Source organism: Terrapene carolina, unplaced genomic scaffold (assembly GCF_002925995.2).
Source record: "Terrapene carolina triunguis isolate 2854851 unplaced genomic scaffold, T_m_triunguis-2.0 Scaffold131, whole genome shotgun sequence".
Taxonomy (NCBI): Eukaryota; Metazoa; Chordata; order Testudines; family Emydidae; genus Terrapene; species Terrapene triunguis.
The window spans coordinates 21,473,001-21,535,386 of record NW_020664482.1 but is presented as its reverse complement, the minus strand read 5'-3'; the positions used below and the strand labels follow the sequence as shown (position 1 = coordinate 21,535,386).

At 40.8% G+C, this 62,386-nt stretch overlaps 2 protein-coding genes across 4 annotated transcripts; both read left to right on the top strand.

Moving 5' to 3' along the window:
- Window positions 1–4,040: 4,040 nt before the first annotated feature.
- MTMR8 (myotubularin related protein 8) lies at window positions 4,041–34,949 on the top strand (the record flags this gene model as incomplete). The annotated part of the gene is made up of 13 exons (XM_026653093.1): window positions 4,041–4,193; window positions 5,142–5,304; window positions 9,097–9,254; window positions 10,828–10,956; window positions 13,988–14,122; window positions 16,203–16,335; window positions 18,310–18,419; window positions 19,613–19,738; window positions 23,091–23,140; window positions 25,873–26,073; window positions 26,508–26,636; window positions 27,633–27,759; window positions 28,675–34,949. Coding segments are annotated over 13 exons (1,908 nt in total), but the record flags the coding sequence as incomplete, so codon positions are not given.
- Window positions 34,950–41,951: 7,002 nt separating this feature from the next.
- Window positions 41,952–48,703, top strand: ASB12 (ankyrin repeat and SOCS box containing 12). Of its 3 annotated transcripts, none has more exons than XM_024209285.1 (3): window positions 41,952–42,090; window positions 44,744–45,588; window positions 47,917–48,703. In XM_024209285.1, exons 2-3 carry the CDS (start codon window positions 44,799–44,801, stop codon window positions 48,048–48,050), a joined length of 924 nt encoding a protein of 307 aa, XP_024065053.1. In that variant the 5' UTR covers window positions 41,952–42,090; window positions 44,744–44,798; the 3' UTR covers window positions 48,051–48,703. The 3 variants fall into 3 exon arrangements, with proteins under 3 accessions (XP_024065053.1, XP_024065051.1, XP_024065052.1); XM_024209283.1 differs by having other exon boundaries at window positions 41,952–42,114; XM_024209284.1 differs by lacking the exon at window positions 41,952–42,090 and adding an exon at window positions 42,104–42,189.
- Window positions 48,704–62,386: the final 13,683 nt, after the last annotated feature.

The window sequence follows — 62,386 nt, the reverse complement described above, 5'->3', positions numbered from 1 at the left end:
ATTACATCAAAAGTTATGTTAGTGGCTTTGTTTGTGGACTGTCATGAGCATTGTGTATTTTTGCTTTAGAATTTTGGTTTTTGCTACTCATGAACAGTACTTATTATCCGATACAGTGTGTTACTTGGGGTATGTCCGCACTTGCCATTTAAAGTGGAAAAAGTCCTTTTTGTGTGTGTGTGTGTGTGTGTGTGTGTGTGTGTGTGTACGTACAAAAACCGTGCTACACTTGCCAATGACTTTTTGTGGTGAAACTCAGAAGTTTCTCTGCAGAAAGAAGACCACCTCAACGAGAAGCATGCGGCTCTTATTGGTGATGCTTTTGTGGTGATGTGCAAGTGAAGGCACGTTCTTCCTGTTTACAGAGCTTTTAGCTTCTGCAGGATATCCCAGTGCCTAGGTGAGCACTCTGGCCAGCAGCTCTGCTGCTCTGACGCTAGGTAAATAGACATCCACCCCTCCCCCTGTAAAGCCCCGGGAACTTTGAAACTCCCCTTCCTGTTTTCTTGGCAAGTGCGCATTTATCATCTGGCGAGGTGACAATGCCTGTTCCACAAAGCAAACGATCCCCTGCTTGGAGCAATGCTGAGCTACTGGAGCTGATCAGTGTTTGGGGAGAGGAGGCTGTGCAGGGACCCAAGGTGCCCTGCAATCTTCCCCCCTTCCCACAAAACCTATCGTCAAAGTGGAGAGAGCTGCACCATGGGATAGCTGCCCTCAGTGCAAGCAGTGATGGAAGTGCTGCAAATGTAAACACTCTCTGATGCCTGTGGAAGTGAGTGAGTACACAAACCAGTGCTTTTCTTTCACCGGTTCACGATGACCGCTGAAACTGACAGCGCAAAAACTCTGAGAGTGGTGCAGTTGTACTGATTCAGCTGTGCTGGTGTAAGATCTCTCCTGTAGCTGCTCTGTGCTAAAGGGAGAGAGCTCTCCTGTTGACATAATTAATCCACCCCCAATGAATGGCAGTAGCTATGTTGGCAGGAGAAGCTCTCCCACCGACAGAGCGCTGTGCACCTTACCACTTATCCCTGGGCGACATAAGTTTTGCCGACATAAGTAGAAGTGTAAACATAACCTTAAAGCTTGTCTACACAAGGAAATTGACCAGCATACCTATTGCAGACTAAGCTATTCTGCCATAACTCCCTGTATGGACACCTTATTTTGAAATAATTACTCCAATCATAAAGTGGGCTAATTGTTCCAGAATAAAATCACTAATAGTTTCCATACAGGGGAGTTCTTGCAGGCTAGCTATGCTAGTTAATTTCTTCAGTATAGATAAAGCTTTGGAGGAGTTATAGTAGCTTAAAAGGCTTTGTCTGTTCGACTTAGAATACTATTCTGAATGCTGAAAAGCTTTTCTAATTGTTTACAAACTGTTCACATTTTGCTTAAAATGAATAGCTTTAGATGAAAACTGAACATGCCATCCCTTCCATTGGTAATCAGCTCCTGGGAGTGAGTAAAAGATTACAAATTAGTTTCGCAGGCTGCTCTAAAATATGTGATGCTGCTACCTTGTAACTTCCTTAAAGGTGAGTAGTGTTTATGAAACATCCCTAGAAGTATTTTGCTTATGTTTAAAAGAAGGGGGAATACATTGGGTTGTGGTTTTCTTTTTCTTTTCTTTCTTTTTTTTTTTTAAACATCTTATTTAGGTCATTAGTGACCACAAGTCATGGTTGATTTTATTTTTATTTTTATTACACTGTTCATTTTGGGATGACTTGAGGATTGGCAACTGGGTAGTTGTCCACTTGTTTAAATCAAACTCAAGTTGCTAGTAACAAAGTTGCCACCTAGCTATTGGTGACCTAAGAAGTAAATGTAACTATATCAATCAGGTTCTAATTGATGATATCATGCACATGGCCTCAGTGATTGGTGCTAATTGACGCTTTACAGTTCTATAGGTGGTCCATTTAGGCTATGTCTACACTAGCACTTCTGTTGGTAAAACTTTTGTCAGTCGAGTGTGAAAAAAACACACTCCTGACCGACAAAAGCTTTTACCGGTGAAAAGTGCCAGTGTGGACAAAACTACCACTGCTTGTTGGGGTGGTTTTATTTCGCTGGCGGGAGAGCTCTCTTCTGCCCACAAAGAGCGGCTACATGGGAGACCTTACAGTGGCATAGCTGTGCTGCTGTGATACGCAGTGTAGACGAAGCCTAAGATGAAAATTGAGTCACATTGGTGGGATGATGTGGGTGAGCTTGAACTGCTGTTTCCCATGTTGAAGTCATTGTGACTAGAACTTCAGACCTAGGCACAGTCAAATAGAGCTGTTTGGGAAATGTATTTTATTTCCCACAAAAAGAATCTAAGATAAACATTTTAATTTTAATCAAAAAATTTTCATGGGATTCCTTGGGTTTTAATTGAAAACAGAAAACGCCAAAAAATAAAAAGGCATTACTTTTGACTAGCTCTACTTTCAGCCTGGTATGTTTTGCCAGGATTGATTCACGGTTAAAACATAATTTTCTTCCAATTAATGTTCTGTGTTTTTTGCCTTCATTTAAAGAATGCATATATTTGAACATCCTCATATTTGTTTAAGATGTCACTAACAAGTTTGGTATGGTAAACTACTTGATACAACTGTTGTGTATTTTTAGTCACTGACATTTGATGCTTCCCAACTATAACTGGTTGTAGCAAGTGGAATTTTTCAAGGATACTGGTCCATGAAGTGGTTAGAGTAGGGCTCTTGTACATTTTAACTCTGCCACGTTCCAGAATGTGCAAATACTCCACCACACCAGTGGGTGTGGGGTTGAAATCAGAGGGCAACTTAATAAAACAAAATATAAATAACTTTCAAAATAGTGGGTAGTCTTGCAAGTGACATGTTACGTTTGCTTGGTAAGCATATCCTGCCAGCTGTTAATTCGTTGCTGTGGCCCTTTCAGAAAAGTTAGCAATTTTTTTACTCTTTAGTTATAAAGTGTATTTTTAAACACTAGGTCTAGTATGTATTGAGAGGGATAATTAAGTACACTTGCACTAGGCACTTTAATGTCCAAACAGCTATTCCTTATTGGACTGATAAAGGGCCACTGTGGTGCTTATTGCTATAGATGTAAAATATATAATGTTGAAATGAGGCTTGTGTTCCAACCCTCCACTTCCAGTTGCTTAGAATTTTCTGACATTTATTTTTGGCCTGAAATGTTCCATGCTTTCTCTCAGTCCAACAGTGACTTTTTACTTTTGATTTTTATTGAAGAGAGTGTGTGTGTGTGAGAGAGACTTCCTATATACATTCCAACTAATTTTTTGCACTATTTTTTGCTCATCTGCTAAAATGAAATTAACTACTTATTGTCCTCGTTGAAGAAGGACATGAGCCTGAAGAAAATCAGTTCAATAATTTTAAACTTTAAAAATAAGTTCATATTTTTCACAGCATTGTAACTTTCTGTTGACTCTACTGGTTATCTTAGTGTGGCTTAGAAAAATGGGTGTTCACGTTTAAGGACTCTGCTATATAGACGGTTACTAGTACTTTCTCCTTCTCTTAAAGAAACTACATACCTGGTAAACTAAGTATAAAAACCAACGTTAATGCAAAGTTAGAATTGAGAAATCAAGCATCCAGAAGTATAGGAAATTCCAGAGGGCTGTTTCTACCACATTGTTAACTTAGTCTTGTTACACATGCAGCATTTTTTCCTTCCTGTATTTTCTTAAGCCTTAAAATAGCTCTGCAACCTTGCAAAATGGCAAACTTTTATGACCATCTCAGGCACAAAATCTGCTTGTCTGTCTTTCACCAATTACCATAATGCTTGATAAAGAGAGAATTAAAATGTTAGTTACCTGTCAAAAATTAATCATTTGGGGTGAATCGAATCTTTCAAGGCTATATTTTATTTATCTGCAGCATAAAACATACAGGATGTTCAATGTGGCTGAGTTAATGTTGCAGGAGAAACCTTTACTCAAGCATCCTTTCTGAGCTGTGCATTGAACATTTATACATGCTGCACTTCAGATGTAAATTACAGACCTTTTAGCTGTAAGTTGATTTGCTTTTCCTCCCTTTTCCATATTGCAGGTAGAAAATGTCAAATTACTAGATCGTTATACCAATAGGAAGCCAGCAAATGGGACGTTATACCTGACAGCTACCCATCTGATCTATGTGGATGCTTCAGCTGAAGTCCGAAAAGAAACGTGGGTATGTTGTAATGTGTGGAACTTGTAAAAATATAAAGTTAAATGTCTGATTCTGGTTGTGTGTAATAGTGGTTCCATTAATTCAGAGGTTATAATAATAAACTTTTATAGCACTTTACATGAAAGTGTCTTACAAAAATAGAGTTCTTATCCTTTAGACAGTGTTAGATTCAGGAACAGAACCCAGCTTGCTTGACTTCCATCCCCAAGTTCAATATGCTAGACCACAATATCTTAATTTACAGCATTTGGATGTATGAAGAGTTGAAGGCAGCTGTACTTCAGCCTGAGGGCAAGTCTACATTACCGTGCTACCTTGGTGCAGCTGCACTGATACAGCTGTGCCAATGTAGTGTATCTGGTGAAGATGTGCTATGTGGTGTAGCAGACTTACACTATGTACCTGCAGAACTTTTAAATCTCCAGGACCTTGTTTCTTGTGTTTGCTAGCGTATCTGTTTTCATTTGAGAATAAGATTCAGTATCTTGTGAGTCATCTTTTTTAATAAATGACTGTAATTCAGTGACTACTGTATCATTTCCATCCTAGTTAATGTTGGTATTAAGCAATGCAAGTGTGTGTCCATGATTTCCCCCCAAACATAGGTCGTTTCCAACACCAAAAATAGACTGATCAATAGCTATTATAATTGAAAAGCTCTCATTTTCCTTTGTGCAATTTGACCATGCAAAGGAAATACATTTTTTGTTGCCCACCCCTTAATTAAATAACCCAACTTGAGGGGCTATTTGGATTTTTCATGTTTGCTAGGTAATTTGTCACTAATTAGCAAAGAAGGAGCTTGTGGTGTTGGACTAGGTGCTGTAAGGAAATGATTAGATAAGCAGAAACTTCTCACAAATATTGTTGCAGAATCATTCATATCTGGTTATAATTCTCACTTGTCAGCTAGTGCAGAAAGATTTAGTCTCCCTTCCTGTTTTTCAGATTCTACATCATCATATAGCTACTGTGGAGAAGTTGCCTCTGACCACATCTGGATGCCCATTGCTTATTCACTGCAAGAACTTCCGTGTGGCACACTTTGTCATTGGACATGAACGGGATTGCCATGAAGTGTATACATCCTTGCTTAAACTTTCACAGCCAGGTACTCAGGAGTGAGTCTGTTTTGAAATCTAAAGGCAACTAATTGGCAAGTATGTTTGTGCAATGGGAAAAGCCGTGGTTATCGGCTGTTGGCTTTCCTCAATCAGCACAGGAAGGAAGGATTTGAAAGGATTTGAAATCTTAAGCCATTTCCACCACTGTTGAGCTGCTGTTTACCTAACACACTGTTGAGCTGCTGTTTACTTAGCGCACTGTTGAAGCACAAAATTCTGGCCCTCAGAAGAGGGCTGGTAGCTTGCAAGCAAATGCAGTATTTACTAGGGCTGTCAACCAATTAAAAAGATTAACCATGCAATTAATAGCATAGATAATGGTATTCTATTTTTGTTTTATTTAAATGTATTTGGAGGTTTTCTACCTTTTCTAATATATTGATTTCAATTACAACACAGAATAATAAGTGTACAGTGCTCACATGATATTTTTTTATTACAAGTATTTGCACTGTAAAAAAACAAAATAAATAGTATTTTTCAATTCACCTAATAAAGAGATTGCACTACAGTACTTGTATCATGAAAGTTGAACTTACAAATGTAGAATTATGTACCAAAAAAAGCATTAGAAAATAAAACGATCTAAAATTTTAGAGCCTGCAAGTCCACTCAGTCCTGCTTCTCATTCAGACAATTGCTCAGACAAACAAGTTTGTTTACATTTGCAGGAGATAATGCTGCCCGCTTCTTGTTTACAATGTCACCTGAAAGTGAGAATAGGCATTCGCATGGCACTGTTGTAGCCAACGTCGCAAGATATTTACGTGCCAGATGTGCTAAAGATTCATATGGCCCTTCATGCTTCAACTACCATTCCAGGGGACATGCATCCATGCCGATGGTGGGTTCTGCTCAATAACAATCCAAAGCAGCGTGGACCGATGCATGTTCATTTTCATTATTTGAGTCAGATGCCACCAGCAGAAGGTTGATTTTCGTTTTTGGTGGTTCGGGTTCTGTAGATTCCGCATCTGAGTGTTGCTCTTTTAAGACTTCTGAAAGCATGTTCCACACCTCGTCCCTCTCAGATTTTGGAAGGCACTTCAGATTCTTAAACCTTGGGTCGAGAGCTGTAGCTATATTTAGAAATTTCACATTGGTACCTTCTTTGTGTTTTATCAAATCTGCAGTGAAAGTGTTCTTAAAATGAACAACGTGCTGGGTCATCATCCGAGACTGCTGTAACATGAAATATATGGCAGAATGTAGGTAGAACAGAGCAGAGGACATACAGTTCTCCCCCAAGGAGTTCGGTCATAAATTTAATTAACGCATTATTTTTTTAATGAGTGTCATCAGCATGAAAGCATGTTTTCTGGAATGGTGGCTGAAGCATGAAGAGGCATACGGATGTTTAGCATAGCTAGCACGTAAATACTTTGCAATGCCAGCTACAAAAGTGCCATGGAAATGCCTGTTCCCACTTTCTGGTGACGTAAATAAGAAGTGGGCAGCATTATCTGCTGTAAATATAAACAAACTTGTTTGTCTTAGTGGTTGGCTAAACAAGAAGTAGGACTGAGTGGACTTGTAGGCGCTGAAGTTTAATGGTGCGATTAAAATTGCAATTAATTTTTTTGAGTTAATCGTGTGAGTTAACTGTGATTAATCGACAGCCCTCGTATTTATTACTGTGTAAATGAGATGGTTGTGAGAGTCTTAAGGCAGAATTGTTCATGCCCTCTGAAATGTTTCTAGTCTGCTATTCCAGAAGAACTTTATGATCCTCTTTTAGTATTGGTGAAAGATGCTAAACTGACAGCCTGGTAAAATGAAATCCTTTGTACAGGTGCAGTGCAGACTTTGCCCACACTGTCCCAGCAAAGTGCTTGAACCCTGGACTAGGTTTGAACTGATGACTTAGAGGACTACAATATGATACAAACCTTCATTTAATCTCCTGAGATATTCAGTCTCTTTATTACAGTATTAGAATTAAAACTTTGTAATCTGGCATATGATCATACATAAATTCCTGGTGCTCTGTTAATGGCTATTACTGTTCCTATAGCTATGAAATATTACAGGTACTATGGTAACTATCACTTGCAGGAGATGGAAAATTAGTTGGTTTCTATTGCCCTGTGGCTCAATATGTAACTTATGTAACTATTCTGTCCTATTCATGGGTTCTCACAGTTTACTCTTGTCAGTTTAAGATTTCTGTTTGTATGCCTGCTTCATCTGGTTTGGCAGAGCAAATAATTATTCATTATTTGCTAGTATGTGATTGACAGTTGAGGGTTACCTGTTTGGCAAACTGGGTACTTTATCAGACTCTGGCAGGACTCAGTCTGTCTCAGGAGAGCTTGCTGTCTTGAGTATCAGCTGAGTGAGTTATTGACAGGATTTGCATTTTTTTAAGAGAAGGAAGGAAATTGGAGGTGTGGTGTGGAGGGGATGGAGGAATTACCATTTGTCAGACTCAACCTGAAGCCCTTGTTGGGCTGACAGTAATACTCAAGAGATCTATCAAGTTTTCCTGCAGGAAGGAGAGCACACTATTGAAATGGGAAGCTACAGGCTGATAAGAACTGTGTTGTGTGAACTCTTTGCAGAAGCTGTAAGTTTTAGTTGCTCTCTGCTGTTTATGGATTAACTCTTCATGCATTGCTGGAAGAGGCCAATGTATTCTTAAAGAAACCTGTTAAGTAGGAAATAAATTGCTTTAAGTCTAAAATTAAAACTTTTGAAGTTATTCATTTTAAAACACTTATTTTAGTGCTTACTTGGTTTTATGGTGGATGTTTGTATTTTGCTTAGCATCATGATACAGGGTACAGGTGCTATGTATGGACCTGATCCGATTGGGTCCTGAGCAGAGGCAATTCCCAATGACTAAAATATGAATTTGAATGAATCTCAGGATCATATATGTATATATGAATGAACATTACATGTACAATTTTGGCCCTTAACATATTGCCCTTCATAAATATAGTCCTTGATCCTGAGAGGTGTTGAACTCATATTTTTGTCATTAGGCACTTTATCATATATCACCTAATGTGATTAGAAATGTTTTTCACTAACTTTCTTTTTTTAAAATTTAAACCATACCTCTGTGCTCTCACTATGCCCTGAACAACAACATTTTGCTAGTGCACAAGAAGCAGACTAGATACCTTTTTCAGGCTGAATAAAGTTCCACAAGTGAACAAACAGAAATGGTGAAAATTAAAATAGATACTTCAAATTGTGCCAGTTTTCATCTATGATGTTGTTAGTAACAAAGGTAAAGAATCCGTACAACATATATGATATCTTAAGTCATAAGGTGGTAATTTAGACAATACCTTCTGATGGACAGTGTTTACAAGTTTTTCATCATCATGAGTTAGTGACAACGTATATTCAGTCTCTAATAGCATGCATGCAAAGGTTTCCTCTAAAGAGAATAGGGAAGAAGTGCATAACAAACTACTAACAAAACTATTAGTATAGTTGGTTGGTCATGTTAGAAAAGTACAAGTAACTTGCTGTATTTTTTTTCTTCAGTCCCCTGGTGTGGTATAATAACATATGTATGTTTCTAGGTCTCCCAATCATTCTTTACTGACTGCTTTAAATGTTTGGTATAATGATATGCCAAAGAACTGGAAAAGGTTTAGTTCTACTAGTTTTCATTTAGTTGTAATCTAACTGCAAAACGGTGATTTTCCCTGTGTGCCTGACCCCAGGGACAATCTTTAGGAGAAAGTGTTGAACATTTCACTTTCTTTTGCATGTGTATTAAATTTTTCTCTTAACTTAATTTTTAAATTTCCTCTCCCCAGTGAAACCTGAAGAACTTTATGCATTTTCTTATAACCCCAAAATGCCAAAAGATAACCGGGAGATTGGATGGAAGCTGATTGATTTAAAAGTAGATTATCAGCGTATGGGAATTCCAAATGACTTCTGGGAAATAACTGATGCTAATAAAGACTATGAGGTAATTTATTGTGCAAAGTAGCCACTCAGTGCAACATCCTTTTATTTGTACTAATGACGTGGAACAGCCCTTCTTCTGCTGCATAACTGATGCCTTGGGAGAAGTGAGCTCAGCCTATCTAAAGCATCATCTTCTTGATATGAAGCCAGAGATAATGATACTGTAAAAGAGCAGAGAGCTGCAGTCTCTGCTTGATTTGCATGATCCCACTGGGAAAATACCAGATATTCATTTTCTAGAGAAGCATCAAACAAACTCACCAGGAAACTAAGATTCCTTTAACTTCCCTAGGTAGAATGGAACCTCCCCAATCCCCCTCCCCATATCTACATACCCAGGTGGGTATCTGATGTATGGAAGAGCAGTGGAACCACTCTGCCTTCTCAGGTTGGGAGTAAAGGGAAAAGAACAAAAGCAGTAAAACTGGCTCATTCTCTACTTGGTTTCAATCCTCTCTCAGAAAAAAACGGGCCTAAATCCCTGATTCTTCCACTCCTACTGAGCTGCTCTTGCCAGTTGCCTTCTTCTCTCCTCTCTTTAAGCTCAGTTAAACCCAACAAGCTTTATGCCAAGAAAGATTTTAAGCATCAGTTGTTCAGACACCTGCTTTAAAATGTTCTCTATATTTCTTTGGAAATTGTACATGAAAAGATCCCTTTCCTGGCTAAAAGACACAGCAGTCAAATCTGAGAAAGGTAAGTCTATTAAATTGTATTGTGTATATACTTCTGCCACCAGGCAATGGATATTCACCAAGGAACACAGACTTAGACTTTCAGAAGTGACCAGTAATTTTTGGTGCCCCCGTTTTTGAACGCCCAACTTGGGGCCGCTGAAAGGTTGCTCCCAGCACTTCCTGAAAATTAAGTCTCTTCAGCCATCTGAAGTTGATCACCCAAAATCATTAGTCACTTTTGAAATTTAGGCTTCAGTGTGTAACTCTCATTTGGGATCTTTTTATTTTTAATTCCTCTAAGGTTTCCCAGTTTAGGTTTAAAAACAACAAAATCTAAGTAAAGACTAGCTTTGAGAAGAGCTTGTGTCTGAAGTGTACACTGAAAAGACTCCAAGCCTTAAAATTTTTGGGTGCTGAAAATTATTCGCGTATGGGGGTAACACTAGGCTGTGAGTATACACCCTGTGTGGTTGGAGCTCATTCCAAGATGCACAGGGCATTGGAGGGGGGAAGTTATTTTATTTAATTTAAGAACAACCTTTCTTCACTTTTAGTCTTTGCATGAGCCACGACCCTCAGAAGATGCATTTTATTAGTATAACCTTACTATTTTATGCATTGCTGTTGTCTTGTTTCTTCAAGGACAAATTGGAATTAATATATCATATGTATACTTAGTTTCGTGCATTCATATTAATGATAGCGTTTCACATGCCTGAAAAACAGCATTAATTATTTCAATCTTTTGAAAGATTAATTTTGGTTGTATATCAAGCTGATCCATGGTTACTATTTATTAAAGCTAAGTAACAAATCTTTAATGATTATTCAGGCATCTTAATATCAATCTGGCAAATAATTTAATATTTGGATTTTTTCCCCCCCTTTGTACTCTAGGTCTGCAACACGTACCCTCCAGAAATAGTGGTGCCAAAGGCTGCTAATAAAGCAACTGTGCTTGGAAGTTCAAAGTTCAGAAGCAGAGGGCGCATCCCAGTGCTTTCCTATCTTTACAAAGAAAACAATGTTAGTTATGCACATTCTACTCTTCTCGTTATTCTTGCTGCCCACCCAGCTTTAATATAGGGAAGGAATGTGATCAAGTTGTTAGAACAGAAGCCAGGAGTTGTATCTTTGCCGCTAACTTGCTAGGTGACCTGGTATAATCTGTGAGATATGGGTAATGCTGACCTATTTCATAAGGAGTTGAGGCTTAATTGTTTTTTTTGAAGCACTTGAGGTCCTTCTATGAGCAATGGATATGCAAGTGTAACTATTGTTTTATACTTTTGAAGAAATTTCTAAACAAACACAACTTCAGCTATCAGAAGTTGAGACCCTTTTTGTTACTTTCCCCTTTTCCCCAAATAAAACAATGACTTGGCAAAGGTTGTCCTCTAAACCAGCATAAAAAAAGCATGATCCTTTCAAACCTCCTCTTTGAAGTTTCACTTCGACCAATTGTAAGAAATGCCTTTTTGGGTTTGTAAACTACTAAGTTAGTTACAATGGACAATCTTTAACAAATTGCAGCTTAACTCAGCTAAACTTTCTGACTTTTGAACAGGAGGAAGTAGCTTGGAACAAATCCCTATTTTTTTGTATTAGCTCAGAATAAGTGAAGTTTGTTCTAACTGAAGAGTAGAATGCAGCTTTTTTAGCTTTGTTGTTTCAGCATTGTTTCAGGCACAGAGATTAGCAAAATACTGTCACAGTTAAATTGTTAGGCTCCAGGTGCTTTCCTAAGGAAGCTTGCCTTGACACAACAATTGCATGGAGTTGTGTTGTCAGAAACTACTGAAGTGTACAGTCAAGTTCAGCATTGCTACAAGTGTGGATCAATAACAGCTAACTAAAGTCATGAAGAAAGGAAGTCAGAGCAAGAGAAGGGGAGTAGATAAGGGGAAGGAGGACAGCAGCAGTTGGGATATGTTGTATGTATTAGACTAAATGGGCCAAATAAACCAGTCACTGTCCAACATTAAACAGTATTAAACAATGTCTGGGCTTTTATATGGGAGACCTCAGCCTGCTTGGTAGCATGGCAAACACACCATTAAAAATTCTTTTAACCTTTTCTTAAAGATACAGAAAAGAAGGAAAAACAGTTAAAGCATTTGAAATTTGAAGTATTAAATAAGGCTTTACTTTTAACAGCATCCCTTCTTCCCTTTAGCTGGAGAGAGTTTTTAAAAGGAAAAACCCTGTTTGACAGTCTCTAAATGGAATCAAAGGTGGTGGTAACTGTCTTTTTGGGGAAAAGAGAAGTTAGTTGAGATGGGCTGGAGATGCTGTTGTTGTTAAAGTCCAGGCTTAGAAAGAAATGTCCCCTTGTTTGACAGTCTCTTAGATGGTATTGAAGATGGTACACCTCTACCCTGATATAACGCTGTCCTCGGGAGCCAAAAAAATCTTACTGCGTTATAGGTGAAACCAGGTTATATCGAACTTGCTTTGATCTGCTGGAATGCGCAGCCCGCCCTCTCCCCCCCCTGAGCGCTGCTTTACCGCGTTATATCCGAATTCGTGTTGTATCGGGTCGCGTTATATCGGGGTAGAGGTGTAATAACTGTCTTTGCAAGTGTTAGTTGGGATTCAGTTGGAGCTGGTAGAGATGGCAATGTCATCTGAGTCCCTCTCTTTCTGGCCTCTTCTGATCAGGACACCTCTCAGGATCAGGATGGTGAAGGCCTGGAGTCCCAGGAAATGGTGGGAGTGGCATCCATTATATGAAGCTCGCTCCAGTAGCCTCCTCTGTTCTTTCCATCTGTTGTTCTTCATTTTTAGTCCTTTAGTACTTTCCCCACAGGATCTTTGTTTTAAGGACCCAAAATGGGAGTGATAGATGGAATAGCCCATCCCCTCTGACGAGATCCCCGGAGTGCAGCCTGGGACAGTGGGACCGCTGTGCCCCTTTATGTCTCCAGCCTGGGCCGTCTCTCACAATGCCTTGCTAGTGACAAGCAGCAACCCCCTCCAGGCGCTGCTGTCACTCAGCAGAACAACCCACACTCCGCTAGATTGCGTGAATGGTCCACGAGCCACTCAGGAATCACACAGAGAAAGGCATTAGCAAAATTCCTCCTAGCACTGTACCTCAGGAATATACCATCTTGCACTGCTGAAGGTGAGCAGTGCAGATTTATTAATTGGTTCACCACTTCATCAGTGCATGTGAGTCATTGCATTGTAGCTCCCTTGCTAGACAATGGTTGGTGATGTCTGTTCAACAGCACTCACCCGGGTATTGGTTACCTCCCTTGTCATTGTCTCTGTATAGTTGGTATTTGGGTGCCTCCCAAACCCACAGCATATTTTAGTGAAAACCATACAACACAATTCTTATAATTTCATATGCATTGGTGATACACATATTTAGATAGAACAATGTCTTTCAGCTGATCATAACCTTTCCCCTGCTACCTCACATGGCGTGCTTTATATGCAATATCGCAATTATATACAGATACTTTCCCAAGGTATAGTATGTCACGCCCTCATTATTTTGTCCACCAATTAGGCCTAATATCCAACATACAAGCTTTGGCTCATTAACTTCCAGCACCACATCTTCTGTTTTTAGCAAGCATAATTTCAACACAGTCCTTGAATCATATCAAGTTGGCCTTTTTGTTTAGACTAATTCAGTTGTTCTATCTCCCTTTTGCATCTTTTCCCCATCAACATTTGTTATAGGTTATGATGACATTTTATGAACTTCCACATACTTTTAACAGTTGAGTGCAAAATTAAGGTAAATTTGGAGGCCCAATTATTACAACAGATAGAAGTCATTAGGCAGAAGAGCAATGCATTTGAGAGGAGGGTGGATAATTGTCTCCATAGAAGCACAACCTACTTCAGACTCACAAAGCTCTTGAGAAGATTAGAAGCATGAGCTGAAATTTTTCATTAATTTGTCCACTTGACGGAAGTTTTACAGTGAAACGGACACCAGGCTTAGAAGCATCCCCATCAAATTTTAGTGTGTCCCTCAGAGCAATAAATATTCCTAATTTTGATCTTTTCTCTACAGTAAACTATTGTGTGTTTTCAGGCTGCCATATGTCGCTGTAGCCAGCCTCTCTCTGGGTTCAGTGCTCGCTGTCTGGAGGATGAACAGATGCTGCAGGCAATTAGACAAGCCAACCCGGGGAGTCCCTTCATGTATGTTGTAGACACAAGGCCAAAGGTATCACTTAATGGGCTTTGTGGATGTTCCTAAAGTTCACATCTGTTATGTCAACACTGCTTCCAGTGGATCATGGTTTTCAGATCTCTAACCTAGTATAGTATGAGGAAGCTCTGCTAAAATTATGGTGGGGGACGTCAGAGGCCACTCCTTCCTTCCCCATGAAACTGGTGTCCAGCTCACCACTCCTTAATGATAAACTCAGTGTCCAGCTGCTGTACTTGGACCTAATGTCTCTCCTCCTCCCTCCTCGTTTGTGTGTGATCAAACTGCGGTGACCGTAGGGGCACTCGTTCCTAGAGTATTCCAGATTATCTGACGTTATAGTTAAGAGTAGCCCAAGTCTAATGACCTTTAGTGGTTGACTGAGGTAGTGGAATGGGTTCCAGTACAGAGGTTAGGCCCTGAGTTTATCATTGAGATGGAGAGGGGAGTTTAAAGTACTGGTTGCACAAGTCTGAAGTGCCAGTATTGGTATGGTTGGGAGGCACAGTGGCATTCAAGGGTTATCTGGTTTCATAAAGTCTGAAAAAGTGCAGTTCCTGCATTTTTCTGACATAGAAGTAATTTTAATTAATATTGCATTGGTGAGAATAACAGTTGCTAGTGCACTGTGAAACCTGCTATTACAGTATATGGAGTTAGTTTTACCTCAGTAATGGCAATTCAGGGCTAAAACTTCAATGCTGGGATGTTTGCTCAGTAATAGTTCTGACCTAGGCGATCGGGAAACGTTTGCATGAAGTTGCACTGAAACATCTAATGATTACATCTTGAGACATAAATAGCTTGAAAACAAGGTGAGATGTCTGCGTCTGTGGACCTATTCATGAGGAGTTCTAGGCATAAGGAAATTGGAATGTGGGGATTTGCATATTCTACAACTACAAAAAAAAGCAGCTAATATACTGCTGGCCATTTTGAATCTGAAATAGTGAGCTCATCTACTATTAGGGGTATTGGCATTACCTGTATTAGACTGGAAATGGGACAAAAGGGGTGCAAATCAGGTGTCGCCTCCAGGTAAACATAGAGGATATTTTATCAAGTCTTCGGCTGCTGAGTATGGTGTTTCCTAGAGCTAATTCTGTTGTGCACTTTGACAGGTGTACTTGTGTACTTTGACAGGTGTTCCATTGACATTTATGATTAAATTAATGGCTATTTAGTGATAATCCACTCGATGGCAAGGGAGGAGATTATAATTAGCCCTATTTCTCCATCCCACCAGTGTCTAACCTGTTTAAGTAGAATGAAATAACCTAGATTTATTTTCACTCTGTGCTACTAGGCTTGTGTATTTGAATCTCTCTACCTCATTCCTTTCCATGGAGGCAAACTACTCCACTTCCAAAATCCATGGAATTGGGATTGAGAGTTAAAACTGAGGTCCTGTCCACTTGTGGCCATTCTAGATCTTATGGTAACTTTTGTATGGGCCTGGCTCAATTCCATTCTGGGTAATCAACATCCCTTTTCCTTACCTTCTTCCTGCAACTTCAATTGAATACTGTATTCTTGCTGTTGTAAACTTACACATGGTTGCCGTTTGCTGATAAACGGCTGCCATGTTCCACCTCTGAGTTGGCTGCATTTTAGTGAGAGATTAAACAAACTGTTTGTAAAATGCTTTGGAATCCTTTTATTTATGCAGCACCATGCACATTTATGGTGCTTTATAAAAATATTCTGCTAGATGAAAGAGATGTGTTCATATGTAACTATTGCTTTTATCTGTTGCTTTTTTTTCTAGCGTCTCAATTAAAAAGAAAATGAATCTCAGTTCTGATAACAGAAACTTCTGTAGTTAAACAAGCTTTTGATACTACCTTGTGTTAGGCAGCTTGAAATTGGCATCCAAGTTCTTCTTTGGCCTTTGCCTAGTGTTAGTTGACTGCACACACATAATTTTAGTAAAACTATTGGAAACAATTCATGGGCAAAAATAACCAAAACTAACAACGTTCCCCACCACGCACACTCTTGTGAACTTGCTTTGCTTGATCTCTGCTGTTCTGGAAGATCAAAAGCATTTGTGAGCCAGGTTTGCTTATGCATTTTTTTCACTTGATTTCTACAGTTAAATGCCATGGCAAACCGAGCTGCTGGTAAGGGTTATGAGAATGAAGATAACTATGACAACATTCGCTTTAAATTCATTGGCATAGAGAACATCCACGTGATGCGGAGCAGCTTGCAGAAACTCTTGGAAGGTATGACCCGTGCCTTTGACTGGTCCGTGTGTTGTTGGTTGCCACCTATTAACATAACTCGTACTCCACAATAGACACATCCTGTGTACACAACTGCGTGTGCGCTTTGGGGCATGGGATGGAAAACAGATTAGGAGAGTAAATACCTGGCTTTGTGCTCGGCTTATAGAAAGGCTGAAAGTGTTACAGTATTTTATCTGATGTTAAAATGTTCTTTAAAAACTTGTTGGCGAAAGAGACAAGCTTTCAAAGAAGAGGTCTAGGAAGGCTCAAAAGCTTGTCTCTCTCACCAACAGAAGTTAGTCTAATAAAAGATATTACCTCACCCACCTTGTCTCTCTAATATCCTGGGACTGACATGACTGCAACAATACTGCATACTTTAAAAAAGGATCTGATAAGAGGCATTGTGTTCAGTTTTACCATGCATCTAAAATAGAAACTAATATTTAGCAAATTTTATGTAATCAAAAGTAAACAATCTCTTAACCACATACAAAAATAAAAACAATAAAAGGCTATGATCTTCTTACTTGTTTAACCATTCAGATGATTATAGTTAATTTATGAAATACTGAAATGCAATTGAAATAAGTTATTTTTATTTGGGTTATTTTGGTATGAGCAATCTGTGTGATGTGAGAGACTAGGTTTCAGAGCTCTCCTGCAGGAGAGTTAACAACTTGCACTACGTAATTTTTATTTTTTCATTTGTTTTTAACTTCTTCAGTCAAATTTGTTCTTAAATGTGAGTGCGCATTCTTAGGGCGTTGCACTGCTATGTGGGATTTGGGATGAATTTGAGGGGACACTCTTCTGGACCTGAGTCTCCTCTTGTTTACCCTGGTGTAAACTGGGAGCCATGCCACTGAAGCTGATGGAGCTGTTCTGGTGTAAAACTGAAAAGGGACTCAGACCCTAAGTGATGAAAGAGAAGAGTGAGAGTATTGATACAGTACTTTCTGCTGGTTTATTAACTACAGTATTAACATCCTTCTGCTGGCAGAGGCTGGGGAACATTGTGAAGCTGATATTATAAGTCCTTCTCTCTTGTCCCATTGCCTAGTATCAGGAGGCATATAGTACAAACACGGTCATTCAAAATATATAGGAGGCTAATATTTGAGTTGGCAATGTAATGTTATGGACTGATCGAATAACTGATGCCCAGGTCAGGTGGTCTGGTAGGATCCAGGGTTTGATAGTGGCCTTGGGGAAAAATTAGGCTAGACAGGACAGAGGGTTTGGCATATGCAAAAATACTGCTCTAGTCTAGAGAACCCCATGCTGGATGACTTATTTTGGAGTGGGTGAAAAGGCAGAATAACCGCTAGTTTATTCCTATTTTATCCCCTTGGCTAGAAGGCCTTGACAATGATAGTGTCTCTCACAGGTGCTCAGGAACTATTGAACTATAACATTATAAGCATTTTCTACTATGCTTTTCAACATATTATCTGAGCCCTCTTCAAGGTTAGATAAGTCATTTACCTCTAGAAATTAGAACTCCACGTCTTTCTCTAGTCAGTTTCTTATAGTGATTATATGCTGGTGGTGTCTGAATATGTGTGATGATATCCTATAATGAAGGGATGGGTAAACACATAACACCTTAATCACTTGCCTTGGTTGGAGAGAGCGCTTTTGAAATGAGATTTTGATTCTAGTGGTGAAAGGAGGAGGAAAAATACTCCAGGCTTAAATGCTAGAGCCCTCTGCAATCTAAAGAATTTTAATTGTGTGTATACACACACAATATCCATAGTGTGTGATCTCTTTAAAGAGAGAAAATTGATTCCTGTATTTCAATATTCAGAGAACATTAGCTTTCATGATCAACCAAGCTTTGTCACTGTTATTCAGGAGAGGAGGGGAGGAGGATTAGCATTGATGGACAGGAGGGATTGAGAAAATCATGGTTACTGTGCATTTCATTTGAGAAATCTCAGCTAATTCTTTTGTTTGTGTTTTCAGTGTGTGAAACAAAATCTCCCTCAATGAGTGACTTCCTTACTGGCCTGGAGAACTCGGGCTGGTTACGGCACATTAAAGCTGTAATGGATGCTGGAGTCTTTCTTGCTAAGGTATAACTTTCCCCAACAGAAACCCAAGAGAAGTGGGGGAAGCCCCATTGTTTGGACACTTAACACTAGATTGGACTTAACACCAGAAAATGTAGAAAATGAGCCTGCAATGGTAAAGACAGAACTGGGAGACCTAATTGTCTCTTTGTGTGTGTCCTATGACTGTAATATAGTGATTTTCTATGTGGATTGAAACTGTGACCTATCCAGTATATTCTAACGAGCAACACTGCCTACTGTTCGTTTGTCCTCATTAATTTTATTTTACTTCAATCTGAATAATTTAAAAAGATGCCTACGTGTCCTGATGTGTAGTTAATATTGCAAACAACTCATAACTTTTCTTAACACTTTCACTAGTTATCAAAAATTGTGGTGCTTTAAGTGAGGGATTTTCTGAGTGCGTTTGTCATCTTCTGTCACTATATGCTACAGGGATGGCATAATTTTGAACTTTTAACACAGGCCTCTTTTTCCATGGGCTATTGTAAGGTGCATGACTTGTCTGCAGATCAAGTAGAAGGAGCAAATTTGCTGCAGCAAACAGTTCTTCATTAACCTCAAAGGGAATGCAGGAAATGATTGGTAGAAATCAATTGCCTTGCATAAATATTCTCTCGTCTCTGGGTTGCTCCATTGTGAATTCCTTTCTCTTGATTTGTTTTAAAGAGAAATGATTTTGTATTCATCTTCTGCTACCAGTACAAAGGAAGAGAGAGACAAATATGGGAGGAATTTTGCGTGATGATCTTCCCCTGTTCCCTAATTTTCGTTGAAAAATTCCCAGTCCCAGGGTAGCAACAGGGTGAACTTTCCTCATTTACATCCTTCCTAAAGATTTCTTCGCCCATAGTGCCCACAAGAAGTGTCAGCAACAAATACAAATATAGATGATATGGATATGAATATACAAATGCTGAGTAATTGCATGTTCATATTGCTGAAATCTCTGTCCTTCCTCATCCCAACTCTTCCTTGCTGTTTGTGTGTCCCTCCCCCCCGGACTGTGTAACATTTAAAGTTAAATTGAAAACTCTTAGAGGTGAGGGCCATGTTTCTGTATTTGTTCTGTAATGTACCTATTGGTAACTCTATTAAAGATAAATCAGACTTTGTGAGATGAAGGGGATTATGTTTAGCTACCACAACTACCAACTGTTAAATTGTGTTCTGATTTATTCTCCTCTTGGCAGGCAGTGAAAGAAGAAAAAGCCAGTGTCTTAGTCCACTGCTCAGATGGGTGGGATCGTACAGCTCAAGTCTGTTCACTGGCTAGCCTCCTCTTGGATCCGTTTTATAGAACATTTAAAGGACTCATGGTAAGAACAGAAATGCTTTGGGTTTTAAAAATGAAATATGCATTGTAACTTTGTGAAGTGGTTTGGAATGTAAACAAGCCCCGATTAAGCACTTTAGATCACTTTGAGCAGCAGACTTTTTTAGAGTGTCAGTGACCTACAGAAGCAAAGTTATTTATATATTAAGTTATAATTGCTCTGAGTAGCATGGGTACAAAAAGCTAGTACATGATTTATGACTCAAATCTCTATATCCCTGCACATCCATAAGAGAACCGCTAATGAGGCATCTCAGCAAGATGTGCATGAGTATAGGATAGGGGTGGGCAAACTTTTTGACCTGAGGGCCACATCGGGTTTCGTAAATTGTATGGAGGGCTGATTAGGGGAGGGGGTTGTTGCCCGGCCCCCACCTCCTATCTGCTCCCCCCCCCCATCCAACCCCCCTGTTCCCTGACGGCCCCCGGGACTCCTGCCCCATCCACACTCCCCTGCTCCCTGTCCCCTGACCGCCCCCGGACCCCCGCCGCCCCATCCAACCCCTCCTCTCATTCCTGATGGCCCCCCCCGGGACTCCTGTCCCATCCAACCACCCTTCTCCCTGTTCCCTGACTGCCCCTGGAACCCCTGCCCCGACTGCCCCCCACTCCTCCATCCAACCCCCCCCCCCGACTGCCTGTGACGAAGTAGGACTGTTCTTAATGTTTCCTCTGAATACTGTGTGGGTGCCTCAGTTTCCCCTATGCATTTCTTAAGTCTCCAGTGTGCATATATGGCCGACAGTCTGTCTCCTAGCAACAAATGGCCAGGGCCCTTCCCCCTTGCAAGGGGATAGCTAAAGGTGAACAAAGAGATCAGGTGACCTCCTGGCCTGGGAAAGAGACAAAAGCCACAAAGGAGGGGCTGGAGGGGGTTTCAGTTTGGAGCTGGCTGGGGACGGGAAGTGAGGGCAGACGGGGTGGTCTGGCTCGCTGGGCTCCAGAATGGACCCGGCTGAGGGATCCCGTTCTCTGTACCTACAAGCTCTGTTTTAGACCGTGTTCCTGTCATCTAATAAACCTCTGTTTTACTGACTGGCTGAGAGTCACGTCTGACTGCGAAGTTGGGGGTGCGTGCAGGACCCTCTGGCTTCCCCAGGACCCTGCCTGGGCGGACTCGCTGTGGGAAGCGCACGGAGGGGCATATGCTGAATGCTCCAAGGTCAGACCCAGGAGGTGAAGCCATGTGAGCTTCTTGCCCTGAAGACAGTCTGCTCCATGGGAGAGGAGGCTCCCCAAAGTCCTGACTGACTTTGTGGGGAGCAGTTCCAGAGCATCGCCCGGGGACTCCGTGACACTGCTCCCCCCCCCGGGACCCCTGCCCCCATTCAACCCTCTATTCCCCCGCCCCCTGACCACCACCCCGAACTTCCCTGCCCTCTAGCCAACCTCCCCTGCTCTGTGCCCCTTTACTGCGCTGCCTGGAGCACGGTGGCTGGCGGCACTACACCCGCGCCACCCGGCTGGAGCCGGGTTGTGCTGCCGCCACCACCACACAGCAGAGACCGGTCAGGCTGAGCTCTGCAGCTGCGCTGCCCCAGGAGCTCGCTGCCCCAGGAGCTCACAGCCCTGCCGCCCAGAGCATTGCGCCGGCAGCGGAGCTAGCAAGCTGAGGCTGTGGGGGAGGGGCAACAGTGGGGGAGGGGCTGGGGCTAGCCTCCTGGGCCAGGAGCTCGGGGACCGGGCAGGATGGTCCTGTGGGCCAGATGTGGCCCACAGGCCGTAGTTTGCCCACCTCTGGTATAGGATGTGAAGGCTTACAAAGAGGCTGGGAGGGAAGCTTGTGGTTTAAGACCCATTATAGTAAACTCTCTGTTCGGGTGAAATTCACCCTGTGCAGAGGGTCAGCATGAAGCCCATGCATCACTGTTTTAAAGCCCTCTGCACAGGCGTGAATTTCATCCGTTTGCTTTTAACAAATTAGTTGCCTTGTTTTTTGTGCTAAATTGTCAATGTAAAATGTAACTTTACATGGTGCGCTGCATCTCTGCCCGCCTGCATTTGTTACAAACCCATTAGAGATGGGCTGCTGCTCATTAGCCCCTTGAAAAGAAACTGAAAGCAATGCAAAACACTGCAACTTTTGTTTGTCTTCTCCTGGACAGATGCAACTGTGCTGCACTGAGAAGATTGTTACCTCAGGTCAATTGCTAACTTTTTTTTGCTGCTAAATTCTGCTGCAACATTCTTTTATCTGTACAATGGGGTCTTGATCCAGGTCTAGGGCTCCTGTGTGCTATGCTACTACAAATAATAAATAACTGTCAAGTTTCTATTGGAACATGAGACCTCAGCATGATCAGCCTGGTACATAGTACAATATTGCAGTGACAGTGGGTCCTGATCAGAATCAGGTGCTAATATAATATAAAAGAATTTTTTTTTCATTTTTGTAACATCCAAAGTGTACCTTACGAATCATAAAACTAGTCATTCCTAGGTGAATATAATAAATACCTGAAAAAGATCCCGAAACCATTAAAATAAACAAAATAATGTATTTGCCAAAGAAATACCACATGTAAGTTTATGGTTATCTTCTGCTCTTTAAATCCCTGGATGATGACTTCTGGCTGACTATGTAATACAGTCTAAAAAGATATGCCTTTAAGGCACCAATTCATTTATTCAGTGCATTGCTGTACCTGTCCTTGCTAAGCTGCTCCCATACATTTTCTTTGATAAGGGTTTTATGCAGGTTCATACTTAGGTAAAATAGAAACGTCTCAATTAAGTAAACAAAAAAATCCAGCTACATTTAAGGCCAGAAATTAATGCCTTTACCATTTGATAGACTACTCCTTTCATTCCCATGTATATGTTCTTAAAAATAAAATTTTCTTAATTCTGGTTTGCTGCACTGAGTATCAAGGTACTTTTGGGTCCCTTCAGAATGAAGTAGCTGTGTAGTGGAATAAACAGTGATGGTTTTAGCATATACCTCAAGAAAAAAATGTACAGATGTCTGGTCTGTGGGGTTATGTTTTGAAAGTGTTTACTTGTCTCCTGGGGGTAGTAATGTATTTATTGAAATTAATTCTTGTTAATAAAGCAAAATCACTAACAAAGTGACAGCACAAAGATTCTCACAGGACTATTAAGATTCAGAATAACATCCTATCCCAGCAATAATAATACTGGTGATGGAGAATAGTTCCAATTCCATAAATCATCCTATAATTTTCATCAACCTTTTATTAATAAATATGCAGGGTATGACAGATACTATCAACTAAGCCTAGCTACAAGAATTCTGTGGTATTAAGGCATCATTTCACTTTTTTCCAAGCAACTTAATAGTTTTTCATTTACTTTCTCTCTCTTTGAAACTGAAGGTTCTAATAGAAAAGGAATGGATTGCGATGGGCCACAAGTTCTCACACAGGTAAAAGCAGATTATACTCAAGGTGTAACAGGAGAGAAGGCTTGAAGGTAAAATGCAACCTGTATGTGTTTAGCATAAGGGGCATTTGCTCTTTTTCCATTGGAATCCTTAGGGGGATTCATCAACTCTTGGGTTTTGTACATGTTTTCCTATATTCTTCCATTGATTTACAAAATGGTGAACAAATTATTTAACCTCTATGCTTGCATTTCTCCATTCATACAATGGGTTGATATTACATTGATACTGTGTGTGAAACAGTCACGTTTTGGAGGGGCTTTTTGCCTCTGATGCCCTTCTGTGTTGACCAGGGTTGGGGGCAAATCCCAACAAACATTTACAGATTATTTGCAGCTTTAACTTCAGCCCACAATTCTAGTACTAACCGACTTAAGACTTGCATTCCATGGACTTATAAAAATTTTACTCTCTCTAATTGATAGTCCATTTGCACTGCATGGTAATTTAATTAACAAATGGAAAATACAGAGATTTACTTGGTCCAGACTAACACTAGGAAGAAATAGTCGTCTTATTCTATAACATTAAATGGTGAAGAACTGAGGTTCTGTACTGAACTGAACTTTGTTTAATGATTGTCTCAATATGAAAATACTCTTATTTAATACTGCAGTCAATAAATATTTTTTCTTAGAGTGAGAGACACTGGAAGAAAAGCCCATTTAGAGATCCACATAACGTTACCTTAAAAGGACTTACCCAAAGATGAATTGCAGCCCAAACACAAACATCCCACAGTTATTCCCTCTGTGGAAAGGACTGTTTTCACCTTTTGTTTTTCTAAGACCGGAAACTAAATGTGCCTTTCACCAGTATTATAAAGGAAGGACAGCATAAAATGTAAATTACTTTTTGCACACTTTGTCAAGTTCTTAGGAAAGAGTGAAATTTCATCATTGCCTAGGAACAAAGGATGAGAGAGTTATTCTGCCTCTAGTAGTGGCTGGTGCATGATGTTTCATGGGAAGGTGAATTTCCCCTTTGTAATTTGGTTAGCTGCATGATACTGTAGATGGAATGAAGGAGTTCAGGCTGTGATTTTATCCTCTGTATGTGTTCAGCTTGCTCTCTGTAGCAAGAGAGACCATGTTGCCATTAGCTTGGAAAAAATAGTATTGAACAATTTATTTGCCCCAAGCAAACTTGCAAAAGTCACTACTTGTTTCTGTATATTTGAAGGCAGTGTCCCTTTCCAGCCCACTGGCTTTCCTGGCAGTGTGGAATGTTTAGTGCCATAGTAGGAGAATTGCCTGCTTTGCTAAACTGTTGTGATCCCTCCTTTGTTCTGGTCCTTTTGTTTCTGGATTTATTAAAAGGAAAAATAATCCTTCCTTAGCTAGCAAACATTTTGCAAAATGATATGAGATGTTCTGAGCCTCATCTAAGCTATAATGTTCTTTGGATGATAGTCCATATGGATTCCAGTCTTTGTGTGCAAATTAGATTATTTTGGCCAGCAATGTCTGTTGAAGCCCCTGCCTGTGCCCTAGGTTCTACGCACCCTCCATCCAAGGGCATAAAGTGCGGAACAGGCCCAACCACCCCTCAGTTCTTTCTTGCCACCCATGGCAGCAAGATGGAACCCATGCAGTGTCTGCCCTTTCCCTGTGCACTGTGGTAGTGAAGTTTTTTACATGCCTAGTCACCCATTGGCAAAATATATATTGTAATTAAATAAGTTGGTTAGTATAGAGTATGGAGGGATGGGGGTGGTACTAGCTTCATGGCAGAAACTAAATCACCAGTATTTAAGATTGGACCTTTGTGTGACTCTTTGATGCCTATTAATGATGGGTTCTCCCAGTGCCTATTCTGCATTGGAGATGGACACATCAGAGAACAGTGTTCTATTTGACACACTTTCTCCAAATGCACTCAGAGTAAGGGAAGCCTGTCTGAAGCTGTTCTTCCTTGAGATTGATACAAGATTCCTCAGACACCGAGAGGAGGGCTGTAGCTAGGCCTCAGCCATCTGGTCAGTCTCTCTCTGTTAGTGTCCTGGTGACCGGAGATCGCATCTTGAGCTCCTGGGCCACCTGTACCTAGAGGCCCCATTTGTCTGCCACAACCACTCCAGAGATGAGCCAAGGCACAGATCACCATCCTTGGCACCTAGCAAACTGAGACATGAGTCATCAGATTCACAATACAGACTCATTTGTCAAGACCCTTCCAGTGTACTGGTATCAACCTCCAAGATAGGACATGTGATTCCCACTAAATTGGTGGACTGTGCTGTCCTCAGTACCAAATGCCTCAGTTATGTGCCCCAGAACCTTCCAACCTCAGTACTGATTATCTCAATAGTACTCTCTACTTCAGCATCAGCTATCTCGGCACCTAAACCATACATGATCTAGAGCAGTGGTTCTCAAACTTTTGTACTGGTGACCCCTTTCACACAACAAGCCTCTGAGTGTGACCCCCCCTTATAAATTAAAAACACTTTTAAATATATTTAACACCATTATAAATGCTGGAGGCAAAGCGGGGTTTGGGGTGGAGCCTGACCGCTCGCAACCTCCCCCGTAATAACCTCGTGACCCCCTGAGGAGTCACGACCCCCAGTTTGAGCACCCCTGATATAGAGTGACTTACTGGGGTCACCTCTCCTTGAGAGATAGTAAATATTCAGGTCACATGATAGAGAGTTTCTCTTATTGTTGAATATTATAGGATGCAACCTTGTAGCTTTCTTTCTAACTCTCCAGGTGTGGCCATCTGGATGGTGACCTAAAGGAAGTGTCCCCTGTCTTCACTCAGTTCACTGAATGTGTCTGGCAGCTCATGCAGCAGTTTCCCTGTGCATTTGAATTCAATGAGCGGTTCCTTCTCGAAATCCATGATCACGTCTACTCCTGCCAGTTTGGCAACTTCCTTGGGACTTGCCATAGGGAACGGGAGGCTCTGAAGTGAGTTGGCAGTTCATGGGGCAAAGGTCTGGAAGTCTCTTCAAACTCTTTTAAAATTTAATTGGAAAGGTAATCAAGGTTAGGGATAAATTCTCTTAATTCTTGCACGTGGTCTGCAGTGTGAAAGACTTAATCTCATGTATAGAGAAGAATGTACCCCAAAAATTCCATGTTTTAAATAGCAACTCCACAGTAACTTGCAGGTGTCAATTTATTCCCCTTCACTTTACTCCATCCATTGTCTAATTTAAATTAATCAGCTACCCAGGGCTTGGACTGGAGTGTGTCTGTGGTTGTAAGGCACACTAATTGCACCATAGAAAGGATAAATATCTTCTATGCAGCCCTACTCAAATCCTGAACAGTGCAGCTAGAATTCTACTGACACTGTTCGTAACTGTTAGTGATTAGATTTTTTTTTTTGTACTTGACAGGATTTTTGAGAAGACCCATTCCCTGTGGCCTTTCCTATTACAGAAGAAGCAGGAGTTCAGGAATCCTCTGTATAAGGGATTCACAGCTTACAAGGAGCTTAAGCCAAACACTCTACCTTTCAGTTTCCAGTAAGTCACTTATTGGAGGAGGGACACTTTTTTTCACAGGAATGGAAGTGATCACTAAAATGCCTTGCCGTGTGTCCTGGGGTGAATCACTTGACTTCTGCGTGCCTCTATTTCCTCATCTGTAAAATGAGAATAACCATGCTTTCCAACTAGTAAAGCAGTTTGAAATTGACAGGTAACCACTAAATAAGTGCAAGTACTATTCTTTTAAATATTTGATCTGCAACTAGCTGCCTCCCTGTTACAGGAAAAAATAAGAATAATTTAAAATATATGCAGAGTAATTTTCCAAATTCCTTGTCACTTCAACTCTTAGAGCTTTCCTTAGAGATAGTGGACACATTATTGTTAAAGATAGTGCCTCCTTATATTTATTTTTTTTTAAAACAGGGATATTCTTGTGTTAAAGTGCTGCTGATACACAGAAGTATGCTGTTGCTGCTGAAATTATTATAAAATCGAATGTATTTATTATTATTTATGCTGTTTGTTTTTCATCTTTATTTGCCTTGGACACTACTGTACAACTGAATTGGTCAATTTCACTTCCTGTTTCTCAGTCACTAGTGCACAATGCTGTTTCAGTCTATAGATCTCAAAGTGCTAAGTGTTACTGCAGAGTCAAGGTACTTGGGAAATGAGGGTGTAGATGGGAAAAGTTAAAGGCATATACGTTAATTGGATTGTCAAAGCTCACAAATCCATTGCAGAGCAAACTTGGGTCTCCTCCTTATCTGGTACCCTATCCTCTGGATCATGTTGGGCATGGCAAAGAATATATAGATCCTCAGAACTTTTCATTTAACCCTTCTAAAGCTTCATGAAAACTTGTCTATTCATATTAGGTTTTATAAAACCTAGGATTTTAGGTTTTTAAGTAAACGTGGAGCCTGAACTAGTGGAAAATCTCTTCTTTAAACAGGAACAACAATTGCTCCCTGTCACAACCAACAAAGTACAGCAGATCTTTTAATTCCCTTTCCTTCTGTCCTTGAGGTTCTGGTGTGGAATGTATAACCGCTTTGACAAAGGGATGCATCCAAAGCAGTGTGTGTTGGACCATCTCCTCAACTGCATGAGCCAGAAGATGAAGTTGGAGGACAATGCAACTGACCTGGAAAACGTGAGTCCTGCACAATATGAGCAAATATGCCTGAGACTAGGATAGTGGAGCCATATATCTCTAGGTGACTGGTGCAAATCCAGCGCAGGTTGGAATCCCAACACTTGTTTGACTATATCTAGGTAATCTGTTTACTTGGCATTTACAACCCAATTACAATTGACTCCCTCATATCAGAGGGACCAAAGAGTAAATAGGTCACATTCTCTCCCCGGTAGAGTTGCCACTCCCGAACAGGGTTGAGGTACGTGGGAGAAGCTAGCACTGTTGCTGCGTGTGCTGTGCCACCCCAGAGAACAAAGCACTTAAATCTCTAGTATAATTAATCCATCTCCTTTCACCAGTAACAAAAGAAAATTTTGCTAAATATAGAAGTGTTTTCTTTAATTTGACCTGTTTTACACAGAAAAATGATGATGCAAATTCATAAGGCAGCAAAAATAGTGTGGATCCACTTTTTAAGATCTGTAGCTTTGTGCATGAGTATCTCTGTTCTATACAGCCTGCAGAAAAGTGCAGGGTGGCTTTTAATTGCTACCAAAATTCTCTGCTTATGATTTCCTTTCTGTGCACACAACTAGACATCTAAAAATGGACTAGTGAGGAGGTGTTTGAGTCTTTTGCTAGATTAGTATGAACACTGAAAATTGTAGATTTGCTACCTCAAACACACTTTGTTTTAAGAAAAGCCATTTTCCTGATACTCTTATAAATACTATGTTGCATACAGATTATGCATAAAATATTATAGTGCTTATTGCAAAAGAGGCATTGACCTGGGAGATGCAGTGCTCAGGAACTGGTGGATGAGAGAGTGTTTTCAAGACTATTAACATTTGTTCAACATAAGGCCCTGGTGTCAGGGTGTCTCATCTTTTGTTAATCTTTTTCGCTAATTCCTTTCTGCTGGTATAGAAGCTGCCCTTCCTAGATGGTCCCCTGCCAGATGAAGTTTGCTCCTTATCTAAAATTGTAAATGCCTCAGTTGAGTCTTCGAAAACCCCAATGCTGAACACTCCCCAGGATTACGAAAGTGAACCACCTGCTCTGTTGACCAATGGTGCCATAGTGGAGGAAGTCGACATCATGCCTGATCAGGACCAAAAGAACAAAGAGAACTTTGTTAATCATCATGACCTTCCTGACCTTCACAGCACCATGGAAGTTATAGAATCAGACGCTAAAAAAGAAAAGCTGCAGTACCAGTGATTATCTCTTATAGTGTACTCTGTGTGAGCCATTCAAATGTGGCAGTAATGTATGCAAAATCTGTGCCCTGTGAAGGCATAGCTGCCTCGACCATGTACAACCAAGTGTTAATGTGTGTGTGTGTGGAGGGGCTGTTCTTTGTGAGGTGTGTGAACAATCTAGAGAAGGGATTTTACCTTTAGTTTGGGTTGCATCACCACAGATTAAAAGATGAATGTGCATGCAGAGCTGCCTAGAAGGCTACCTTGACTGAGAGTATAAACCTCATTTTCCAGTGAAAATGTGGTCTCTCCTACCAGGTTTTAAAGATGACTTCTATTACTGGATTTTCAGAGTATAAAGATGCTTTTGGTCACTTTGATATGGAGGGTTAAAAGCCACACAGTATTTATAACAGGTAGGAGAGATGTGATTTGTGTTTTGGCAATGAAAGGATGTAAATGCCATTTTAGTTCCCCTTAAAACGTGGATATGCTGAAAAGGCTTTTCTTAGCTGTTTAATGATGCTCTGCATGGAATCCTACACTGTAGCAGAGGCTGATTAATTATTTTCATTTCCTATGCACATTTGTAAGGAACTGTGCCTTTTTTTATTGAGACCATCTTAATATCCAGCCACGGCAATGTAATTTTTATTATTGTAATATGCAGCTGTAGTACGTGATTCTTTTGTGGTCACTGTTTTTAAAACTCTGTTTTGTATATGTCACTGCTGCCAACTTCCCTAGGGTCTCAGATGGTCACCTGAGTCACTAGCTTTTCATTTCTGCAACATGTCTAAGAATATCCTATTCCTATTTGATTTAATGTTCTTGAGCCACACAAAAACATACTGTAGTATTTGCATTTGACAGTGGTGAAGAAGCTTTCCCTAAAATCCTGCGAGTTACAAACCAGAAAGGAGGGAAATGTTTAAATTTACCCCAGTACTTTTCTTGTTTTATCCTGCCAACGTGGGTCTTGCAACAAGGGGATAACTTTTTGTTCTGACCTAGAAATGTGCTTTCTCTCAAACCTAGAAACAAGGCAGAAACAACAAATGCAATATATTTGTTGTTAAAAACAAAGGCTAAAAATGATCGCCTCATAGCACATCTTAAGTGCCAATTGAGAATGTTATCGTTGATCTTAAAACATTAATGCAAACTCTGCTGACTTTGCATTCCATTTCCAGTGAAGACATTCAAGCTCATTTCCCCCCCTCCTTTAAAATAAAACAAACATTCCATTAATTTCAGTAACAGTTGCAGGTGCTCAACATCTCTCATGATCAGGTCCATTATACACAAAATACCATGTAGCAGCTCCCGTTCTGGTAAAGCCAAAGAGGGATGACCCTACTGCTCATAGTCTCCATTTTTATTGGCATACCTTTCAGTAATTTGCATTCAGGCAACTTTTTAAAAAGATTTTTGCTTTAGACCATGATAATAAGCAGCACCTCTCATGATAGTGGGCTTTTTGATTTTGTGAAAAACTTTATTGGGGATTGTCGTCATGTTGTTTGGGGGAAGGAGGGGAGGAAGGAAAGGAAATCTCCCTGGGTTATAATTCTGGCTGAGTCATGGACTCACTGTGGTGTTTGCCAAGTACTTGACTTCCTTAAATCTCAGTAAATTCAGCTGGAGAAATTGGGTAAAAACACACAAACAAAAAACCAACAAGAAGAAGAAACAGGTGTTCCATCAGTACTGAACTTTTCTGGGGAAATATATTACGAAAAGGAAAATATTTCTGAGGTTTCTAATGGCCTTTTGTGTATAGTCGTCCTGAAAATATTTCTGCTTCCTCTGGTTCAAGTTTTAGAGTTTGTACTAGAGACTATCTGGTCTTAAAACCTAGTTTTAGATTTATGGAAAACTAATTCAAATAGGAATGTTTTCAAAGTTTTAAAAAATATATTATTTCAATAAATAGTTCAAACTTTCCCCTGTGGTAATATGAAATGCAGCAGCCCTTGTTGTAGAGCATACAACCCTGAATGTGAAACTGACTACAGGCTGTTTTTAGTGTTCAAACTGATCAGTGTGTGGAGACTGGGGGAGAAAAACTATGTAAATAGTAAGAAGGAAACTAGCTCTGGTTTTATGCTGACTGTATTACTCTCAGTATCTCATTTGCAGTTTGGGCAAGAAAATATCCTGTTATGGGTTTGATCACAATATACGTAATACAAAAAGATGAATGGCGGAGAATTTATAGTGCCTAAAATGGCACTGAGGACAAGCCTTTTTACATCTTTTTTTCTTCATTAGTGGATTATTCAGTTTTTAAAGCAAGCTGTTTTTAGTCTGATTTCAAAATAAAAATCTTTGTTTTCAGGATATGAGGGAGATAATTGCATAGTATCTAAACGGCTTAAACACTGTAATAAGCACATCAAATACAGAACTCTGGTGAAAAGATCTGTTAGGGACAAAAAAAAGCCACTCTTTTACACATGTTAAGTTATGATATACACCAGAAATATTGCATCATTTAAATGATTATGCATTTAATATCTTGGTGTTAGTTTAACACTTCTAAATGCATTATTTCTGTGGCAATGAATCCCACATCTCAAGAGAAGAAAATCCACTCTTGAATCCCTCTGCCTTAAAGAGAAAAGGGCTCTGCCCAACTCCTAAAATCAAAATTAACCTGTATGCTAACCTCTTTTTTTCATGCTTGCCATGCTAACATAATTGTCTCATGTTAAAAGGTGACACCTTTAATCTTAGTCTGTTGGTCCAGAATTCTAAGTGTATTCGTGACTCAAATACTTCTTTAGATTCCATGGAAAACTGTATTTTAATGGGAACTTCTTTTCCTTCTGCCTCTCCACAACAGTTTCCATAAGAGATCAATTTCACACTGGCACTTTTTGCTGGTTGAGCCCTTCTCAAAAGGACCAATAGGTGTAGCTTGGCTTTCCTTTCTGGACAGGAGCAGAAGTGTATCAAACCCTACACAAGCCTTCCTGAAACTGAGAACTTTTAAATTGCAAATGAGGCCAGTAGAGGTACTTTTCAGGACCAATTATTTTAAACTTCAACACTCTTCTATGTGATCTTTAATGAAAATTAAATGCTGTATGTACTAAAACAATTTCCACTGACTACTGTTGGATTTAGCCATACCGTTAATCTTTGTACAAAAGCATTTTGCAAAATGTTTTTATAAAGTCTTCATACAGTACCTTGTCTTCTAAACCACCCATAGATTTTTTTTTTAAAGATACCTTGTGACCTTTAAGTATAATATCTAGAACAATCTGACATTTTGACATCTCTGCAAATCCCTTGTATTCTTGGCTTGACTATTAGTATGTGCATGCAGCTCTGGTAGGATTACTCTACATACTGATAGTGATCTTGGCATTTAATCTTGTTTTTTATTTCAGTAACAAAACGGTGCATGGCTGTAAATCTTCAAAATGTAAAACTCAGCTAAAAAGGGCAACTGTTTACAACAAAGTTCATCTTGTCAAGATGTATGTTTGTACAATTAGAGTGTGTATCAGAAATCATTTGTAATATAGTGCTAATCAGAGTGCTGTAAAGTAGTAGTCATGGGAACGATTCCATAGTTTCTTGGGATACCATAAAATTGTGGACTACCTGAAGACCAGCTAGTTAGAAACTTTTCATTCAAGAGGAAGATTTTCTGTTTCAGAAATAAAAGGCAGTTTAAAGCACTGCAGCATGTCCTCTGGACTCCTGTCGTCTAGCATTGGCTTCCTACTGTGGCTTTCAAAATGGTTGTAGAAGCCTATGTTCTGTTTATAACATCCTGCCTGCTGATAAGCTGTTGAGTGATTTGATTATATGGCCACTACTAGTGTAACGGGAAATCTAAAAACTGTTACTAAGCAGTTGTCTTAAACACATCTTATAGGAGACAAACTACTGTAACTTATTTATCCAGAGTCAATAACATGCAGGCCACTGAGTCAAGACTACTTTTATCTGGAGCTGTAAAAGAAACAGTGTTACATGCCTCTTTCCATTCTGACTTGTATAACTGGAAAATATGCTATTTAGAGTAGGTGGTTTCTTGTTTGTATAAATGTTTTCTCTCCTGGAGGTTTTTTGTGTTTGAATTAGAAATTCTAATGGTTGCACATCTGTATATAGTCTCTCACTTCACATGCTACAAATTGATAGTGTTACAATGTATGTGGGTATCTGGTTGTAAAATGTATTAGTCTTAAGGAAGCTGTTGCTGTTGATACTCTAACATGCTTTAGAGGTTGAGATGGAAGAGGTGCAATATGGCTTTATTTTTTTTCACATTCTTCAGAATATATTAATGAGCTTCATAATGCTGGAATCTTAAATTATGCTTTGTCTTGCAATTGTTCTCTACAGTGCAAGTAGAAGTAGAGTGGTGCTCTCATCACTGCTTGGCAGAAAAAAAGGAATATTTAATTGGGTCACAGCTGCTGTAAGTTCTAGTTGGCCCTTTTTAGAGTAAACAAAACATGATTTATACACTCTTTCCCATGGCATTGTCTAGCTGCAGTGTATTTCCGCTGTTAGGAATTCCATCTATAAAATGCATAGGAAAAAATACTCTTCTAGTGGGAAGAGGGTGAATATGAGTGCTTGCTGGTTTTGCTCTCCAGTCCTCCTGACTAGGGAAGGACACTGCTAGTAATAGCTGGACGTTTTTGTTGTGGTTTTTTTTTTTAATTTGTATAGGTCCAATTCCACAAGGTATAGAGTGCCTCCTGGATTACCTTCAATGCCTAATGAAATCCACAGGGAGCTGAGCGAGTTTGGCACATTGGAGGATCATGACCTATACAATTGCCTTTTTGCATTTGAACTGATTCTCAGTCACAGATGGAGATACACTTTGGACCCAGTCCTCTGAAGTGTTTAGTACTTCCAGTTCCCACTGAGGTCATTGGGCATTGTGCACCTTGCAGGATCAGACCCCATTCAGGCACAATTGGTCTTCCATTCACGTTTTAGAGCTGGTGAGTTATGCAATAAATAAATAAATTAAAAATATGGTTCTTGATACTATTCAATAAGAAATATATGGGGGTGACCATTATAGTGGGGCTGGAAGCAGAATTTTTTTTTTTCATTTTTAATCTTTTCTCTCCCCTCAACCCCCCAATTTGCAATGAGTGACCAGATTCTTTATGTGGAAATGACTAATGCAAATTGTGAATCTGAAGCCGGTCCTTTTTTACGTTCTGTTCCCATCACATGCAGGCACATGCTCTGTATGGGTTCTGTGGGGGAAGCCCTTTCCGAATATAGTAGTTTTGTTTTAATTAAAATACTTTATACATCACGTGATTAACACAATTAAGCAAATTCTCACAACAGGCAGTGTTAAAACCCTTGTTTTCCTAAATATCTAGCATTAATAGTACTCAGTTCAGTGCCAATTGCAGTCAATGTGATTTGTTAGGTTAAGTATTAAAACCACACGTGCTGCTGCATCCGTTGGTGTCTTCAAACTGTAAAAGCAATGCAGAAAGACTAGGTTAAAATGTTTGGCCTTTGTCTTTTCTCATAACATTCACTTATGTGTATATATGCATCTGTATTACTGTAGTAGTGTACTAATGGTGTACTTTGTAGCACTGGATCTAGTCATCTGTAAACAGAGCACAAGTACTTTTTTCTTATACTAGCCATGATTTGGTCTTTGTAGGAACTTCTCTAAAATTCTGTGTTGTACTCAGCTCAAAACTTTAAATGTTTTTGCTATTTCTGTAAGTCTGTTGGTACTTTGTCTTTAATGTACTTCTTGAGGGACAGTTGTATAAAAATGTGTATGATTAAAGCCCATGTGCTGTTTTCCTTGAAGCTGCATATGTGTTATCAGTTTAGTTGATTCACTGCTGAAAAATTTTTGTACCATGTCTACAGGAGCACTGTGTTCTTTTCTCAAAATGAATTTGGTTGGCTCAAGACACTTCATTTGTATTACAATTTTATTTTTATTTCCTACAAAAATAAAATTAAAGTCTTTGCATTTTTAAGGTAAAGAGGTTTGTGAGATGTTTCTCTTTGGTCAGTTTTTTTAGCTTGTGAATTCCTACCGTGGATTAAAATTTAAAATATTAAAATGCCAAATCAATGAAGACTACTAGAAATCACAACGTTATCTTAACTAGAGTGATTTTCCCTCCCTACCACCCACCCCCGCTCATGCTGACTAGTACGTTACTCCACAAGCAGTCCCACTGGTTTCAGTGGCACTTACTTGCAGAATAAGGTACTACTCAATGTCAGTAGAGGTCTCAGTCTGATCTGTGGTGAATGATACTAATGAAGCACCATTAACCATCACAATACATGCTGTCCATATTTTCATGCTATCCCAGAGTGATGCTCAGCTTTCCTCTCTATATATTAGAAGGAAACAATGATTTTTTTTCCTTCATCAAAAACAACCTTCCCTTGACACAAATGACTCCCTAGAAAATGGCATTTGGATGACTTTCAGCAAATGTTTAGTAGCAGCTCTCTAAACTCCGGTCTTGTCCCATCCTGGCAGCTCATTTCCCTAGATCTCATTGTAAAACAACAGGCCTCTTTAAGAAATGTTGTATTTCTGTTCAAAGCACTCGAGGTTTGATCCTGCAACAACTGGAGTCAGCATTCCCAGTTCCACAGGGCCTGTATCTCTGAATAACAAAAATCTTGACAAATGTTACATTAGTGAGTACAATTATGGCCCCCTAAATTTATGTGGAAAACAAGATCAGAATCAGAGAAAGATAAAACAATATATCACGTAAGTCCAGATTTTTAAAGGTAGTTGCAACACCTAATTGATTGAGGAGCCTAACCCTCATTTTCAAAAGGGATTTTAGTACTTAGCCTAAATCCCAATGAGCGCACCAACATATAAATACCTTTTTAAAATCTGGGCTGTAGCCCTTATTTAATGCTTTTCAGCTATAGATCTCAAAGCACCTTACAAAGATAGGTGATTTTATCCCCATTTTACAGATGGAAAAACTGAGGCACAGATATGAAATGATTTGCTCAAGGATATACAGCAGGTCATCAGCACAGCTGGGGACAGAACTCTAGCCACTAACTAGATCATGATGCCTCAAAGAAACACAAGTATGAGTGTGAATTGCCTCAACACAATCCTGCCACCCCAATCAAAGACGCTGGCTAAAGAAAAATGTCAAAGGTAGATGCTTCTCAGAAATGTGCCCAAGGTCACTTTGTGTTAATCAGCCCCTGATCAATGGTATCAACTGCTGTATGGAACTTGAAAGTGCAAATTCTATTTCTGTATCCTAAGGCAAAAATGTTCCTGCCAAATGGGAGTTCTAAATCCTTGCAGGCTTCTAAGATTTTTCTCATTTTAGTAATCTTAAATATTCCTGACACTGTCAATGAAATTCTTCATTTGCCTGTGTTAGGTTTTTCTGATGACTTGTTGAATTGAGTCTACAAGGCTCTAATTTACATGTCAGGGAAGCTTATTGTCTATTTGACAACTTTTTTGGTATGGGTGATTTATAATTTCCCTTCACCACTGAATGTGATCTTAAACTTTGAGGAGGCAGATACCATTTTTAGATGTCATAGGTATGTTGTCAAAGTCTTGTTTTTCCTATTAGCTGTTAGGGTGAGTTGATTTCTCCTGAAGATACCTTGCATTAACTAAAAGTACAGCAATTAGTAAACTTAATTGAAACTTAATTTTTTAAATGAAATCTGCTGTTTTCTGTCAATACAGCACATTAACTAAATCTGAGTTAGGATAAAACTACTTGAGAGGGAAGCAGTTAAGTTAAACCACTTCTTAGTTCTACTGAAGATTTTTTTTGCCTATAAAGTATCCAAAATCTTGTGACCCATTTTGTTTAATTCTCTTTGAGTGGTCTTCACAGTCCTAGAGCCTTTAATATTCCACCTCTCTTACTGGTAGTATAATTTTTATAGGGATTCAGTGTTCGATTTAAATTTAACAGGGCAGTAGAGCTACATGACAAGTGTAATTTTAAGACTCCATGGCTACATAAAATGACAAACTGATACTGTTAAAGGTTGAACTACAAATCTTTTAGTTGGTAAGTTTGAAGATCTCAAATTAGTAACAGAATTTATATGCAGAATAAAATTGCACAGAAATAAATATTTTGAACGCTCTCGTGTTCCATGTGTGGTGGGGTAGCAGAATTGAGCTCTCAGTGAAGCTTATCAGCTGTTTGGAGGAGAAACACGGAATCCTCAACTTGGACCTTCCCGGATCAGTGAACAAGGGGTTTGTCACAAACTCCTTTGCTCAGGAGTTCATAGCATCAAGTAAAGTGCAGTTCTGTTCTGAACAGTGCTTCTCTAAAACTGACAAATCCTCTTTCAGTTTTTCTATCAAATCTGCTCAGTTTACAAGTTCAAATGTTTTTCTGAGAACCTGGGCTTTTGAGTTTAAAAAAACTTTTTTTCCCCCTTTATATGTCAACACCAGTAACACATGTTCTATGGGCCAAATTAGATCCTCACTTGCCTGTCTTCAATGGGTTTGCATAGGTGTAGCTGAGTGCAACTTAAGAATTCCATTGATACACAAGAGAGAATAGATTTCAGTTCACTTTTCCATAGCTGTGTTGGCTCATCAGAGATGATACAAGTAAAGAACTAAAAATTATTTTTGTCACTAAAGTCAGCAGACCTGTGGCATAAGAAGGTTCTATTTTTATATAGGTTTCAGAGTAGCAGCCGTGTTAGTCTGTATCCGCAAAAAGAACAGGAGTACTTGTGGCACATTATGCTCAAATAAATGTTAGTCTCTAAGCTTCCGTGGGCTACAGCCCACTTCATCGGATGCATGTAGTGCAAAATACAGTAGGAAGATATATCTGTCACACAGAGAACATGAAACAATGGGTGTTACCATGCACTGGAGAGGTTTTAGTTTAGTTTCCACCCCACCATCAACCTCAGCCTGGACCAGTCCACACAAGAGATCTACTTCCTGGACACTACAGTACTAATAAATGATGGCCACATAAACACCACCCTATACCAGAAACCTACTGACTGCTATACTTACCTACATGCCTCCAGCTTTCATCCAGACCACACCACGTGATCCATTGTCTACAGCCAAGCTCTACGATACAATCGCATTTGCTCCAACCCCTCAGACAGAGACAAACACCTACAAGATCTCTATCAAGCGTTTTTACAACTACAATACCCACCTGCTGAAGTGAAGAAACAGATTGACAGAGCCAGAAGAGTACCCAGAAGTCACCTACTACAGGCTAGACCCGACAAAGAAAGTAACAGAACGCCACTAGCCATCCCCTTCAGCCCCCAACTAAAACCTCTCCAGCACATCATCAAGGATCTACAGCCTATCCTGAAGGACGATCCATCACTCTCTCAGATATTGGGATACAGGCCAGTCCTTGCTTACAGATAGCCCCCAAACTTGAAGCAAATACTCAATAGCAACCACACAACAAAAACACTAACCCAGGAACCTATCCTTGCAACAAAGCCCGTTGCCAACTCTGTCCACATATCGATTCAGGGGATACCATCATAGGACCTAATCACATCAGCCACACTATCAGAGGCTCGTTCACCTGCACATCTATCAATGTGATCTATGCCATCATGGGCCAGTAATGCCCCTCTGCCATGTACATTGGCCAAACCAGACAGTCTCTACGCAAAAGAATAAATGGACACAAATCAGAAGTCAAGAATTATAACATTCAAAAACCAGTTGGAGAACACTTCGATCTCCCTGGCCACTCGATTACAGACCTAAAAGTCACAATATTACAACAACAAAAACTTCAAAAACAGACTCCAGTGAGAGACTGCTGAATTGGAATCAATTTGCAAATTGGACACCATTAAATTGGGCTTGAATAAAGACTGAGTGAATGGGCCATTACACAAAGTAAAACTATTTCCCCATGCTTATTTGCCCCCCTTCCCCCCACAGTTCCTCACATCTCCTTGTCAATGGCTGGAAATGGGCCATTTTCATTACCACTACAAACAGTTCTTTTTCTCTCCTGCTGATTATAGCTCACCTTAACTGATCACTCTCCTTATAGTGTGTATGGTAACACCCATTGTTTCATGTTCTCTGTGTATGTATATATATATATATATATATATATATATACATATCTTCCTACTGTATTTTCCACTACATGCATCCGATGAAATGGGCTGTAGCCCACGAAAGCTTATGCTCAAATAAATTTGTTAGTCTCTAAGGTGCCACAAGTACTCCTATTTTTATAGTTACTCTTCAGAGTAGAACTGTACTTTAAATGGAACACTTGTGCACACTATAGGCACAAGCACTCCCTTGAAATAATAATTTAACAGGTAAATGTAATGTGATAGGTGCATGGTGCTTTATATGGTAATTAAGGACAGCCCCCGGGACGAGGCACTTGCAATCTAAGTTGAACATCAAAAAGGCAGGATACGGGGGAAAATTAATATCCGGCAAGGGGAAAATGGGGAAGTGTATGAAATAAGACTGTAGAATTGCTAAGGTGTGTTAGTTTTCCACTTGACTTCAGTGGAAGCAAGACCAACTCTTATTTTGTATGGATAAATGAACTAGTGTCATCTGCAAATTTTATCATCAGTGCTTTTATGTTTACCTCATGATCATTGATGGAAATGTGAACAGCATCAGGCGTAGTACCAGTTCCTGCAGAACCCCATTAGAAACACTCCTATTCAGTGATGATTCCCCAACGATGCTACTTTTTGAGATCTGTGAATTAGCCAGTTCTTAATCCCTTTAACATTTGCTTTATTGATTTAGTAAAGTGCTAATATTTTAATCAGAATGTGGTGCTGTACTAAGTCAAACACCTTACAAAAGTCCAAGTATATTAGATCTACACAGTTAACCTTTATCAAATAAACTTATAATTTCAATGAATGAAGTCAGGTTTGTTTGACAAAAACTATTTTCCATAAACCATGTTGACTGGCATTAAGTATATTCCCATCCTTTAATTCTTTATCAATTTAAATCCTATATAAGCTTTTTTGTTGTTTTGTCCCGGAATGATGTCAGACTAATGAGACTATAATTACTGAGGTCATTCCACTTGCCCTTTTTGAATATTGACACAACATTAGCACTCTTCCAGTCTTCTGGAATTTTCCCAGTATTCCAAGATTTATTAAAAATTAACATCAGCAGGCCGGAGATTTCCTCAGCCCACTCCTTTAGGAGTCTTAGGTGCATGTTATCCTGGCCTGCTGACTTAAAAATGTTTATCCTAGTAGACGTTGTTTAACATCCTCCTTACTTATTAATGAATTGGAAAGTACTTTATCATCCTTATGTGATACAAATACAACATCCTACTTTATTTCAAATGAACAGAATATTGAACACTTCTGCTTTTTTTGTCATTTTTATCATCTTTACTTATAATGGGCCTCTACCATTGCTAGAATTTCTTTTGTTCCTTATATACTTAAACTCTTTGATGTACTTTGTGCTGCCAGCGATATATGTTTTTTCCCTGATCTCTTTAGCTTTCCTTATCAATTTTCTACTCTTCATAACTTATTTGTATTGATTGCTATCCATTTCCCTTTTTTCCCATTTATGTTGCTTTTTTATTTCTAATTTCTGACTTTACTTCACCATTGAACTAGGACATGCTGATAGCCCAAGTTATCCTCTTTCCTGATGTGGAATCATGGCTTCTTGGCCATACAATAAACTCTTCTTAAACAACTCCCAATTTTCATTCACATTTTTCTTTCTATTTTTCCTCCCAATCAATTTTGTTCACAATATTCCTGAGCTTTGGGAAATTAGTCCTTTCCAAGCAATAGAATCTGCTTTATATCATATTTGGAGTTAGTGAAATTCCAAATAGACTGAAAGTCTACAAATTTTTCAGTGAATTTCAAATTTCCTGTAGTAATAATTCTTAGTGTTGCATAGCACTTAACAATTTTCAAAGTGTTGCACAAACTAATTCTGACTATGCCGCTTGTTGAAGGGTTAAAAGAAAAAAAAGGCTTCCTTATCAGAGTACCCCTTGATTTAGTTCTTGTATTGGAGATCTTTTTCCTGGATAATTTGGTTTTTTTCTTGCTATCTCATAGCTCTGATAATGCTACTTCAGACTGTCAGACAATTACTCCCCCACCTCAAAAGGTTTAAAATGAACTGGCTGAGATAAAATTTCACTCCTGCCTGCTGACAGCTTTTGATAACACGGTCCAAACACTGCTGATCCTCCTCCTCCCAAAGTACTGGAGATTTTTGCCTTGTTGCATGCTGCTTAATTTTGTAATACCAAAGAGGTGGTTGGGAAGGAGGGTGTATACTGGTCCGTATGTCTGAAAACCATCTTCAGTAAAGCATCATGAAAACTTCCTCTTATGAACGAACACACACACACACACACACACCATTCTCCTTTTAGAAATGAGGGCAGGCCAATTGTCAGCTCAGTCTCTCCATAGGTTAATAATAAAACAAACTGAAAGCTTAGAAATCAGTGGCACGTTGCTCTGAAGGTGCAAAAGGTGTCAGGGGAGAGGGGAGATTAGAGGCTGAGAGAACATAGGGTTGAATGGTAGGAGAGCACGGAGCAAGATTTAGAGATCACAAAAACTGCCAGTGTGGGTGTAACTAACACAGTAGTAAGTATGGTGTAAGTCCAGGGCAGGAAACTGACCAGCAATCTAGTTGTTAAGAAATATACTCAAGTAAGTCTGCATAAAATTGACTGACTTTGGAGGGGATGTAATGAAACAAATGTATTGTGTGTGTCTGGTCTGTGCTCATATCTTGGTTCCAACCCTCCACAGCATCTGCCTGATTGTCCCCCCATCCCCTAAAAGCATCACCATCCCACCCCTCTATATTTACCCTTCTCAGTGAGAACTTTCCAAGAATGGAAGTAGTAAGATAAAACGCCTGTGGGGCTAAAATTAGCTCAAGCCCTGGCCTTTATCCCTGCTAGTGGCATTTCAGCTGTGTGCCTGACGACCTGCGTTGCTCCAGTTCTACAGAGCTGGTGCCCCAGTCCTGCGTGAGGTTTCTCGTCCTGGGAAGATCGTTTCTCTCTTTTTTTTAAAGGTGAAAGAGAATTAGCACTGGGACAAGCTGCCTGCTTCACAGCACTAGGTGAGCATCAACTACCTCACAGAGGTAAGACAGCAACATAATAATGGCCAGGCAGCTTTGGCAACTTTAAAGTAACTTGGTAACCACAGCTTTAAATATGTAAGTATATGTAGTATTGGTATTATACTCTATTAACTATGACCGAACTCTCTCTATCTGAAGTTCAAACATGCGCATGTTTTGCTTCAATGTATAGACGATTATCTCATTTTTGGCTATTCTGATCAGTAATTATATGAAATATATATTTCTCACTACAGTATTTACACTATCAAAGTGTCAGTGCATGGATGCTTTTGCACACTCTTCTAATACATTGATTTATTAGTAAATATTACAGCTGTCCTTTGTTTTCAATATCTTTTCCTTTAAGTATAGTTGTGCATTCCTTTCAAATCAAGTCCTATGTTTAAAAAAATCAGTTGTGTATAATTTTATGCTGTTTCTCCTCTAGAGCTCCAAGGCTTCATTGCTGTATTAACTTAGGGTAATTGTTTGTTTGAAACAAGTTTAGAAGATACAGACGCAACAGATTCATGTATTCACAAACTGCCACAAAACTTATTCAACCAAATCAGAAAATGTAGCTGCTAAGATGGAATGGTACATGGGAACCTCCTTGGATCGGGGCATAGACTAGTTTTTTTAATTGGAGCTTTAGTTAAAAATAATAAAATGACAGCTGTTGAATGTCATTTTAATGCGTAGTTTTGGATCATAACTAAATTTGTCTGCTTTTAATAAAGTGAGATAAATGAGCTTCTGTTCCGAACTCAGCATTTCCTTTACTATTACAATCCCTAATTATCTGGGTGGGGGTGCTAACCTTCCCCCCCAGTCTCCAGTTGTTTACATCTAAGTAGATACACTTCTTAATACAAAGCTAGTGGGTATCATCCAATTGTTAGCGTCGTTCTTGTCAGAGATGTGTTTGCAGGAATAGACTAGTTGCATAATGCAGCTAACTTGACAAATAGAGAATTTCAGCTCCTAATAAAAGTATTTGCAGGAATCATTTAGGAGAAGGAATGGACAGAGCTGTTACTGACGCATCTTCTGTTAGAGGAAATTCTAGATGCTTTGGGATTGGAATGTGTCAAGAATTCCTTCTGCCCTTCCCTAAGTTATAGCATTTCACAGCTGGTCAGGTGCATTGTGGGGGATTTCACATTCCTCAGAAGCATTAGGAATTGGCCAGGGCAGAGGCTAGATACCAGACTAACTGGATCAATGGACTGATCCCATATGGCAAACCTCCATATTCCATGACAGCTTCTGTGTAATAGAAACAATTGTCAGACATTTCCCCTGCCCATAAGACAAATGTAAATGCAGCTTGGTTCTGCTGCCCTGCTCAGGGATAGGAAAAACCTGCTCTGTAAAACAGTAGCTCTCAAACAGTGGTCCAGGGTCCCCAGCAAGTTTTGTGGGTCTGTCAAGCAGGACCAGTGTTAGACACACTGGGGCCTAGAGGGCAGAAAGCTGAAGTCCCATTGCATGGGGCTGAAGCCCAGGACCCTGAGCCCTGCCACCTGGGGCTGAAGCAGAAGCCTGAGCAACTTAGTTTCATGGTGTGCCCTGTGGTGTGGGGCCCCGGGAAATTGCCCTGCTTTCTACCCTTTTAATGCTGGCCCTGGCTTTTATATGCAGAAAATGAGTTGTTGTGGCATAAGTGGGCCATGGAGTTTTTATAGCATGTTGAGGAGGCCTCAGAGAAAAAAAAAGGTTGAGAACCCCTGCTGTAAGAGACTCAGCTGCTTGTATATTTAATTCAGAAAGTCCCTTACTATCCTTTCTGAAAATGCTTAATTAGAATTTCATTTTTAATTAATGCTACAATTCTCTTTTAAATAATAGTAGTAATAATAATACAACATGGCTATTCCAGTCACTTAAAAATTGCAAGACAGAAAAAATGTCCAGGCTGGTTGTCTATTGTACCTGTAAATGTCAGTAACACTGCCAGCTCCTAAACTTTCTTGAGAACGTTATCTAGATCTCAAAGTGCTTTGCAAAAGTAGCTGTTGGGTAAGCATTATTATTCCCATTTTACAGATGGTGTTTGCTGAGGCACGGTGAGCTTAAGGGGCAGATTTTCAAAATTGTTCAGCACCCAACAACTCCCATTAAGAAAAATGGGAGCTGGTGAGTTCTGAGCACTTTTGTAAATGTAGCTGCCTCATTTAGCAGTTGGATGCTGAACTCTTCCAAAAATCTAGCCTTAAGTGACTTCCCCAGAGCCATACAACAAGAGGGTACTGAAGCCAAGTCTTGTGAATCCTAGCTCCATGCCTAATCCAGTACCCTCTTCCTTCACCCTCAAAAAATCCATACAAAACCAAGATAAGAATTAGTAGTAGGTGCCACAGTGATTGTTGCTTTCTGAATACCTACATGGGTGTAGGTAGATTGAAGTTTCATAGCCCATGCTCATATTGGAGCATTGGTCCAGATCTTTTTGTCATAAAACTTTGTGGTTTTCCTCTGACCTATCAGTGTGGGAATAAATGTAAGTGTTTGTCTGAGGAAGGAATGACTATAAGGTAATCAATTATTTTGTCCTTATGCTTCTCCACTTGAGTCTGAGATTCCCCAGAGCGGAGAATGAAGCTGTTTTTAGAACTAGTTCCTAATCCTGTTTCTTGTTCCATAGATCTCATGCTTTACACAGTTCATGATGAGAGTTATACTTAAGAGACAAACCAAAAATGAATCTAATGGATATAACCAAAATCTTCTCCATGCTCCAGCCCAGAGAAAATGAAGACGATAATGGAGAAAGACAAGATCTGAACCAAGCAGTGTCCCAGGATGATTATCAAACTCTTGATGAACTCTTGTGCCAAGACAGATACAAAACATTTATTAACAGCAGAAGTGGTTGGGGGGTACCTGGGACCCCACTTCGCCTAGCAGCTTCAAAGGGCCATCTGAGAAGTTTAGAAGTTCTCTTGGCCCATGGAGCAGAAGTGGACAGCCTAGATGTGAAAGCGCAAACTCCGCTATTCACGGCTGTTAGTAATGGCCACCTAGATTGTGTTAAAGCACTATTGGAGGCAGGGGCCAGTCCTTCCGGCAGCATCTACAATAACTGTTCTCCACTGCTCACGGCCTCTAGAGATGGAGATGTCAGCATTCTGCAAGAACTCTTAGACTATGGGGCAGAAGTCAATGTTAAAGCAAGAGTCCCAGAGTGGGCTGCCAACTCTGCAGCTTGTTCTGGCCCTTTATATCTCTCAGCGGTCTATGGACATCTGGAGTGTTTTAAAATGCTGCTGCTTTATGGAGCAGATCCCAATTACAACTGCACTGATAAGAAAATGATCGCGCGAATCAAGCAGCCCAAGACTGTGCTTGAAATCTGCCTGAGACATGGTTGTGGGAGTGAATTCATAAAACTGCTCATTGATTTTGGAGCCAATGTGTACTTACCAAACATCGCAGGAGATAAGATCTCGCCGAATAGTGAGGCATTGGCGCTGCTGATCAGGGAAAGAGGTAACTTGTATGCACTGCCATAGATTTGGAAACTTGCACTAGCCTTACAGCTTTGATAGTACATCACTTGGGTAGTACGCCAATTTCCAAAAAAGCAACTTGAGATCAGTTTGAGTAAGGGCTTTTTGCTAGCCTAAATTTCCTTGGAGTTTCAGTTGGGCACAGTATTTTTTCACTTCCTGTTCTAACCTGTTGGGTGGTGTTGCTGGTGGCTAGTAACTGCTACTTTTCACCCCAGAAGTAGTTGCATTCTTCAGGATAAAAAAATGAACTGATGCTAAATCTACTAGCTGCCTATTGGTTGGTCAGGTTAAAACACAATGTTACTTGCTTTTCCCAAGAGCTTCTCAGAAACTTCATAGAATGTCAGGGTTGGAAGGGACCTCAGGAGGTCATCTAGTCCAACCCCCTGCTCAGAGCAGGACCAATCCCCAGACAGATTTTTGCCCCAGATCCCTAAATGGCCCCCTCAAGGATTGAACTTACAACACCAGGTTTAGCAGGTCAATGCTCAAACCACTGAGCTATCCCTCCCCCCTGCTGCTAAAGAAGGTACGGTTTAGAGATAAGGCCATTGGTGACATAGCTGTCAGTGTAGCTCACACGAGACTCCATCTCACCATCACCTAGAGCAGGGGTTCTCAAACTGGGGGTTGGGACCCCTCAGGGGGTCGCGAGCTGTCAACCTCCACCCCAAACCCCACTTTGCCTCCAGCATTTATAATGGTGTTAAATATATAATGTGTTTTTAATTTATAAGGGGGGTCGCACTCAGCGGCTTGCTATGTGAAAGGGGTCACCAGTAAAAAAGTTTGAGAGCCACTGACCTAGAGTTTTCACATTAAGAGCTAATGAGCCTGTAGTAGCTTCACCACAAGACTCCTCTGCATTCAAAGCTGTTTAACTCCCTCCCTTCCTTCTCCCACCACCAAATCTTCAGTACATGGAGTACCTAAAACAAAGGAAGGTTACCTTCCTCTCCTTCATCAATATAGCCTGGTCTGAAAATCTCCACTGCCACAACCCAACTGAGTTGACTGCAGAAAATGTTACCGCAGCAAGGAGTAAGGGTGAGTCTTGAGGGAGGAAAAGATGATCAAAGTCACTATGGCCAGGAATCAAATCAAACTGATACTCGGGATTCTCCTTCCTTCCCCCCTCCTGTTATTATCAGGTGCCAAAGTGGGGGAACAGGTACGGTGATCTCAGCAGTTTGGTACAGACATTGGATCAATTAGTGTCTTGTGGAGGGGGCAGCAGGAGGAGTAGAAATATGCATAGGAACCATTAGTATTTGGTCTTCCAGAATCTGAAAGAGAATGTGGGAGGAGAGGGACGGAAGATGGGGGTGGAGGAGAAGAGGATGGCTAGACACATTAACTTCATCCTCTTGATGTTCTCCTCAAAGTGCTTCTGAACAGAATTTGCCACCAGTGCAGCTCCACTATTGGTAGCAAGTGTGGGAGGACTCGTGTAGACAGGGCTCTGGTACTTTTACCAACCTAACATGCTCTCAGCAAAGTTAGGTGACGCCAGTGGTAGTGCTAGTGGCTGGTTCTCCCACTGTTGTTCTTATCCCACAGAGCTGCACGTGTACGCGTGGGAGACTGCCCTAAAATTGTCAGTCTAGTACAGCCCTTGTGAAACCCCCGTAGCTAAGCTCATCATTTAACATGTTGAGTAGCCCAGCAAGGAGCTTGTCCCATGCCCCTGCCTTTGAGGAAAAAACGGAAAGGGGAAAAGCTACAACAAGAAGATGGTTTCCAGACAAGTTGCCTCCTGTGTATAGAGTGGCATGGGGATGCAGTTCCTTAATGCCAGGCAGACGCCTCAGTGAGCTTATAGGTGTGTGACCATATGACCGGGGGCAGGAGGGGGAGAAAATGTGGCCAAAGGATGTATCCCAGCAGCATTTGAATTTTACCCATCTAGAGCAAAATGTCATTGTCACGGACGATCAGATTGCTCTAGTTTATTAAAATTCACAACACAGAGCCAGGCAGTTTGCATTATGTAACCTGAACCCCGCAAGCCCATCTGCTTTCGGGAATGCCACTGTGAAACAGTATCTATCATCATCCAGGATACGCCCATCGATATGGCTCCCAGGTGCCAGGTGGCATTGCAATGCAATTTATTCATTTAAAATGTTGCAGTTGTCAGCCCCTTTATGGCTGGTCAAAAGCCAAGCAGAATATATATTACGGTGCATGAGGAGTGTGCTGTGAGAGAGACTCATTCTAGGTGCTCTCTTTGCTTAAGGTAGAAGGTTTTGAATGTCCTGAAAGTTTACAGTCATTTTCCCCCCCCTTCCCCCTTCTTGTGCAGCTCATCCAAAATCCTTGATGTCTCAGTCGAGGCTGGCTGTCAGGAAGCTTCTGAAACTGACCAACAGTGCATGTGCCATAGATCAACTGGGGATCCCACCTGTGCTAGTGAACTACCTCAAACATCAATCTTAAGGGAAGATCAGAGCAACAGTTTTGAAGACAAAGTTCTATGTAATGAGTTGACCACCTCAATAAAGAGCCATTGTGGAGTAGCAATTGTGCAGTACCTGGTAGCCATGATTCAGTCATCATTACTTGCTGTGTGTGTGTGTGTGTGTTTGCTTAAATTACATCTCCAAAAGGCAGCTTTGCTTTATTGGAACAAACCAGACAAACTGGTAAAAGGTGATAACAGTAGATGAAGATGGAAAAGAACTTGCCTCTAGCAGTGCATTGAATGGACCGGAGAATGTTTGAAAAAAATCTGGTTTAAGTTTTTTATATCATTTTGGTGTTATACCCTCATAACTTAATCCTCTTACACCTTATTTGTTACAATCAAATTCAAAAAATGTCTGTATGGCTGTCAGAACCTGAAAGGCAAGGCTGGTTTTCTCTTCTATTTTTATGGGGGAGAGGACAGGAGGTGCAATAGGATAAAGAGTGTTGGTCTTTGCTCTGTGTTGTGGCTTTAGTTGCACATAGTTATCTGTCTTGTTTTTTTAAAAACACTTCTTTCCTGGAATGCTATAAAAGTGCACCTCAGCCTTTCCGAGCTGGGACTAAAAGCTGCATCTAGACTTGTGATTTACATCAGAATTGTGTGTGGGTGAATTCAGAGCTGGTGAAGTTTGTCAGAGCTGGAGATTGGAGCCCTCGGAGCACCCTACAAAGGATATGTTTTCACTACCCGCTGGATTGGTGGGCAGTGATTGATCCAGCAGGGATCGATTTATCGCATCTAGTCTAGATGTGATAAATCAACCCCCAAGCACTCTCCCGTCGACTCCTGTATTCCAGCGCCGCGAGAGGCACAGGCAGAGTCAACGGGAGAGTGCTTGGGGGTCGATTTATTGCGTCTAGACTAGACACAATAAATCGATCCCTGCTGGATCGATCGCTGCCCGCCGATCCGGCGGGTAGTGAAGACATACCCTTTGTGATTCCCATGGGGGTCAGAAGGTGGCCATTCAATCTTTGGCCTCTGCTGAGACTGATAAACAGGGGGCTAATCAGTACCTGATAAGGACAACTATTTCACTAGCTGTATAGCACTGAGCAAATGCTTAGTAATATAGACAGTAATCATAGTCCACAGAACAGCCATCAATTGGTAATACCTTCCAATCCTGGGCTGCATTTGAAATGGTGACCTAGAGGCAAAAGGCTGTTTCATATGCAGTCCCCTGAGCCCTCCTCCCCTCCCATATGTAACTTTTTAAAGACTCAAACACATCGTTCAATCTTCTCCTTAAAGATGGTTCAAGGCAGGATTAAGGGGAGAGAATTTTCGTCCAACCTGTTGTGTGCATATGAATCTACAATTTTTTTAAAAAGTATGTTATTGTTGTGATTAAACTATTCAGGCCTGTTTGGTAAAATACTATTTCATTGTTAGTGGAAGAGACCGGAAGCCCTCTTGGTGCTGTATGTAAATCCAAATTTGGCACTATATTAGTTGGGAACATGACTCTCATCCCTGCCTAGCTCTTGTACAACATTTTAGCTGTCTAGGGGCTTTACAAAAGTCAGTAAGTATCATTATCCTCGGGGCACAAAGTGGTGAAGTGACTTACCCAAGGTCACTTGGCAAGGCAGTGGCAGAGCCGAGAAGAGACTCCATTGACATGTCTACACCACTCACTTCTGCTAGCATAGCTTTGTTGGCCAGGGGCGTGAAGAGGTGTGATTTGTGACCTACACGTTCTGCTGTCAAAAGCCCCTATTGTGAACATAGTTATACCAACCAAACTGCACTTTTACCAGTAGAGCTTTTTACGTTTGGGTGGGTGAGCTGGAATAAGCTACGCTGGCAAGGGGATGATATGAGCGGTGTCCGCCCTAGGAGTACTTTGCCAGTCTAGTATACCTATACCAGCAAAGTGCTCTTTGCGTAGCCCTGTCCCGGTCTCCTGAGTCATAGTCCAGTACTCTAGCCACTAGAAACACTGCCTCCCTTACTTACCTACCTCGCAAGGCTGGTTGTGAGGATTGGGTAATGCTTTTAAGATGAAAAGCTGTCTTTGTGCTAAGTGCTATGTGCAGTAACAACTTACCATTAAAAACTTAGCTATTAAATCTCTAAATGGCATGAACTAGGGCCAACTCTTTAGAATAGGACCTACAAAATTCCATTTGATAATCCAGCCATTAAATGTGTGTTGTGAAAAACAAAAGCATCTAATACTATGGGAGAGGGGAGCTTTTCCTTCCCATTTCTAGTGAACCTTAGTTCGTGAGGCTTTGTCTATGATAGAAGGGTGCAATAGTTTAGCTAGTTTTTTTTTTATCATTACTATTTTAATTGACTTCATTCAATTGCGCTTTTCTAGTGTAGATGAGGCCTTAGATTTAATTCACACTCAGGCCACATGCTGTGTCAGCTCTGATTGAACTTTGATGCCTGAGTCCTGAACTGCTGGAAAATGGAGACTTATGAATAATGTCCTGACCCAGCCTCATAATTAGAGGTGCCGAGCAGACCAGTGCACCATGACTCATTGAGGTGATGTCTGCTCTGGAGCAGAGGATGTAATTTCCAGCTCAGGTACACATCCCTGAATTAGCTTTGACTAAGCTACCATAGTAAAAAAATAGAAGCGTCGCTGTGATGGTGCAAGCTGTAGGGTGGCCTAGCCACCCTGAGTACAATTTCATCTGAAACCTTAGATACGTACTCGGGGGGCTAGCCTGTTATACCGCTTATGCTGCCCTGACTACACTTCGGTTTTTAGGTGCTGGCTTTATCAGAGCTAGCATGGATACCCTACCGTAGCTAGAAATTACTCCAGCTCCAGTGTAGATGTACTCTGAGAGAGGTCGGTGCAGAGTACATGGCATTGGACAAGCAGTTCTGATAATATTAAAAGCTGGCTCCACTTCAAACCAGACCTGGACCAAAAGGAACCTTTCCTGATGCTAGAACCAATTATATTAACCCTCTTCCCCCCCCCCCCCCCCCCGCCACTACTTTTGCTACAATGCTGCCTCTGCACTTCCAGGGTCTGGTTGAGAATGGAAATTGGAGATGTTGGATTATCTGGAGAGAGGCCACTTCCATGCTACTTCTGGCTTGAGTGGAAGAAACAAGCCCTGAAATCTCCTGAGAGCCTCTTTTATCCCAAACATGCTGCAGATCCAGGTGTCTTAGGCCAGTGCCTGGACTTCTGGGTGCTTATCCACCCCCCCCTCCACCTATCTTTCCTGATTCCCACTCTTTAAAATGTGAGCTGGGCCCAAGCTCACACCCTAGATGCAACCGTAGCAGTGTTTCGGGAAGTTCAGATCCCTCTCTACTTGCAGACAAAGCCTCGAATGTCACCAATATTTAAACCTTGCTTTATAAATGCTCATCTCACAAAGAGTGGATCTATCTGTCTGAGGTATTTTATTAGACCCTTGCCTTGCTTTCTAAATGTGGTGTAAGTCAAGCATAGCGAAAGTGGTTACCTATGTTAGCAAACAGTCCGAGACACCACTTAAAAAGTTTGTGTCCCCACACCCCAGAATCCTAACTGAAACGGCGCTTCGGAAATTCCACTCAGATAGCTCAGTGTAGCTGTCTTTAAGCTGGGTCTGCTACTAAGCCAACAACTGACTGAAATAGGGAACTAAAACTACTGAACTCCCCCCACCAAGTTATCAGCTCAGACACCTATAACATTATCTGGATTCATCGCATAGTGCCCAGCCATCACGACTGGCAGAAGTTCTGTTGACATGAACATACAGCTGTTTTGCTCATGGGTGGAAGTACTTACAGTTCGCTGTGATGCAATTGTTCTTAGATGCTGGACACCACCAGTAAAGCCTTTAATCTTTTATATTACCCAGCCACTTAGTCTGAAGCCACATTGTGCTAGGGGCTGTACAAAAACATAGTCAATTACAGTCCATACCCCAAAGTGTAGAAGACACCATTGGTGGATGACACAAACAAGTGAGTCAGGAGGGGTTGAAGGAGGTGAGGATTGGGACACAAATATAAGAAGGATATTTTAGCACAGACTGGCTATGTGCACAAAGCTATACCACACTGTAGATGTAATCACAACTCGCAACAGTAAAGTCTGTTCTCTCTGGCCTTGGCTGCAAAAGAGAAAGCTGGAATGTTAATCTCCAGCACACCAGTAATACAACTGGCATGTCCACATTAAAGTGCTCCTTTGAGTGTACATTTGTGCTAGTGATGCATTTGGATTGCTTGCTGTCTGGTTAAAAATACTTTCTCTTAGGAGCCCGCGCAAACAAAAAAACCACGATATGATGCTCAGACATTATTAATGATTTTAACCATGCCCAAACGTGCTGGGTGCCTCCCAAACAACAGAGTATCTGCTCCAGCGAGCTCCCAAACTAACTGTAGACAGGACACAACAAGGCAGGGTAATGAAAGAATAGGGGGACAGCGGGGGGAAGAAACAGGGAATATCAATAAGATTACAAAGTTACTCGGTGAGACACTGCATGATGGAACAAAGACGTTTATTTTAAAGAGGACATAGGTGGGTTAAATGATCTAACAGAAAACTACCTGGCAGACTGTTGTTTATTGCTGTAACACCCAGGACCCCATTGTGCTAGGCACTGTACAAACACAGAACACAAAATCCCTACCCCAAAGATCTTACAGTTTGGTTGTAAGCTCTATCATCCACTATATGCCCTATTTCATGAGGCTTCCAGCTCTGCGGTGTGTGTAATTAAACACTGAGGACTTCTTAGCCTCAAACTGCACCTTCCCTGGTGCATGAACTAACAATACTAACAGCTCCCAGATGTCAGAGTTAGAAATCATTGTTGCAAAATGTTGTGATGAGGTGATTTCCTAACTGCTTTATAAGCTAAATAAGTGAAAATTGCCTGGTTGGTTCCTCCTGTGGGGAAGGTGAATGATGCTATTGGAAATGTGTTAAATAGGTAAATGCTCAGAGCTGGCATTATATGCAGATACCCATTACACTCTTAACAGATGTTGCAAACAGCAGGTGGTTGCTATACACTTGATTTTGTATTGCTGCCTTTAAATATGTACAGTGAAACAGTATTTAACCCTTGAGAGGTGCATGCTAGATGTGGCACCTCATGCACATAGTAGCAAAGAGCTGAGGAGTGAATGGGTTTAGGAAATGCTGGGCTGTGTTTTAATACAAATATTATTGCTTAAGTGGTCTAGAGTCTGACAGAACACCCCTGCCAAATCTGCAGGGGGCACTCCCCTTAGATTCAGAACCACAAGGTGTCACTGTTCTTCATTCACAGCCAGATGCTTGGGCACTTACCTGGCAGTTTAATGTCTTGACTTTTAGGGCTTTTATTCTGTGTCCGGATTTGGCAGGATCTCTCTTATGTTCGTGTTGTATTATATTTGTATCCCAAACCTCACTGTTAATTAAGTACTGGGTAAGATAGACACAATGGAAAGCTCTCAAGATACCTACAATACAAATCATCATGGTAACTGCAAGAGTCGTTTATGATGCCATCAGATCCTCAGGATGTATAGCAGCTCTCTTCAGTTTCCCTGAGTTGTGTTTTCTGTAAGATATAAACAACTTCACTTGCTCCTAGTCTTTACTGAAATATTATTCAAAATGTCCCTCTGGTGTGGGCTTCAGTAAGATTATATGTGTTTGCAAATCACAGACAGGAACAGAACAAAGTTTTGCATTATTTATAGGCTTACAATCTAATTGTTATTTCAAGGGTTATGGAATCTATTACTCAACATCTATTAGGCTGTGAAAGGATCTCCGAGGGGAAACAATAGGAGCCTCCTAGCTTGGCATATTTAAAATTAGACTGGACAAAAAAAAAAACCACTAGAAAATATACTGCAAGGAACAATTGTGTGTTGTCTGGGATATGGGCTGGATGGTCTAATAGGTCTTGCCCATTTTTAGATTTTATGAAGCAGTCTGTTGTTGAGTAGTGGGGTAATGACTTAAGATATAACTTATTCACCTAGTTACTGGCTTCAGTTTGTTTGTAGACTGAAGTCCTGGTCTTAAATACTGTGCCATTTGCCATTTGTTTTCTTTGCACACTGTAAACCAATCCCAGCCATGCCATCATAAAGAGCCACTCAAATAGATGAGTGCATATTCTGTAACTGTTAATACCAATTGCTGCCAGTGCCAGAGGAGAAACCCAGCTAGGGTGACCAGCTGTCCCGATTTTATAGGGACAGTCCCGATTTTTGGGTCTTTTTCTTATATAGGCTCCTATTACTCCCCACCCCCTGTCCCGATTTTTCTCACTTGCTGTCTGGTCACCCTAAACCCAGCAGCAGTATCTTTCAACTTGCTGTTAAGGCCAAACAAATTCCTACTGAGACGTGTTTCTTGGCAGCCTGCTGGTGGCAGGTAACACTGTCACACTGTGCTCACAAACTGCGTGGTGATCCTTTTGTGATGCTAAGTCTTCTGATAGGCTTGGTGATGTATTGGTGTCATTGAGGGCAATAATGCTGTTCAGACTGTGAATTGAGTTATCTCAGTCTGAGTGAATATACCTACTGATGTCCTGGGAAGATTAATTTTACAGTGGGGATTTTTAAATTTGTGGTGACTTTGTAATTACATGGTTTAGTAGCACATACAAGCAATTGCCCATTCTTCTCAATGCCCTAGGGTGGATCGTCCCCAATACATCTGCAGCTCAAGACCCATTTCACCTGTATAGAAGCTCCTATCTGGTCTTGCACTTTGTTCTATCTACTCAATTCCATAGGGTGTCCCAGCACAAGATAATGCTGACCTTGTCAGTATTACCTTGTGGGGACTGAACCAGTGTCCAGTGACAGCTCCTTCTTCTGATGAAGAAGGTGGTGGTGGTTTCAGGAACAGTGGTCAGTAAGGAAAAACAAAGAAAGTTGTTGGTTGGGAGGTTAGCAAGGAGGCACAGGCCCTCGGTAGATGGCAAGAGACCTGTGGCCTTAATGGGTCAAACCCCTGCCTATGTCCTTGGGGAGAAGGGAGTCAAATCCCACTTACAGGACAATTTTAAGAAAACTTTACTAGTAGGAATTCATTGCATTTCCTTTCTCACATCCAGGATTTTCTTGCATAGGGGACAGTAGGCCCTTAGCAATAATATTTGATGTAGCCAGATAGTTCGAAGATTAGGGCCTTGCAAGATGGAAGTTAGGAGCCTATATACCTTTTAGAATCGAGGACTGAGAGTACCTTGTTGTGTTTTGCTCTCTCCAGGACAATGCTACAGGTGAGCAGATAGAAAGAAGTAGTTTGCAATCCCATGCTGCACATCAGGTACTTGCATAGTCAATACTCAACTTAGCATCATGCTAGGTGGCTGTGTTTTGTCCCTTTTTTGCACTGAAATAAGCATCAGCAAACACTGAGAGTCAGATCCTTAGTGTACAGTAACTCCTCACTTAACGTTGTAGTTATGCTCCTGAAAAATGCGACTTTAAGCGAAACGATGTTAAGTGAATCCAATTTCCCCATAAGAATTAATGTAAATAGGGGGGGTTAGGTTCCAGGGAAATTTTTTTCACCAGACAAAAAACTATGTATTATATAGATATAAACACAGTATACGTTTTAAACAAACAATTTAATACTGTTCACAGCTATGATGATTGTGACGCTTGGTTGAGGTGGTGAAGTTAGAGGGTGGAAGAGGGAGAGATATTTCCCAGGGAATGCCTTGCTGCTAAATGATGAACTAGCACTCGGCTGAGCCCTCAAGGGTTAACACATTGTTGTTAATGTAGCCTCTCACACAAGGCAGCATGAACACGAGGAAGGGGAGACAGCATAGCAGACAGAGACAGACACACACCTTGTGTGTGAGAGAGAGAGATGCACACTGCCCCTTTAAGTAAGCTGACCCCTCTTAAGTGCGTTGTCTTTTTAAGTGGATCAGGAAGTTGAGACAGCAGCTGCTGCCCCAAGTTCTCTCTGTCTCTCTCCGTCCGCGTCCCCTCCCTGTTCTATATGGAGAAGGGGTAAGTGGGGTGCAGGAGCAGGGGGGAGAAGGACACCCTGACATTAGTCCCCCCTTGCCTCCCTGCAAGCAGGAGTCTCTGGGAGCAGCTCCAAGGCAGAGGGCAGGAGCAGTACATGGCAGTGGGGGGAGGGACAGTTGAACTGCCGATTGCTAGCCTGCTGGGCAGCTGCAGCACAGGGAACGTAAGGGAGCAGGGAGCTGATAGGGGGAGCTGATAGGGTAGGGGGGCTGCCGGTCCACCCTGGTTCCAAGCCCCCACCAGCTAGCTGCAATGGGCTGCTCTTACTGCAAGCAGTGGACAAAGCAGGCGGCTGCCAAATGATGTTAGAAGGGAGCATTGCACAACTTTAAACTGATCAGCAACATAACAATGAAACAATGTTAACCGGGACGACTTTAAGTGAGGAGTTACTGTACGTCAACATTGCTCTATTGACTGCCATGGGCCAATTTACAGCAGCTGAGGATCTAGTGCTGTGATTTCCTTCAGACTTTTGTTGGCCCTCAGATTGTACAGTGACAGGCAAAGGATAAAACCCCAGAAAGTATTCTAGCCCCTCTGCTCTACGTGAGCAGAACTTTCCAAATAAAAAAGGTTGAGCTGAAATTTTCCATGTTTAGTCTTAGCCAAAAGTGAATTTGGTGGGGGAGTTTGAGTAAATTATTCTGAATTGTATGATTGTGAATAACATAGCCTTTTTCTGCTGCAAAGACATTAAGCTTTTTTTTTAAAAAAAGTTGCATGGACATAACTCAAAAGTTGCTGAACTTTACAAGTTGGGACCTTCTAGGTTTCTAAGTCACCATTAAAGGTTGGTCTCTAGGCTCATGAAAACAAATAGAAGAGCTGTAAAATCAGCTTTATGCACAAGTAGTAAAATTTACATTAAATGTAGAGTTACAAATAATTGAAACTAATAATAACAATAACAGTATTATAACCGAGAGAGTGTGGCCCAATGGACAGACAGTGGCGTGGACTGAGGAGACCTGGATCCTGTCCTCGGATTTGCCAGTGGCCTGCTGGGTGGCCTTGGACAAGTCATTCCACTGCTATGTGCCTCCATTTCCCCATCTGTACAAATGGGGATAATGATACTTACCACCTTGGTAAAGCACTTTGAGATCCACTGATGAAAAGTGCTATAAAAGATCCAGGTGTTATATTACTATTATACTATTTGAAACTATGGAATCATTTAAATGCATACTAAGTGGGGCTTAGATAACACCTTGACAGACATGATAGCAATACCATAGGTAGATAGATTAGATCATACTGATGTTAATACAACCAGTAGTTTCACGAGCATGGTTTTGTGTTACATTTTCACTAGGGAGTCCCACGCAGTCTCAGCTGTGCAAGTGTGAAGGTGTAGAGTGAAATCAGGAAAAAACATGATGTCATCTTCTTCTTCTTTTTAAAAATTAAATAGGGAAATTAAATACTAAATGTTACTCCAATGTTAAGGTTACAACTTTTAACACTCAAAAATCAAGAAGTTAGCTTCAGCACACACGTTACACATCTACAACCCGATTTTGCCTCCAATACATACACATAACTCCCACTGAAGTCATGGGGAGCTGTTCAGACATACGTATCACGTTATTGACTTGAACTGGGACCATATAGATCATTGTTGCAACCAAGGTCCTGTAGTGGCACCAAATCTTGTATAAAGGGGGTCAAATGAGGTGTCTAAGACAAGGTTATGGTTTGCTAGTTATGATTATGCTGTCTATATGTGTGTATCAGTTTTGTAGTTGAAGTTATGAATATTGGCTCTATACTGTCTGTATTTCAAACTTATGCTATGCTTCTGGGTGACATCCCAGACAAGTTGGTGTTAGCTCTGCCTAGCCTGCTTGATGGCCCATTATGGACTATCAGCTATACAATTGACCCATTGAGAGAGGGCAGATACGCCTTGTAACTCAGCAAAGTATGCAGGAACTTACCCATGTGACTCTAGACTCAATTTTGCTGTAATTTTCCACAGTAAGAACAAAGAGGTGTTCTTACACCTGGAAAAGACTATAAAAGGCTGATGCCTCATCTCCATCTGGTCTTCAATCCTGCTTCATACCTGTGGAGGGACTTTGCTACAAACGGAAGCTTTACACAAAGGACTCATGACCCATCCCAGCTGTGGATGTACTCCAGAGACTTGATTTGAACCTGCAGTTTATTCTATCACTGCTACAAGCCTGAACCAAGAACTTTGCCATTACTGTATGTACAGTAATTGATTCCATTTAACCAATTCTAGCTCCCATCTATATCTTTTTCCTTTTATGAATAAACCTTTAGTTTTTAGATTCTAAAGGATTGGCAACAGCGTGATTTGTGGGTAAGATCTGATTTGTATATTGACCTGGGTCTGGGGCTTGGTCCTTTGGGATCGAGAGAACCTTTTTTCTTCTACTGGGGTATTGGTTTTCATAACCATTCATCCCCATAACGAGTGGCACTGGTGGTGATACTGGGAAACTGGAGTGTCCAAGGGAATTGCTTGTGTGACTTGTGGTTAGCCAGTAGGGTGAGACAAAAGTCCTCTTTGTCTGGCTGGTTTGGTTTGCCTTAGAGGTGGAAAACCCCCAGCCTTGGGCTGTAACTGCCCGGCTTTAAGCAATTAGTCCTGAATTGGCACTCTCATTTGGGTCCCGCCAGAACCAGCATCGTTACAATATGTGAGGGCAAAGTTATGTCCATTCCTTATTGAGATGTACAAGCAACCATAGTGCAGTCTCCATCACGCACTGGGTCCTTGGCTTCTCTCTGGAGAATGCCTACAAGAGGGCATACTATGGTGCTTTTTGTGATGTGGACACCTTCCTGTGTGTGTCTATCCTCTCATAACACATAGGCCGCTGAACAGCCATCAGAGAATAATAACGAGGAGTCCGGTGGCACCTTAAAGACTAACAGATTTATTTGGGCATAAGCTTTCGTGGGTAAAAAACACTTCTTCAGATGCATGGAGTGAAAATTACAGATACAGGCATAAATATATATTGGCACATGAAGAGAAGGGGGTTACCTTTCAAGTGGAGAACCAGTGTTGAAGGCCAATCAGAGGATAATGACTTTCAGTCCCTGCTAACCTGGGCTGGATTAGAACATGAAGGGAAATGTAATTTGTTAATACCTGAATGGATGAAAAATTTCATTTTCAAAGTAATCAAACCAAACAAGTACCAGCTGGTGGCTCCACTAACAGCTGCACATATATGTTAATTAATGTGAGTTTCATGATTAGGAGCAGTTCTCACTCTTTTGGCCTAGCTCCAAAATGTGTGGATCTAAAGAAGTCAAATCTCTGGGAAAACAATAATTTGTATGTAAACAAGTGAGAACTATTGTAGGCGGTTCTTCAGCAAGGAAGGACTAATTCAGGGGGTTCAATAAGTTGTACTCAAACAAAGAGGCCAAATCAGTACCAAACCTGACAAGAGGAGCTACAGAGGAATGTGCTAACCATTTTGGATAAAATAGGAGCTGATCTGAAAAGCCAACCCAAACCCAGAAAGATGAGAACTTTTCACTTCCATCTGCTTTTGAACATCCAGTTTCTAGTCAGCACCAATCATACAAGGGCTGAGCTACCATGAGAGAAGCTGTTCTCTGCTATTTCTGGTCCAACTGGCAGTACTAGATATCTCATGAGAGACCCTATTCCAGAGATTTCTAGTCTGATTTTATGGTTCTAAGAGGTTCAAGTGAGGTTTGGAGAAATCTTAACTTAAAACAAACTACAGTATTTGAGGTTTGCACTGAGGGTCTTTCACATTCAGAGACAAGCAAGCCACTTTTCAGCTAGCAATAATCCTTTGCCCTTCTCCTGTACCTTTTATTTGGAGATCTCAGTGGGCTTCGCAACGGATGTAAGCCTCACAACACCCTTGCGAGGTATTATTAGCCCCATTCTATAGAAGGGGGAAATTGAGGAATAGGCAGTTGAGTGATTGGCCTGAGGTCACACAGTGAAGCAGTGTCAAAGCTAGGAGTCCAGACACCCAGTCTCTGGCTTGGACTAAGTAGCCACACTTCAAAACGCAATGGAGATCAGTTCACTGACTGAGTTTTCATGACAGTATTTGCTTTGGTCAAGAAGCCACTTTTTGTCCCCCACAAAAAAAAAGTTTTGATGAAAAAAGTTGGCCCAGCTGTAGTCATCTGTACTGTAGACAGCAGAACCCTGACCATCCAGAGGAGGAGGGATGGAAACTTTTGGTGAGTGGAGTTTGGATAGTGTGGGGAGCTTGCCGGCAGGTTTTGAAATCTCTGTTTTTGAGCACAGACAGCAAAGCCTGCTGCCCTACTCCTGGGGTTCTGATCAGAATGCTGCAAGCTGCTCCTTTGGAACAGATACGCATGTACCTACTCAACCACATGCAGCCTGGCCTCTGGATCACTACGTTCATCCTTTGCACTACTGTTTGGGGCCTTTCCTTCTGATGCATTGTGTTAGGATCCTGGGATGCATCTGGTACCTGAGAAGGCATAATATCTACCCTGACGAAGGGCTGAGGCACTGAGAACCCTTCAGGCCCACTGAAGCCTTTAGTAAAAAGCGACAGAGTCCTGTGGCACCTTATAGACTAAAAGACGTATTGGAGCATAAGCTTTTGTGGGTGAATACCCACTTCGTCAGATGCATGTAGTGGAAATTTCCAGAGGCAGGTATAAATATGCAGGCAAGAATCAGTCTAGAGATAACGAGGTTAGTTCAATCAGGGAAGATGAGGCCCTCTTCTAGCAGTTGAGGTGTGAACACCAAGGGAGGAGAAAGATTACTAAGCTTTTGTAGTTGGCTAGCCATTCACAGTCTTTGTTTAATCCTGAGCTGATGGTGTCAAATTTGTCAAACTGCTAGAAGAGGGCCTCATCCTCCCTGATTGAACTAACTTCATTATCTCTCGCTTTTTACAGATCCAGACTAACACGGCTACCCCTCTGATACTTGAAGCCTTTAGGAATCTCTGCTATCTATTGCCTACTATTTCGTGAGATGGCCCATTTTACTGCTGAGCAAAGTGGATGGCAAGTTGCATCTCCAGGAGGGTCTCTTTCTTGTGACTGCATTGAGCCATTTTAATATTTTATTTCCCATCCTTGTGTGCAAATTTCTGGTTTATGCTGCTCATGTCTGTACCCAGCCTTCAGCTCGTCTATGAAGTTTCAGCAGCTCTCAGACACCCTCTGTCCACACACTGACTCATTTACTTGCTTACTGCCTCCGTTGCATCCCCCAGATCTTTCCCACACTCCCCCTCCTTGTCCCCGCTGCCTCTACGCACCTTTGATTACTCCTGTGGAAATTAGAATGATTAGATGGGTTTACAACAAATGAGAGTAATGCAAATAAAATAGCCTTAAAGTTACCATAATGAACATAAATCTTTATAATTTGGAAAAAAGACTTAGTCAAAAAGCTGATGGCAAATGACCTGTCAGTAACATCGTCCAACCATGATCTGTACTTGTCCATAATAGATTGGCTTGTTTTTTTGCAAATGAACAACATTCGCTTTAAAATGATTTATTGTAAATAAACATTTCCTTCCTACGTTACTAATAACAGAGCAGATTATTAAAATGGAAAGAATCTAAGGACTCCTCCAGCTAGAATATTTTCATCATTTGTGCATCTCTTTACTTTTTCTCTCGGCTTTGACAGGAAAAATCATGGAAGTCTGTTTCATGTCTTGGTGCTGTGATATTCTGGATTGATGAACACTGTGAAGGAGTTTGTATTTGTAAAACTGCACTCTCGATTGGCTCAAAACAATCAAATAAAGATTACTTTTGATCTTCGCTTTTGTGAAAAACCTGCCAGGACTAAGTTGGCTGTGACAGCTTGTGTCCTTGTAACATCCTCCACGTCATTTTTTTCCCAGGGAAAATATGACAGAGCATTTCTTTTAATGACTAAAAAGCTCTAAGGAAGTGGCTGGAGCATTTTACAGGTCTGGTAAGTGGAACTGAATGATTTGAACCTGGAAAAATCAATCAGGGATGTATTATTGGTTGAGAACGGGTGTTTTGTTTTGATACTTAAGGGTTAATAATAACACATTTTATTTATAAAGGGCTCCCTCACTGCAAAGGGACTCAGAGCCTGGTATGGCAACACATAACAAATGATGAAGACATAAAATACAATAGCAATGAGAAGTCAGCAGCTTGGTAAATATTTTGGATAGTCTGGGGAACTTGCCAGCAGGTTTTGAAATCTCTATTCTTGAGCACAAACATCAAAGCCAGCTGGAGCACAATGGAACTAAGCCTACAAACAACCACACAGCAAAATGATCTGTAAATGCTTTGA

Coding starts and splice junctions, on each gene's coding strand:
- ASB12 (XM_024209285.1), top strand. CDS start 44,799: ATGAATCTAATGGATATAACCAAAATCTTCTCCATGCTCCAGCCCAGA. Junction 45,589..47,916: donor GCTGCTGATCAGGGAAAGAG/GTAACTTGTATG, acceptor CTTCTTGTGCAG/CTCATCCAAAATCCTTGATG.